Source organism: Arachis ipaensis, chromosome B9 (genome assembly GCF_059453495.1).
Source record: "Arachis ipaensis isolate K30076 ecotype BB chromosome B9, ASM5945349v1, whole genome shotgun sequence".
Taxonomy (NCBI): domain Eukaryota; kingdom Viridiplantae; phylum Streptophyta; class Magnoliopsida; order Fabales; family Fabaceae; genus Arachis; species Arachis ipaensis.
The window spans coordinates 126,220,020-126,292,108 of record NC_142444.1 but is presented as its reverse complement, the minus strand read 5'-3'; the positions used below and the strand labels follow the sequence as shown (position 1 = coordinate 126,292,108).

General features: G+C 35.0%; 1 protein-coding gene across 1 annotated transcript; it reads right to left on the bottom strand.

Annotated features, from left to right (window-relative positions):
- Nucleotides 1-24,983: 24,983 nt before the first annotated feature.
- LOC148546232 (uncharacterized) lies at nucleotides 24,984-26,441 on the bottom strand. The gene is made up of 2 exons (XM_088499161.1): nucleotides 26,315-26,441; nucleotides 24,984-26,203 (listed from the first exon to the last, which is right to left on the bottom strand). Exons 1-2 carry the CDS (start codon nucleotides 26,439-26,441, stop codon nucleotides 24,984-24,986), a joined length of 1,347 nt encoding a protein of 448 aa, XP_088355287.1.
- Nucleotides 26,442-72,089: the final 45,648 nt, after the last annotated feature.

The window sequence follows — 72,089 nt, the reverse complement described above, 5'->3', positions numbered from 1 at the left end:
CTATGGTCACGATTTTAAAAAGTGACCTAAAAAGGTTTATGGTCACGATTTTTCAAAAACGGGTGACCTAAAAGGGTCCGTGGTCACGATTTTTTGAAAAAAGGGTGACCTAAAGGTATCTATGGTCACGATTTTGAGGAATCATCTAAAAAGGTCTATGGTCATGGTTTTTTGAAAAAGGGTAACCTAAAGGAGTTTATGGTCACAGTTATGAAGAGTGACCTAAAAGGGTATATGGTCACGGTTTTACAAAAGGGTGACCTAAAAGGGGTCTATGGTTATGGTTTTAGGGGTGATCTAAAGGGATTTATGGTCACGATTTTAAAGAGTGACCTAAAAGGGTCTATAGTCATGGTTTTGAAGAGTGACCTAAAAAGGTCTATGGTCACAATTTTGGAGGGTGATTTAAAGGGGTCTATGGTCACGGTTTTGAAGTGTGACCTAAAAGGGTCTAAAGTTACGGTTTTGGTAGGTGACCTAAAAGTATCTATGGTCATGATTTTGAAAAGTGACCTAAAAGTGTCTATAGTGACGGTTTTATAAAAGGGTGACCCAAAAAGGGGTTTACGGTCACAATTTTACGAAAGGGTGACCTAAAAGGGTATATGGTCCAGGTTTTACAAAAGAGTGACCTAAAAGGGGTCTATGGTCATGGTTTTAGGGGTGACCTAAAGGGATCTATGGTCACAATTTTGAAGAGGGACATAAAAGAGTCTATAGCCATGGTTTTGAAGAGTGACCTAAAAAGGTCTATGGTCACGGTTTTGAAGAGTGACCTAAAAAGGTCTATGGTCACGGTTTTGAAGAGTGACCTAAAAGGGTCTATAGTTATGATTTTATAAAAGGGTGACCCAAAAGGGGTCTACGGTCACGGTTTTACAAAAGAATGACCGAAAATGGATTATAGTCACGGTTTTAAAAAGTGACCTAATTCATTGGTGATTAAAATTTTAAAATAATAATTAATTAAATACAAAATATGACTAAAGAAAATAGATATTTATTATGAAAATAAAAAAATAAAATAAAATTTTATATAGTTATGATAGCATCAACCGGTTCAACTTGTAATTTGACCGATTGAACCAATGACTTAGTGATCGGTAGGTTGACCGGGTCCATTACCGGTTCCGTTCTGGTAACTATGATAATAACAAATTAAAAATAAAATAGAGAAAAAAATATAAAGTGTATGTGGTATGTTATTTTGTTATTATTAATTAGCATTGTATCTTGTTAATTTGTATAGGGCATAGTTGTCCAAATCAAACTGAAAATTCGATGAACTGGCCAGGTTTTTAAAATCCAGACTAGTTCAAATTGAAAAAAAAAAAGTTCCAACCACGACATGGACACCAACATGGTTCGATTTACCATCCAAAACCGTCAGTCTTAAAATCGTTCTCAAACTGCTGAACCGGGACCCGACCAGTTCTCATGAAACGTTGTCGTTTTCAATTAGGGAAAAAGAAGAAAGTCAGCTTCTTCAATCCCTCGTTCTCTCAAGTGATTTTCAGTGTCTCAAGTCTTAACTCTCATTCTCCAATTCAAGGTTACAATGGTTTCTCGTTGGCCCCCACCACCGCATTGATAAAATCGTCGTTTGTTGTATTCAAAGACCACCGCCATTCATTACAGTGGTCTTTCTCGAGCTCGCCATTAGTATTCTTCAACGCCACTCTGAAAGGGTTTTGAAAGGCTCTTTCTCGAAAGGTTCGAAAAGCCCTAGCCTTCATTTATCTTTTGCATGTTCATTTGCTATAGTTATTTACATTTTTTTATAATGTCATTTCACTAATATTTCATACATCTCCCATACAAGTGATTTTTTGAAACATACACTTGGTAATTTTTGGGTCGAGTTTCCTCTTTTAAGAGGATTCATATTTGCTTTTTGAATTGAGATCTTGAATAAAAGTTTGATTCGATACTTTGTCGAGATTAACGAAAATAGCGAAACACTAACATATTTAAAATTTTAATCAACGAATAAGATGAAGCATCTTTCCATCCTAATAGAGAAAGTATAAGGAAACAAAGATAATTGTGAACAATGTGAACAATGGATTAAAAAAAAGTAAAATTAAAAATAAAAATAACAATTAAACTCATTCACACTACGTATAGTTACTCCTACTCTCACCATAACCTCCCAATCTCCGATACACGCCCAAAACTCGTCGTCATTAATCTCCGGTCCACGGCAAAAACTCGTCGTTGTTGCCGGTTACAGCCGTCCTGACGAAGCATAAAGCCGCCGTCCCCTCCGCAGCCGAACTCGTGCATCCCCTTTGCTGCTACACCCCCCTCCGCCAGCCGTGCCGACGCCACCCGCAACCACAGCCGCACCCATATCTTCCTCCTCACATGCCATTGATGGATGTTCATTTCAATAGGTTAGTGCATGGTTATTGTAATTCTTACGAGGATCGTTAGTTTAAGTATATATATAATTAACAAATATTGGATGTTCATTTCATTAGGTAGCCGGATGGTTATTTGAATAACTACCTGGATTGTTGTTTGTTGAATTTGAATCTATCTCAAATTTTCCAGATGCTGCGAGGTTGGTGCCCGATGAGTGAGAGCTCGACGACGAATGGGGATGGGTGGTGTGGAGTGATGGGGCCGACAAGATCAGCAGCGAGGATTATGACGGTATGGAAAGAGCGAGACAGTGGTAGTTGAAAATGACCCAAGGTTAGCTTCCGGCACAGGAGAGAGAGACGGGTGGGGCACGATGGACGCGCGACGAAAAGGACGAGCCCCTCCGCGATGTTGGTTGCCGGCGAGGGAGAGACAGATGCGCGACAGGGGTGACTTGCCCTACGCGATGATGGATGCCGGCGAGTGAGAGAGACTTACGACGGGGATAACGGGCCCCTCCGCGATATTGGTTGCCGGTGAGGGAGAGAAAGACGCGCGGGAAAGGGGGCTACAGGAGGCAATGATGATGGCCGGTGAGAAAACTTCTAACGCCAGTAAAATGGGATGATTGATGAGGGTAGAGGTGGCAAACGGTTTGAAAAGAAGAGAGTATTTAGATAAAATATTTTAGTAAATTAGGATTTAAAATTATTAATTATTTAAAATAACTGTATAAATTTTTTATTTAAATAATTTAAAAAATATTTTTTACTTTTTTTTCTTATATTAGACCAAACTTACAGTCTATTATTTACATTATTTATATTTTTCACTATCTCTAAATGGCAAGACCCCTCCTCCTCTTTCTTTCTTTCTTTCTTTCTTCCTTTCTGTGTTTACACTATATTATTTTGATGACTCGATAACATAAATTATTACTCCTACAAATGAAGCGTGAGACACGAGCCAAAACAAAAGACGTATGAACGACCCTTGTGTACCATATAGGATTCGACTTCGAGCTCCCTATTTCTCCCAATTAATTAATTTTATTGCAGTGAGTGGATATGTTTTAATATCGCGATACCTAGCTGCTGAGGTGTTAACAAAAAATTAAAGGTGCCTTATGTGGTGGGGGCTTCATTATTAGATGTGGGGATGGCTTGTAATATTCAATAATCAAATTACCATAAATAATAATAATAATAATAATAATAATAATAATAATAATAATAATAATAATAATAATAATAATAATAAAAAAGTTGGAAAAAGTAACATCAATATTACTTTTTACCAATAATATCGTTCCAATAAAATCACTTGCTATAATTTCGCAATAAAATTTAAACCATTATCATAATTAATTTTAATTAAAACGATGATTAACTTAAATTACATAGAACTTAGGTTTCTTTATTTTCACAAAATATTTTAATATGATAAATTAAGAATTAATTTGTCACAAATTAAATTTTTATTTAAATTTTTTTGTTGACTAATAAATTATTACATAAAAAATAAAATTTGAATCGTTCTGACCTATGAAGCACGGACACTTCGTTGAGTTGTCGTATCCGCGTGTCGGACACATTTTGGATACGACACTCACCGACACTCGTCCGACACGTGTGTCTGCACCGTGTCTTAATAAAAAATAAAATTTTTTTTCCGGACACACCTAGACACACCTAAATACCATCACGTGTCAGCGTGTCCTGTCTTATTCTTAATATATATTTTTAAAATAAATTTAGATATAGTATATATTATTATTTATTAAAACAAAAAATATTTTAAATATTTGATATAATTAAAATAAGACATTAAAAATAATTAAAAATTTTAATTTATATTTTAATATCAATAAAATATCAAAATATCATTACGATTTATCTAAAAAATACTTCATATTTTATATGTATGCGTGTCCCCGTGTCATATAATATTTTAAAATTCGCGTGTCGACATATCCCGTGTCGTGTCGTATCCCGTGTCCATATCAGTATCTATGCATCATCATAGGTTCTGACATTTACTTAAATAAACTAATAAATTAACTCGAAAACCAACTCAACTTAGATAACATACGACTTAGCTCTAAGCACTGTAACCACCACAAACGTATCTGTCATAATTCATAAAACTGGACAAAAATGAAATATTCATGAATCACGTGGTTACATTGTGAGTGATATATAAAAGTAACTCGCGCATGTGCATGTAGGTTGTTAGTTGTTACCGTGAAAATAGTCATCAACATATAATAATGCAGAAAAATACTCACGTGCTCTTAAAAACAGTTCATGTGGGCTTTGAATATTTATGTCATTCATTCCTAAAATTTTAGCTCATTTTTAAGAGTAAAGTACCAATTCAACCCTTGTCTATTTATTCAAATGATAATGCAATCTTTAACAAAAAACAAAAAATAGATTTATTTTTGAGCCTTAACTCTAGACTCCAGCTACTTACGCAGTCTTTCTGTCATTTTTCTGACGAAAGATTGACGAAAATTATTAATGCGTCTAAATAAGTGGATGAGATAGATGACTAAAGTTGTTAGGTAGAAGATAAAAATTCATGTGGCTTGTTGGAAAAGACATAAACTTATCTGTTCTCTTTCACGTCACACGAACAACGTCATTTTGACCTTTCTAGAAGTCTTTATTAGACGAGTCTGGTTGTCTCTCTCTCTTATTTCGTGTTTGGAATCCAAACCACCACGAATAGTAGTAGAGAGTGTGAGAGTGGAAGAGATGCATTGAATGATGAGGGTATGAGTATTTCTGTGAGCTCTATTGGCAGTGCTAGAGCGAGGAAGAAGAAAAGATTTTGTTGCCAACAGAGCTCACAGAAATACTCTATTAACCCTCATCGTTCAACGCATCTCTTCCACTCCCATGCTCTCTGCTACTGCTCATGGTGGTTTGGGTTCTAAACACGAAATAAGGGAGAGAGATGACTAGACTAGTCTAATAAGGACTTCTGAAGATGTCAAAATGACGTCGTTCGTGTGACGTGGAAGAGGACAGATAAGTCTCTATCCTTTCCAACAAGCTATGTGGGCTTCCATCTTCCACCTAACCACCTTAACCATCCACCTCATTCGCTTATCTAGACACATCAACAATTTCCGTCAATCTTTCGCCGTGAAAGTGACAGAAGAAGGACCGCATTGGCAATCGGAGCACGGGTCAGGATCCGAAATGGATAGTTTTTTTTTTGTCAAAGATCACGTTGTCATTTGGGTAAATAAACAAAGGTCGAATTGATAGTTTACTCCATTTTTAAATAGTAGAAGAAAAGCTAGTCCCAATTACTGTTTTTACAGTATTTACTAAATATATTCTAAGAATATTAAATATTTTTCTCTCTCAATATATATTAATAAATATATATATTCAAACACCAATTGATATTAAAATATCAAATATTTATCATTTATCTAAATGGACAATTATTTATAAATTTAATTTTGATATACATTAATATAAAATAATTTTATGTATGTGTTTATTTACATATTGCCATGCTAATTAAAAATAATTATATTTTTATTAACTGCATAAATAATTATTTAAAAAATATATATAAAATATTTATACTATTAGCACACTAAAATTAAACTCATTATTTATTAATGAATGTAAGAAGTAATAATATCAAAAATTCAATTGAGTAATAGTAACTCATAATGCATGAATAACGTGATTCTTCGACGTAGTAATTCATGCATTATCATATATGACACGTATACACACATATTTATCATATATATTATTTATCAAAATACGCAAAAAAAAAAAAAAGATCAAAATTCGTATGGCTATCTCAAGTGTATCGCCTATAAATTGAAATTATCCTTCAACTCAAACTTGGCGCATGCAAAATGGAGACTGGCATGGCAGAGAATTAGGTGGCGCAGATGAGACAATGCCATCTTTTTAATCCAGTGACGACGCAAGTGAAACGGGCCAACTCTCATTCGACGAATGCGAAATGAACCACTTTATGTTCGGTGCCTGCGAAATGGACGAACTCATCTGCGGCACCCTCGAATTGGGCCAAGTCAGGGGTGGTGGCCACCAATTGGGTGACCTCGTGTTTGCCACCTGCGAAATGGTGATGCAGCAATCAAAGCTGCAAATTCCGGTGTTTTCAGTTCCCGTACCAACATGCAGTGGTTGATGAGAATGGCAACAGTTGGAGGTTTATGGGTGAGTTTCAATATAAAAGGAAGCAGGGGACCAATTCATTGACGCAGCTCACAAATTAAAACTAATAAGGTAGGAGAGAAAGAGGGGAAAAAATTGAACGTTGAGGTAAAAAAAATTTATTAAAATGAGCGGTAGTGGAATTAACGTTGAAAAAAAAATCTTAATTGGTTGGATGAATTTTATATTTTCGCACATTTACTTCACAAGGTTAGTTTTTGTATGTATAAAAAAATTGTTACTGAGAAAAAATTTATAAGTTTTAGTTTATGTGATTATTTTTTATCATTGTTGTTATTAGTATTCTTCTTAGTATTAATTTTATTATTATTTAATCTTATTAACATTATTTTGAATTTTATTTTTTGCATCTTTTTTATCTCAGACAACACGTCTTTTCTTAGTCTGCATGGCACACTAGTTGATGTTTTCACATAAGATTCACTGGATCCAAGCATGGAGATTAGACAGCAGAGGCTTAAACCTTGTTTAAGACGAATAGGATTCTATTATATTTCCTTAATAAAGTGTTTCGAGTACGATAATCCATTGATAAGCACCCTTCAAAAGATGGTGTCCTGAAACACATACCTTCCACCTCCCATGGGGTGAGTGTACCGTTACTCTAGAAGATGTCACAATGTAATTAGGGTTACCCATTGATGGCAAGCCTGTGAGCGGTATTCTAAGGTCATGGAGCAAGTTCCACCAGAGAGATATATGGCAATGGTGTGAAGAACTTCTTGGTGATGTTTCACCTCAACAGGTCCGTACGATGAAATTTAACATAAAATTAAAGTGGCTCAGGACTCGACTTCAACAGATGTCGCTCGATACTCCAGATAATGCCTTAATGCAATATGCATGTTGTTACCATAAATCTGTATTCTCCCTATTGACAATCGCAAAAGCAATGGGCAGAATATTGTTATTTTCGTCCTGTGCTATTCTCATCAACAGGGTGCCCGTGTACTTACAATACAAGTGCGTTCCGTCAACTAAGACCAATGGCTTGCAGACCTTGAATGCTTCAACACACATAGAAATGACCAGAATACCTGAAGAAACATAACACTGTCACCTACGTGTTGCCAACGTAATACGGTTACATTTCTAGGTCAACAATTGTACCTAAGACGAGTATGCTTATTTAATAAAACAGAGAAACGATTCCAAACACTAGCAACAACAAAAACCAATTATTTTGACATGTTCTTTATACATGGAATTAAAGTTTGCAAAGCATTGAAATATCTTTGTAGCTGATTGTATGAGTCATCCCAGTCTCCATAAATTTTGGCAATTGCGTTTTGTTTTACGTGCCAAACTTTCTTGTAAGAAACCTTGTACCAATAAGCTGACTCTACTGATCTTTGCAACACTTTTATGCAAATAGTCACGTCTGCATGAACCATAGGGAATATATGATGGCATATGATATTGCTATCAAGTAGAGCATGATTTTGCGACATCGACGTTGCCAAACAACTGAGCCCCATGGTATTTTCGGATTTTCCAAAATCTCGAAGATATGGTCTTTGCAACCCTTACCATCCAATGACATTGGTCACCAAACTACTTGCATCGACATACATACCGAGATTGATCTGACTCTACGACCTTGTATTCTTCACTTCTATGAACGCTGTAATTCTTAACAGCAAGCATCGTTGTTTCTCTATTGAGAAACTTCAACCCAATCACAAGCTCCATTTCACCGAACACAACATAGTTGCTCAGTATGTCCTTCGCTGTAGTCAAGTTCGTTGCTCCTAGATTTAATGACAGATAGTGGTCTAGAGTGCTACTAGAAACACCATCTGGCGCCGTGACACCTACCGGTTAGGAAAGAAGTGGGAGAACCCTTTCGCTATAAAGTAGTTAGGTTTCAGGAACAGCTTCTGCATCCTCATTGCTATCATCCTCAATCTCATCTTCATAAGACGAATTTGCCAATCCATCAGCAATCCATTTTAGGGATGTAACACGCGTATAAGGGAAGGGACGTGCATGATGATTTTCTGTATTTTGTTCCAGCGTGACAAAGGTATTAAAAGTGGGACTACGTGCCCTACCAATTTGCTGGAAGGGAATTACTTTAGCCAATCTGAAATTTCGAATTTTCTCCACATTATTCAAACTAGAAGAGCTACCACCAACATTTTGAAGATTTACACAGTTTCATGGAATAGATGCTTGTAATGCTACGATGATAAGAAAACATCATCAAAAAATACTGATAAGATTTAATCTGTATTTTCTGATAGGCAAACGAATTGGCTAATGCAACTGGCATCTTCTATTTTTCCAATCATACTAGTATTCATCAAAATTAATTTTTTTAGTTGTTGCAATGATGTTTGTGCTAGAATCATTATCCGAAGTGGATCATTACAAACAAATGTAATACCCGCCGATGTATGAGAGATTTATCCATTCGGATATATGATGACATAAATATTTTCAGAGGCCATAGAGAGAGCAAAAATAGCTACGACAAAAATTTTAAACGAGAAGTTTAAAGGTGTGGAAGAGAGAGTAGAAGAAGAGTTAGTTGAATAATTCGGAAGTGACTCGTAGGCACTGGCATTTATATAGTGAATTTCTGATCCCATTTCGCATGCGTTACACGCTATTCGACCCATTCTGTTTGTAGTACAACAGAATTGGATGGCTATTTCGCGGGTGCCCCACTTGATGTGGCCATTTCGCAGGCGTCAGCTGCAAAGTGGTGGCAGACCTGTAGCACGCCCTATTCGCTTGCAACAAAGGTGAAATGGAGTTCCATTTCGTGGCTACCGCAGGTGAGGTGGTTCTGACATAAAACTCCCATTTTGTATGCGCCAAGCCTGAGTTGAAGTGTTATTCCGATTCGCAGGCGGTTCACTTGAGATGGCCATGTGCATTTTGACCTTTCTTTCCTTCCAGGCGCATTTTGGTAAATAATGATTTTCATATATTTATTTAAATAAAAAAGCCCACATATTGATGTATAATATAAGATAAGATAATGGTGGAGTGGGGAAAGCAATGATACACGAGAAAAATCGTTTTGGTTTCAACAATTTTATTAACTTGAAACTAGAGATGGCAACAGATTTCTTTGGAAGCCCCTGCCCCCACTTTTATAATCTGTCACCATCTCTGTTTCGTCTCTGCTACGGGTAACGAGAATCTTGTAACTGCCAGATACTGGAGTATCTGCAGATATCTGTGAATTTTTATGAAAACTAATAAAAAATAAAAGATAAAAAATATTAAAGATAGTTTTTAATTGTTATTACAAATATAATTTTCATTGTCTTCAAAGACTTAAACAACAATAACCAACAAACATTTTTATCAAACATATTTATAAAATAACTAAACATATCCAGAAATTAAAAAATAGAATTTATCACGTTGTAAAAACATAATTCTCAAGCCTTCTTTCATACATCCTGTAATGGTAGTGATGGTAGATTCCGATTTATTTGAATCCTACATTGAAAAGAAGAAAATAATTAAAAATTAAAGTTGTATAATAAATCAACAATAAGTTAATAATATGAAAAAATAGTGTATTCTATGTAGTTTAGTAGTTTACTTACATCAACATCTCATTCAATGCTATGAATTGTGTAGCACTCAAATCCTATGTTAGTTGTGATGCCAAGTCATTCCAAAGCCAATCTTGATTACACATTAAAGCCTCTAATGTATCTGGACGTAACCTACTACGATGTGGTGTAACAAATCAGTCACCCATACTAAATGAAAACTCAGAGGCAACTGTAGATATTGGAATCACCAAAAAATCCTTAGTAATAGCTTGCAAAGTATAAAATTTTGCTTCATTTGATTTTCACCAATTTAAGATATCAAAATGATGTTCGGTTTGTGGCACTAGTCTCTCTTCAAGATAATAATCTAACTCGCTCTTTGTATCAATAAATGTGGATTGCTCACTTACATGTGCAGCAAAGTCAACTTACCAAGATTCGTGACTAAACTTCCTCCTCCTTGAACCTGAAGGATTTGGTGGTGGCAGTGACATATCTAATTGAGCAACTTGGTCTCTCTCTCTTTCCTTGGTTGCATATTCTAAAACTAAATCTTGCAATCTTTCACTTGACCAATTACAACACATGCCTCTGTCTCACTATATATTTTACGAAAAAAAATTAATCAATTGAGTTTGTGTGTCGCCATCATTAATTATTTTCGGTATCATTTTGAGTTAAATATGTTGTGTTTGTTGTCATTAACTTGGATTTGTTATAATTAGTTCATATAAGGTAGTTGTAGTGATTCTGGTATCATTTAAGCAATATTTATGACTTTTTTGAACCAAAATTGATTTGGATGTGTTTTGTGGTTGATCACGTCTTGTTTGTGTACTTGCTCTGAACCGAGTTTGTGTGTCATTATTATTAAGTAATTTTGGTGTCATTCTGAGTTAAATGAGGTGCACTTGGTTTCGTTGACTTGGATTTGATGTAATTTGGTCATACAAGAGATTTGTAGTAGTTCTGGTATTATTTAAGCTATATTCATGACTTTTTCTTATCCAAAATTGATTTGGATGTGTGTTTTATGGTTGATTGAGTCTTGTTTGTGTGCTTGCTCTAAACTGAGTTTGTGTGTCATCATCATTAAATAATTTCGGTGTCGTTCTGATATAAATAGAGTGCACTTGGTCTCATTGACTTGGATTTAATATAATTAGGTCACACAAGAAAGTTGTAGTGGTTCTAGTGTCATTTAAGTCATATTCATGACTTTTTCTTAATTTGATTTTCCTTCCTATTTGTGTTTCTTATTTTAGTAGAAAAACGTGCAATTTTTGAATAATCTTTGTAGAATTTTTCAACTTCTTCAAGTGTGTTGAAAGTCATCCCAACTTTTGACACAAACTGCTCACCAACATGACAAAAAAATTGCAAAAACACTGAAAAATAATAACCACGACACATTGTAAACTAACAACAACACTAAAATTGTTCATATTCGTAATCAAATAATTTCATCAACTTATTGTTAAATTGAAACCACATAAGTAAAAAACAAAATAGCTAATTTCATTTAGCACCGAATATATAGCATAAGAACCAACAACATCAACCACAAAATCATATATCAAAGTAACCACAACAAAATATACAACACCGAAATTAATTCTATCTTGCACCAAATTATGTTTTAAACAACACCAAAATTATCATTAAACGTAACAAAAATAGGTTGATCAAAAAAATAATTCAAAACTCCTAGATTCCATTCAAATCAAATCTTTAATCATCAACACTGATTTTCACAAAGAAAAATAAAATGTTGAATTTAGTAAATAATAGTATTTTTAGTGATGACAAACATATATTTAGTTGTATTTAAAAGCCCAATGTTTTTTTATGTATGTTTTAGTAATGCAGGCCCAAGTCTTCTTGTATAGCCCAACATAAAAAAAAACAATGTGTATAAAATATAGCTACTTAGATCAAGCCCACAACCCAACTCGTTAGCTTCATGAAGGAAAAAGCAAATTGCTACAAATGGAGCTTTGACAATTCGGGTAAGGTAAAAATGAAGAAAAAGGTGCATCACCTTTTAACTTGACATTAAAGAAGAAAAATGAGGGAAAAGCAAATTTTGGAGGCCAAGTCAAATCAAATGTAACCAAAATCAAATCCCTAAGTTAAAAATGATCAGAAAAAAAGGTAATGCAAATTTATCATTCTTGTGCATACATAATAGCTTGTTGAAGCTACTTTGAAGAAGAAGAAGAAAAATGGAGGTTGCTTTTTCTAATTTTTATCAAAGGGATGAAAATAAAACTTGAGGCCTAAGCACAATATTAAGGGTTTTGATTTGGCAAACACATTGAGGATCTCATACCAATGAAACTGTTACTGCCCATCTCACCTCTGCACCACTTTACTCTGTTCTTGATACCTAAGTTTTTAGTCTGACTTCTTAAAAAAAGGAGAAGACTTCAGCTGGTTTAATTGCTCAAGGTATTGATAATAGCTCAAGCTTTGGTAACATTACCCCATACAAAAGGGAGTAATCGGCTAAAGATTGAAGCAAGGAGAGAAAACCCAAAAATTTGAACCTATCAAGTGTAACACTCTACCACACAGAGTCTTATGCTTAAGTCATAAAACTGAGGTGGTGAGACATTACGACTTCTAAAAGTAAAGTTATATAATATAATATAGGTAAAAAATTGTTTTATCTAGGAACTTTTGAAAGAAAGTTAAAACAAAAGCGTTAAACCAAAAAACGCAGCACTTACGAATACAATAACGTAAATTGGATAGGATAAGCGTAAAACAATATATATATATATATATATATATATATATATATATATATATATATATATATATATATATATATATACACACACACAAGGGGTGACTTCCAAGGATACAGATAACAAAACTTCTGACTCGACTCGCAAAGTCAAGACCGATCAGAGCATATATATATACATAAGAAGCCCCAAGGTACCCAAAATACTGTTTACAAAACCTGTTTTTCCAAGTCAACCTCTAAGAGGGACAAACATAAAATATATATACAGTGGAGAAATAAATATATACAACTCTACTAAATTAAAACTCCCAAAAGAACATTTCTTCGCTTCAGAAAGCTCCCAGTATGTCTCAGGGAGGTGCCTCACATCCTGCCTTTGAAAACCACAATATTTGTATGGAATGAGAACCGGAGGTTCTCAGCATAGTAACAGTACTCACATAATTAACATATAATGTTCCGAGAAGGCCGAAGACAATCCTAAAACTTCTGACAATAGATTTAAACTTAAAACTATCCTTTACAATCATAAATAAGCCATTAACAAAGAAGGGTAGCTAAGGGTTCAAAATTCTAACTCAACCTAACTTGATCCGTTAGGCTCTCACCTTCCTCTGTTCCTCCAGAACTCCACAGCATCGACAACCAAAATACAGACAAAGCAAGCACAAGTAGAATACAATTACAGTAGGTAAAAAATTTAGCAAGTAGGTATAATAATCACATAGGCAAGCCCAATTAATGTAGAATCAAACAAGACACACAAATGCATATGATGTATGCCTGTCCTATGGCTGGTGATATCATCTATCGGTTATATAGCTAACTCGACACGTCTTGGTAGCTAACCATAGACAGAAACACCCATTGCAAAGCAAGTGGGTCTAAGGTACAACCCCTTTACTACTACCTACTTAACCCAGAGCAAGTGGAATTAAATCACTATTGCTGCTACTACCCAGGCAGGTGTTTAAAAGCTCAACCTGGAGCAACAAGAATAATCCACTACTGCTGCTAAAACTCAGGCGTTACAATTACGGACCTGGAGCAAGCGGGACGAACCACAATCCTTGCTACTGCCCAGGTATCACAATCACTGACCTGGAGCAAACGGGACGAACCATAATCCTTGCTATTACCCAAGTATCTTATTCAAGAATTCATTCAATCTCAAGTCAAATATTAAGTATAATTTATAATCATTTCATCATTAATCATCCTCATTTATCATGTTCATTCGAAATTCTATAATTAACTCAATTTTTCATAATTTTTCTTTCTCATCTCATACCCGGAGCAAGTGGACAACGCCACTGCCTACTACCCGGGGGTCACATATCACATTCATTTACAAACTCTCATTTCCAAACTTCCTAAATCATCATTCATTACTTCAAACCTTTTTTCTCTGTTAAGTTAACTCCTTCAATAAGCTTACCCCTCTCCCTATAATCAGAACTAAGTTTCAGGGTCTTAAAAAGTAAAAATAGAGGTTGAGGTTCAAAATTATGTTTGAAAACATAAAATTCACTTTACTGAAATCAGGTGTCCCGTGTACGCATCACATGGTTCGCATACGCGTGGGTGCATTTTTTCCCTACTCGCGTACGTACGTAGCCTCTCACATACGCGGGATAGCCAACCAAAACCGAACGCCCGCGCCGCGTGGGAGTCTTGTGTACGCGGGTTATGTAGAGTTGACAAAAATCTTGAATGCAACAAAATTTCAACTTTACACACCAAACTTCCAAAGCACATAACTTTCTCGTTTTAAAACATATTTTCACCCGTTCGTCGAAGTTATGATTCTGCGAAGTTTGGTCAAAAATCAATTTTCTTCACAAAACATTCTCAGCCTCTATTTTCACAAAAGTTACACTTTCCTAACAAACTACTTCAACCATATATAGCCCAAATCAAACCAATTACACATCAATTCTTCATTCTCATATCAAGACATTCCTTACACAAAATTATTAACACCAACACCAACTCTTTCACTCATTACAACCTTATTCCTCAACTTACCAACAATACTAATTCATACATCATTAATATCGTCACCACATCAATCAACTTGATTATTACAACATCAATCAACAACATGCATATAGACTTCATCAATCCTCACAAAATTTACATTATTTCACCGACAACAACCTTAACTTGCCAAGCCTCATAAATACCAGCCAATCCCAATTCAATAATAACATCGACATTCCAATAACATCATCCTTATTATTTACCAATCCTCACATACAATATTAAACACATCATTCATACAACATACAATCCAACCACTTAACTCAACAACACTAACAACAAGTACTCTTATGTTCATTAATCAAATCAACAACCGACTTCAAACCAAACTTATCCTATGGTCATCTAGCCTAAGTTTTCACAAGACATTATATTTTAGTTACGAGAAACCGAAATCATACCTTGGCCGATTCTCGTAAGGCTCGGAACACCACAATTAGCACCGTTTTGCATAAACTCACAGCCCCCAAAACCTTTCTGAACTGAATTCCAGCCACCAAGGTCCAACACTCAAGCTCCCAACATCATCAATGTGCTCTAAATAAAGAATATTCAATCTAATCCCATAACATATCACTATAATCAATATTCAAGCTTGCTAATTCACAAATCAACAAGGGACTTGGAGTCCTTACCTTACTCACACCTCAACTGAACAAAACTCGTTAATTTTTGCGAGTTAATTCGAACCTAAAATACCAAAATCATATAAATTCCCAATTTCAACACCCCTCAGATTTGAAATTGAGAGGGGAAGATTTGGAAAAGATAGAATGAATTTCTTACCAAATTATTGGGTGGGTTTCGTAGAGGATTCCGAGACGAATGCGTGACCGCTGACGGCTTGTCAATCGCAGCTCTGGATAAAAAGTTATGACTAATTGAAATTTGAGTGAGGGTTTTGCTCTTTCCTTCTCCCCCTTTCCTAGCTTCAGCGTGTTTTTATTTTGGGGAAGGAACAAAGAGCTGAGCTCTTTATGTTATAATGGATTGAGTTGGGCCTTGGGCCCAATACAGGCCTGGTTCACCCGATTCGACCCGTTTGGGCCAATCTTGGGCCAAATTTTTTAGAAATTAGTGTCAAAATTCATATTTTAGATAATCCTACCTCATTAAACTATAAAACTCCATTTTCTAATTTATTGGATTAATAATTAATTTATCGGCTAATTATTTACTAATTTTGCGGGTTTTACATCCTACCCCCCTAACAGGAATTTTCATCCTTGAAAATATCGTCCGCCACGCGAGTTCATGAGAATAATCCTCCTTCTTAACTTAACATATAGTAGTTCCAAGGTCTTCCCACTCTGTGCTCTTCCGCTGCCGCACTTCGATTCGTTTATATCAACTTTCTGCCGATTTCTACAACGGCTTATGTCTGACAACTTCTCCTTCTCAGCATAACGGTCCTAATGCCCTCGCAACCTCCGCACTCCATCCCTTCAGCAGTATCTTTCATAGCAGCAGCCAAGAAAATCAACCGTATAACCTCACTCGTGGCCATGAAATGCCCTTTGGGTTCTGTCCACACCGCACAATTGATATTCAGGTGATGAATCTTAATATCTCAAATCTAGTGCTTCGAATCTCCAAAGATAATTCTCATGAACATTTATACTATATAAGTCAAACAGACATCCTAAAAAGCATATGCACACAGCCAGAGTATGCTCAGAAGCATAGTCAGTCCATTCCACAGGCTCTATGGAAACGAACTTCTCTGCTACCATAATGTAACACCCTACCACACAAAGTCTTATGCTTAAGTCATAAAACCGAGGTGGTGAGGCATTACATCCTCTAAAAGTAAAATTATATAATATAATATAGGTGAAAAATTTTTTTATTTAGGAGCCTTTGAACGAAAGTTAAAAGAAAAGTGTTAAACCAAAAATCGCAGCACTCACGAATACGATAACATAAATCGAATAGGATAAGATTAAACCAAAATATATATACAAGAGGTGACTTCCAAGGATAAAGATAACAAAACTTCGGACTCAGCTCGCGAATTCAAGACCGGTCAAAGAATATATATATGTATACAAGAAGCCCCAAGGTACCCAAAATACTGTTTACAAAACCTGTTTCTCCAAGTCAACCTCCAAGAGGGACAAACATAAAATATATGTACAATGAAGATACAAATATATACAACTCTACTAAATTAAAACTCCCAAAAGAACATTTCTTTGCTTCAGAAAGCTCCTAGTATGCCTCAGCGAGGTGCCTCACGTCCTGCATCTGAAAACCACAATATTTGTATGGAATGAAAATCGGAGGTTCTCAGCATGGTAACGGTTCCCACATAACTAACATATAATGTCCCGGAAAAGCCGGAGGCGATCCTAGAACTTCTGACAACAGATTCAAACTTAAAACTATCCTTTACAACCATAAATAAGCCATAAACAAAGTGGGGTAGCTAAGGGTTCAAAATTCTAACTCAACCTAACTTGATCCTTTAGCCTCTTACCTTCCTCTGTTCCTCCAGAACTCCACAACACAGACAAGCAAAATACAGACAAAGTAAGCACAAGTATAATACAATTAAAGCAGGTAAAAATTTTAGCAAGTAGGCATAATAATCACACAGGCAAGCCCAATTAATGCAGAATCAAACAAGACATACAAATGCATATGATGTATGTCTGTTCTATGGCTGATGATATTATCTGTTGGTTATATAACCAACCCAACACGTCCTAGTAGCTAACCATAGACAGAAACACCCATTGCGAAGCAAGTGGGTCTGAGCTACAACCCCGTGCTACTACTCGCTTAACCCAGAGTAAGTGGAATTAAACCACTACTGCTGCGGCTACTCAAGCGGGTGTTTAAAAGTTCAACCTAGAGCAAGCAGAATAATATACTACTGCTACTACTACCCAAGCATTACAATCACTGACCTGGAACAAGCGGGATAAACCACAATCCTTGCTACTGCCCAAGTATCTCAATCACTGACCTGGAGTAAGCGAGATGAACCATAATCCTTGCTACTACCTAGGTATCTCATTCAAGAATTCATTCAATCTCAAGTCAAACATTAAGTATAATTTATAATAATTTCATCATTAATCATCCTCATTAATCATGTTCATTCAAAATTCTAAAATTAACTCAGTTTTTCATAATTTTTCTTTCTCATCTCATATCCAGAGCAAGTGGACAATGCCACTGCCTACTACCCGGGGATCATATATTACATTCATTTACAAACCCTCATTTCCAAACTTCCTAAATCATCATTCATTACTTCAAACCTTTCTTATCTGTTAAGTTAACTCTTTCTCTAAGCTTACCCCTCTCCCTATAATCAGAACTAAGTTTCAGGGTCTTAGAAAGTAAAATTAGAGGTTCAAAATTACGTTTGAAAACATAAAATTCATTTTACTAAAATCAGGTGTCCCGCATACGCATCACATAGTTTGCATACGCGTGGGTGCGTTTTTCCCCTACTCGCGTAGGCACGCAGCCTCTTGCATACGCGGGATAGTCAACCCGAACCGAACGCCTGCGCAGCATGGGAGGCTCGCGTACGCAAGCTATGTAGAATTGACAAAAATCTTGAATACTACAAAATTTCATCTTAACACACCAAACTTCCGACGCGCATAACTTTCTCGTTTTAAAACATTTTTCACTCGTTCTTTAAATGGTGTAAACTTCACGAATCCAATTTTCATATAAAATAAGTTTGGAAACGTTTGAGATTCTGGAAGTCCAGTTATGACTCTCCGAAGTTCATTCAAAAATTAATTTTTTTCACATAACATTCTCAGCCTCTATTTTCACAGAAGTTACACTTTCCTAACAAACTACTTCAACCATATATAGCCTAAATCACACCAATTACACATCAATTCTTCATTCTCATATCAAGATATTCCTTACACAAAATCATTAACACCAACACCAACTCTTTCACTCATTACAACCTTATTCCTCAACTTACCAACAATACTAATTCATACATCATTAATATCGTCACCACATCAATCAACTTCATTATTACAACATAAATCAACAACAAGCATATACACTTCATCAATATTCACAAAATTTATATTATTTCACTGACAACAACATTAACTCGCCAAGCCTCATAAATACCAACCAATCCCAATTCATTAATAACATCGACATTCCAATAACATCATCCTTTTTATTTACCAATCCTCACATACAATATTAAACACATCATTCATACAACATACAATCCAACCACTCAACTCAACAACACTAACAACAAGTACTCTTATGTTCATTAATCAAATCAACAACCAACTTCAAACCAAACTTATTCTATGGTCATCTAGCCTAAGTTTTCACAAGACATTATATTTTAGTTACGAGAAATCAAAACTATACCTTGGCCGATTTTTGTAAGGGTCTGAACACCACAATTAGCACCATTCCGCACAAACTCACAGCCCCCAAAACCTCTCCGAACTGTTCCAGCCACCAAGGTCCAACACTCAAGCTCCCAACATCATCAATGTGCTCCAAATCAACAATATTCAATCTAATCCCACAACATATCACTATAATCAATATTCAAACTTGCTAATTCACAAATCAACATAAGGCTTGGAGTTCTTACCTTACTCACACCTCAACTGAACAAAACTCGCTAATTTCTACGAGTTAATTCGAACCTGAAACACCAAAATCATATAAATTCCTAATTCCAACACCCCCTCAAATTCGAAACTGAGAAAGGAAATTTTGGGGAAAAGAGAATGAATTCCTTACCATGTTATTGGGTGGGTTTTGTAGAGGATTCCGAGATAAATACGTGGCCGCTGATGGCTCGTCAATCGGAGCTCCGGATCTAAAGTTATGCGAATTGAAATTTGAGTGAGGGTTTTGCTCTTTCCTTCTCCCCCTTTCCTATGGCTTTAGGAACAAAGAGCTGAGTTCTTTGTGTTATAACGGATTGGGTTGGGACTTGGGCCAAATACGGGCCCAGTTCGGCCCGTTTGGCCCAATATTGGGCCAAATTTTTTAAAATTAGTGTCAAAATTCATATTTTAATTAATCCTATCTCATTAGACTATAAAACTCTATTTTTAAATTTCTTGGATTAATAATTAATTTATTAGCTAATTATTTACTAATTTTGCGGGTTTTACATCCTACCCCCCTAACAGAAATTTTTGCCCTCGAAAATATCATCCGCCACGCGAGTTCATGAGAATAATCCTCCTTCTTAACTCAACGTATAGTAGTTCTAAGGTCTTCCCACTCTGCGCGCTTTCGCTGCCGCACTCTAATTCATTTATATCAACCTTCTTCCGATCTCCACAATGGCTTATGTCCGGCAACTTCTCCTTCTTAGTATAACCGTCCTAATGTCCTCACAACCTCTACGTTCCATCCCTTCAGCAGTAGCTTTCATAGCAGCAGCCGAGAAAATCAACCGTATCACCTCACTCGTTCCCACGAGACGCCCTTTGGGTTCTGTCCAAACCGCATAATTGATGTTTAGGTGATGAATATTAATATCTCGAATCTAGTATTTCAAATATCCAAAGGTAATGCTCATGAAAATTTATGCTATATATGTCAAACAGACATCCTAAATAGCATATGCACACAGCCAGAGTATGCTTAGAAGCATAGTCAGTCCATTCCACAGGCTTTTTATGGGAAACAACTGCTCTGCTACCATAATATAACACCCTACCATACAAAGTCTTATGATTAAGTCATAAAACCGAGGTGGTGAGGCGTTACGACCTCTAAAAGTAAAATTATATAATATAATATAGGTGAAAAATTGTTTTATTTAGGAGCCTTTGAAAGAAAGTTAAAACAAAAGCGTTAAACCGAAAAGCGCAGCACTCACGAATACGATAACGTAAATCAGATATGATAAGAGTAAAACAATATATATATATACAAGAGCTGACTTCCAAGGATACAGATAACAAAACTTCTGACTCGGCTCGCGAAATCAAGACCGATCAGAGAATATATATATATATATATATATATATATATATACACACACAAGAAGCCCCAAGGTACCTAGAATATATTGTTTACAAATCCTGTTTTTCCAAGACAACCTTTAAGAGGGACAAACATAAAATATATATATACAGTGGAGATACAAATATATACAACTCTAACAAATTAAAACTCCCAAAAGAACATTTCTTCGGTTCAGAAAGCTCCTTGTTTGCCTCAACGAGGTGCCTCACGTCCTACGTCTGAAAACCACAATATTTGTATGGAATGAGAACCGGAGGTTCTCAACATGGTAACGGTGTCCACATAGCTAACATATAATATCCCAGAAAAGTTGAAGGCAATCCTAGAACTTCCGACAACAGATTCAAACTTAAAACTATCCTTTACAACCATAAATAAGCAATAAACAAAGTGGGGTAGCTAAGGGCTCAATATTCTAACTCAACCTAACTTGATTGTAACACCCTAATTACCCTAAGCCTTATCTCATGCCGTAAGCAAAGGTTAATCAAGAGTTACGACAATTCTAAGGTTCATATATAAATATATATAGAAGGAATAATAATTCTAGAAGCCCGATGAAGAAAATAAGCTCAAAATACGTAGTTACAAAGTGCAAACGTTCACACGAAGCTACAAGCGTAAGAGATAAGATCCACTATGTAAGGTAACAAGGTATATGTAGTTATATAAGAGTATAATAATCATAAGATACTAGCCTAAGCCCGCGGAGTTTGGATCGGCTAGTTAAATACTGACATACAGAGTTTTGAAGATAAATCAGCTTATACAAAATATCTCTTATAAAGTAAGACTCTAAGTCAAATAAAATACAAAAGTGAGAGTACTAGCCAAAATAACCAAATTGACAACAAAATAGAATATAATCCTCTGCTCTGCTACCATCAAGCAACTCATTGAGGTGGGTTGCGACCTGCATCTGAAAAACACAACAACGTATGGAATGAGAACCGGAGATTCTCAGTATGGTAACAGTACCCAGTAAAGTAAGATGTAAGACCCCGGGATGCCAAAGGCAATCCTAGAGCTTCATACCAAAAAAATATTCAAGCTTAGAAACAATAATAAATAACTTAAATCGTAACAGTAAACAAGGGTATCTAAACCTAGGGAGTGTCCAACTAAAACTAGTCACCGCTGTCCCATAGCCTTCACCTGCCTAGCCTCCGTGCTATCCCATTGCCACCGCCTACCTAACCTTCTCAGCACCAGACAAAAACAGATAATGCAAGCAAGGAAAACACAGGTAGTATTCATGTATATACAAGTAATTCAAGAAGCAAGTAGGCATATTATACAATTAGGAAAACTCAAGTAATCAAAGTAAGCAAACATATAGAAGATGCGCATGATGAATGTCTGTCCTATTGGCTGTGATATCACATGTCGGTTATAGTGCCAAACCTGACAGAAAATCCGGTCGGCAATTCCCGGATTAGTCTCTCTATTGTGCACACTCAGGAGGAATAATTTCGAGGGATAAGCGCCCTACCACCTTCTCCTTTCAAAGGGAAACGTTCCGAGGGAGAGTGCCCTACCACCATCCTCTGGATGCCGCATGATTCCGTGGGTTAGTGCCCTACCACCTTGCAACCAGAGAGAAACCCATGCTCAGGAGGAAAAATTTCGAGGGATAAGTGCCCTACCACCTTCTCCTTTCAGAGGGAAAAACATTTCGAGGGAGAGTGCCCTACCACATTTCTCTTGAGCGATAAACATGAGTGAGAAGCCCAGCTTCAAGCCTCACATCTGAACGTAGGCGGGAGACTATCACAGCCTCTACGATGGATAATAATGCATATCATAATCACGTATTCAATCTCAGAGGCCACTCCTCATAGCACACTTCTGCTCATACTCATTCCATCACCCATAATCATTCATATCCAAGTTTTCAACTCATCACAACCCTCGTCAATTTATAACTTTCTATTCCGAACTCACTAGTTCGTCAATTTTCTTAATTCATATACCATTCTTCTTTTGCACTCCACCAAACCCATCCTCAGTACACCAGAAACCTAAGCCTCCGTTCTCTAACTTTTCAAAATAATACCAAACCAAATCTCTTAAGACCTTACCCATGTTTTAATGCCCAATAATAAGCCCAAGAGTCTTAAAATGGTGTCACAGAAACTTACAATCTTATTAAGAAGGTGAAATAGTTGAAAACAAAGCTTAAGTTTGAAAAACAGGGCGTGTGCGTACGCACAGGGGTGTGCGCGCGCACGCCCAGGAGATTTTAGAAAGTGTACGTACGCATAGAGGTGTGCGTACGCACAAGTATAAAATTTTCCAAACTCTGTTCGCTCGCACAAGGCGTGCGAACGCCCTCAACAGAGTGCACCTTCCAACATGTGCGTGAGCACAGGTTGTAAACCTTCGTTGGTTGTATGCGCGCACAGGTTGTGCTAGCGCTCTAAACAGACAGCCTTCCCCTGTGTGTGCATACGCACAAGGCTGTGCGTGCGCACATGTTCGAAAAATCACAGGGGTGTGCGTGCGCACAAGGATGTGCGTGTGCACACAAACCAGAAATCACAAATTCTGCAGCATGCACAGAATTCAGATTTTGACACCAAACTTTGAATGATCATAACTTCCTCTACAAAAATTCATTTCTTACAAAATTTATATCCATTTAAAGAGTTTTCAATGAACTTTAATTTAAAGCAAATCTCAACAAATTTCAAAAATTGAGGCTCAAGTTATGATCTGTCAAAATTCACCAAAAATCCATTTTTACCAAAAACACTAAAAACTCAATTTTGCCAAATTCTCAATTCAAGACCACCCCTCCAACCATTTTATCAATCACACAACCTTCTTAATCATTAAACCATTTAATACTCACCTCATTCCAACTCTAAATTCAACCTAATAGCACATCCAAATTCCTCAACTACCATTTAATATCATTCTCCTCAACTTCACACCTAAATTACTCAACCATTATACCATGTCACTACCAATCCATAATTTTCCATTTAATCATAAATCTACACTCATAATCATCATCAATCAACAACTACCTCAACTACCAAAACAAATCCTCATAAATTCCAATAGTCATTATCAAACAATATCTATCATTAACCAAACCCATCATAAAACTCATCAACACCAATAATACTCAACAATCCTCATCAACCACAATAACCAACAATAAAAAATCATCATCAATATCCATCTTCAAATCTCAACACCCACCAACATAACTCATCAATAATCATCATCTACAATATGTATATCATCACATTCAAACCCATTCATTCTACATCCAAACCATCATCAAGTATATATTTATATACAATTAACCATACAATCAGTGGCGGATCCAAAAAATTTTATCAGTGGGGCAAAAAAAAAAAAATATATATATATATATATATATATATATAATAGTTTTTATAATTATACTATGGTATTATAAAATATGATTATTTTTCAAATTATTTAACTAACAAATTAAAACAATAAAATAATAATTCAAAATAATAAACAATTTAAAATTCCATTCTTCTAGGTTTCATACTTTGAAAAGATTGAATAATCTTTTCATTGTCAATACAATCAAATGTCTCTCTTTCTATATATGTCACTAAAAATCATTTAAAATTCATCTCCCATACGGTTACGGAGCCGACTCTTTATGATGTTCATAGCAGAAAAAGTTCTTTCAACTGATGCAGTTGCTACAGGCAAAACTAAAGCTAACTTCAAAAGAAGAAACACTAATGGATAAAAAATATTTTTTTTGAGTCTCAACCAATTTCTAAGAAAGAGCACCAATCCCATTTAAATTTGAGAATTGATCATCAGAACGCACATCTAATATGAAATTCTCAAGTTGACTATCAAGTGCCAAAAGTTGAGTAGAAGAAAATTCTAATGGATAGAATTGAGCTAACTGGATCAACTTCTCCTTACCAAATGCAAAAAAATGAGTGTCTTGGATTCAGACAAGCTATACATAGAAACAATTCAGTATTCACCTCTATAAAACGATTGTTGAATTCTTGAAGTTGTCTGTCAACTACTTGATAGAATATCTCAACTTGAAAATGATGCAAATTTGAGATCTTTTGAGCTTTTTCGTCTTGATCTTCCTTGTAACACAAATATATCATCCATTTTTGGAATAGTAATATTATGTTTGTCACAAAACAATGAGACTTCGTCAAGTAAAAGAGACCAACCATCATCTCTTATAGTTTGCAACCGTTGCTTAGACACTTTAACCAATGCCATAGCATTTACAATGTCTTGATCATTCTTTTGTAACGCTTGAGATAATTCATTAGTAACTCTCAAGATATTTTTCATCAAGTGCAAGTTGAAAATAAATTCAAAGGATTGAATGACATTCAATAAATGACATGCTTCAGCTCTTTGTTCTGAATTATTTCCATCTTCCTCAACATATTCAAGAACATTGACCACAGAAGGAAACAAAGAAATTAATCTAAGTATAGTTCCATAGTGTGAACCCCATCTAGTGTCTCCAGCTCTTTTCAAAGCTATTTCTTGATATAAACCACGTCCACTAGAAATTTCTCCACTTTGTAATGCTTCAATTGTCTTAGTCATCTGACTATCACGAAGCATATCTCTTCGTTTACACGAAGCTCCAACAACATTGCACAAATTGGTTAACAAATTAAAAAGCAAAGCGATTTCAACTTGTTTTTTTGCAACCGTTACAAGATCTAACTGAAGTTGGTGGGCAAAGCAATGTACATAGAAAGCATAAGAATTTTCTTTCAATATCAAAGTTTTCAAACCATTAAATTCTCCTTGCATGTTACTTGCACCGTCATATCCTTGGCCACGTACTCTTGATAAACTTAAATTATATGTTTCTAATAATGACTCCAATGCTAATTTTAGAGATAAATCATTAGTATTAGAAACATGAACAAGACCAAGAAAATGCTCCCTAACTTGCCCTTCTTTATTCACATACCTTAAACAAACTGACATTTGCTCCTTAATAGAAATGTCGCGGGCTTCATCAACAAAAACAGCAAACAATTCATCCCCAAGATCATTCATAATAACTTTTGTCGTTTCACTTGCAGCAGCTCTTACAATATCTTTTTGAATTGAGGGAGCTCTTAGTTTAAGATTCCCACGAGCATTTTTGAAAGCACAATCAATCTCTTCATTATGTTTCACAAGAAAATTTAGAAGTTCCAAAAAATTTCCTTGATTAACAGAATCATCTGTCTCATCATTACCACGAAAGGCCAATCCTTGTCGCAAAAAAAAATCTACTACAATCAATTGTGGCTGTCAAGTGAATTTGATAATTTTTTTTAGCTTGCTCAGATTGTTTTTCAGTACAGTACTAATGTGTTATTTTGGCTTCATAAGTGCTTCACATTTTCTCCAAGCTTGATTATGAGCACTATCATGAATCCCAATATGAGTTTGTAATCTCTCCTTTTTTTTCCAATTTGAAAAGCCATTGGTTACAAAAGCATCGCCACCTTCAGTCTCAGGTTTCATAAGATAACAACAAAGACAAAAAATAGCATCTTTTGATATACTATACTCTAACTAATTGCCATAATCATCAAACCAATTAGGATTAAATCTTCGAAAAGAAGAACCACAAGCAGTTTGAGGAAAATCATGAGTCCTTGGTTGACAAGGACCTTTTTGCAAATATGCACATCTAACTTTGTCTCTGTCATTCGGATGATAACATGAAATCTTTGGTCGTTATCCTGGATCTGCTATGAGACTTTCTACTTCGAATTCTAAAAACCTCCTCTTGTTAGAAGAGGTGATGAATTGTTTTGGGATCCAATCTCCAATGATGAAGTTCTTTTGAAATATTTCTCCATTACTAATAGAATAAAATTATAAACCTAAATTAATTAATTAATAAAATTAATTCATAATTTTACACAAATTGACAAAAATATCTCAATATACAAAAATAATTAACAAATAAATAAATGAAACTAAAGTATCAATTACATCATCACAACAAATTTAATCACAAATTCACAGTTCCTAAACCAACTATATCAAATTATCAATTATCAAACCATGAAGTAAATGAGCAAAAACATGAATGAAGCAACTAACCAGGGACAGTGTGTTAACTAAGTAACTATTGATTATTATTTAGTCACATAAAAATATAACACTCCAACTGTCCAGAACTTGAATCTCATTATCTCAATGAACATAATACCACCTAACCTAACCAATGCTCATTAACAAGAACATAATCTCATTATCTCATTATCTCATTAACAAGAAAACCAACACAGGTTACACGGCAACACAATACCACATGACCTAACCAATGCCATGTTACACAAAGTCACAGTCTCACAGACACAAACCATTCCTTATTTCCTTTATTCTGAATCTCCACGACCCCACTCCAAAATCTTATTTATTTATAATATACATATGCTATAAATCTATAATTAATTGGTTACAGCCTACAGGTAAATTTAAAATTATTTGGTATTTACCACTCTTGAAAGTTGAAAGGTTGATTTGGGTTTCCAAATCCTAATTATATACCAAGAGCAAGAGGCAAAGTGCAAGACTGAACTCCAAGACCAGGAGGACGACCCAGTAGTGGTGCGATGCCAGCAGCAACAGAGAAGAGGATCGTACCCCAAGAAAGAAGAACCAGAAGTCCAAAAGAGATTGATGTTTGCTGAAGAAAAAGGTAGAACCGCAGAACGGCAGAAGCAGAACCAGACGCCGAACTGCCGAGTGCCAAAGCCCGAAGGAAAGAACGCAGAAGAAGAACAGCGGCAGAACCACACAAATCACAAGCAATCAAGCAGTGACGCAAAAGAAGGCAGAACTTGAAAATCACCAGATATGGTGCTGTGGCGATGCAAGGAGAAACCGACGGTCGATGGACTGGCGGAGACACAGAGTGGCGGGCTGGCGACAGTAACTCTAGAACCTGGAGGAGTGGAGGCTAGAGGTTGGAGGCTTGGAGCAATTAGGGATTTCAGATTTGAAGAGAAAGGGGGAAGAAGAAGCATCAGGGATTTGGAACTTTGGACTACTGGGGGCAAAATTAATTATATAGTGGGGGCAATTATGCTATTTAACTCAGAATTACTACTTATTTTTTCAAATCTCACTAGGGGCAGTTGCCCCCACTAGCTTATAAATAAATCCGTCCCTGCATACAATCACACCTTTCAACCTATCTTAAGGTCAACTAGCCTAAGTGTCTATTGATATTACATATTACATAGAGGAGACCGAAACCATACCTTGGCAGCTCCCCAAAAAGCACACCACACCAAGATTGGTGTCCAACAAGCTTTCAACTCACCAACAAGCCAGCAAAGCTCAAACTAACATCATATATATATACCAAAATCAAAACCTAAGATACATAAAATAGCTAAACACAAGGGTTTAGTGAAGCCTTACCTTACCCAACGAGATTAGGGGTAAAATCCAACAATTACCTGCTACTAGAGATCACCTAAACAAGCAAAATCAAAATATACTAAAACCCATAACCCCAAAAACACAGAATACTAGGGCAGGAAACTGGGGATTGAGACGCAATTTCTTACTAGGTTTGCTTAGATAAAATCGAAGAGCTCAACAAAAGTTTTGCGTGGCCGCAAACGGCTTGTCAATAGGAGCTCCGTAGCTCAAGTTATGGCTCCCGGAAGGTGGATGTGAATAGTAACACCACCTCTTCTCCTCTCTTCTCTCAAACCGCGCCCCTCTCTCTCTTTTTACATCAAATGAACTGAAATGCTCATTAATGGGTTTATATAAGTTGGGCCTTGGGCCCAGTTTGGGCCCGGTCCAATCCGTTAGCGCTTTTGGTCCGTTTGGCCCACTTTGGGCCAAAACCTTTAAGATTAGTGTCCGATTTTCAATTCTAAATTATCTTTGCCTTTTTAAAACAATAAATCAATTTTTTCCAAAATACGCGGTACTGGACAGACTAGAGCCGGTTCTGCCAGCTTAAGCGCCAGTATGCATTTTTACAAAAACTTTTCGAAAAATATACATTTTCTAACTCAGAAAAATTCACTGAAATCAAATTTCACCTTTAAATTTTCAAATCAAAACTTCTAAATTTTGAATCTATTCCGGGCACTAAAATTATTTTATTAAAACAGTTTTACATGAAAATCTCCGGTTCTTACATTGATCCTTTAGCCTCTCACCTTCCTCCGTTCCTCCATAACTCCATAGCACAGACAACTAAAATACAGACAAAGCAAGCACAAGTATAACACAATTATAGCAGCTAAAAAATTTAGCAAGTAGGCATAGTAATCACATAGACAAGCCCAATTAATACAGAATCAAACAAGACAGACAGATGCATATGATGCATGCCTGTCGTATGGCTGATGATATCATATGTCGGTTGTATAGCCAACCCGACACGTCCTCGTAGTTACCCATAGATAGAAACACCCATTGTGGAGCAAGTGGGTCTGAGCTACAACCCCCTTACTACTACTCGCTTAACCCAGAGCAAGTGAAATTAAACCACTACTGCTGCTACTACCTAGGCATTACAATTACTAACCTGGAGCAAGCGAAACAAACCACATTCCTTGCTAATGCCCAAGTATTACAATCACTGACCTGGAGCAAGCAGGACGAACCATAATTTTGTTACTACCCAGATATCTCATTCAAGAATTCATTCAATCTCAAGTCAAACATTAAGTATAAGTTATAATAATTTCATCATTAATCATCCTCATTTATCATGTTCATTCGAAATTCTATAATTAAATCAGTTTTTCATAATTTTCCTTTCTCATCTCATACCCGGAGCAAGTGGACAATGCCACTGCCTACTATCCGGGGGTCACATATCACATTCATTTAAAAACCCTCATTTCCAAACTTCCTAAATCATCATTCATTACTTCAAACCTTTCTTCTCTATTAAGTTAACTCCTTCTCTAAGCTTACCCCACTCCCTATAATCAGAATTAAGTTTCAGGATCTTAGAAAGTAAAAATCGAGATTTGGAGGTTCAAAATTACATTTGAAAACATAAATTTCACTTTATTGGAATAAAGGGTCCCGCGTACGCGTCACATGGTTCGCATACGCGTGGGTGCATTTTTTCCTTGCTCACATATGAACGCAGCCTCTCGCGTACGCGGGATAGCCAACCCGAACCGAATGCCCGTGCCACGTGGGATGCTAACGTATGCTAGTTATGCATAGTTGACAAAAATCTTGAATGCTGCAAAATTTCAGCTTTACACACCAAACTTCTGACGTGCATAACTTTCTCGTTTTAAAACATGTTTCACCCATTTTTTGAACGGTGTAAACTTCACGAACCCAATTTTTATATAAAGAAAGTTTGGGAAAGTTTGGGGGTCTGGAAGGCAAGTTATGGCTCTCTGAAATTTAGTCAAAAATTAATTTTCTTCACAAAACATTCTCAGCCTCTATTTTCACAAAAGTTACCCTTTCCTAACATACTACTTCAACCATATATAGCCCAAATCACACCAATTACACATCAATTCTTTATTCTCATATCAAGACATTTCTTATACAAAATTATTAACACCAACACCAACTCTTTCATTCATTACAACCTTATTCCTCAACTTACCAACAATACTAATTCATACATCATTAATGTCGTCACCACATCAATCAACTTTGAGGCTCAAGTTATGATCCGTCAAAGTTCACCAAAAACTGGTTTTTGCCAAAAAAATAACAAGGTTTTCAACTTTCCAAAATTCACAACCAAACTAAACCAAAACCACACCAAACCTCAATTCACCTCAGAATTTACCCTTTTGTGTCTCATTTTACCAATCTTACCAATTTTCCATTCACATTACATAATCCTCTACTCCAATGATCAATTGTGTCACCCTAAACCAATCTCTCACCCAACACAAACATCAATCATCATTATATCACTAACAATAATCATAATCAATCTCATTCAACCTCAATCTCAAACTTCAATATTTATCAATATCAACAACACAATTCATCAAAATAATCAAAATCATCAAATCATCATACATACTCATTCAATAATCTCAACAAGCAATTCAATCCGAACCTATCCTACGGGTCACTAGCCTAAGTGTCCAAAAATATTATATATTACATAGAGAAAATCAAAACCATACCTTGGTTGATTCCTAATATGCACTAAATCACCAAGTTGAGTCCAACTCAAGCCTCCAATTACCAACAATCAATCCAAAGCTCCAATTAAATGCCAACAATCACAACTTCAAGCTATATACACATAATTCATAACTAATCAACCTAGGGTTCATCATAATCACAATTTCACAAGGGTTGAGAATAAACTCACCTTAACGAATATTGATTGGGTCAAACCCAATAGAAACCAAATGCTAGAGTGTACCTAAACACCCAAATCATAAAATTTCACACAATACAAAATCCAAAATTTTGAATTTATTAAAGGAAAGGCTGAGGGGAAATTCGTGATTTTCTTACCAATTTCTTGTGTGAGTTTTGTAGAGCTCTTTATGGTGTTCGCGTGGCCGCAAACGGTGCGGCGATCGGAGCTCCATAGCTCAAGTTACAAGTAATTGAAGAAGAGGATGAATAGTAAAATCCCTCTTCCTCAATGCAGCTGCTAGGGTTGTGTGCAAGTGTATTATGAGGCTGAATTGGGTCTAATTGTGTGTTTATATATGTTGGAATTGGGCCCAACTTGAGTCCGGTCTAACCCGTTAGCCTTTTTGGTTAGTTTGGCCCAATTTCGGGCCAAACTTTTAAAATTAATGTCCGGTTTTTAATTCTAAATATTTTCCTAAGGTTTTTCTACTATTTTTATTATTCTCGCACAGTACCAGACCGATTTAAGCCGGTACTGCTGGTTAATTTACCGGTTCACGTTTTTATGCGGTTTTTCGCAGAAAATTATATTTTCTAACTCAGAAAAATCTACTGAGTTCAAATATCATAATTAAATTTTCTAATTCACATTCTAAATTTTTGGAACCTATTTTGGGCAGTTTAATTATTTAATTAATAGATAATTAATCGCAATTCTTACAACAACCGACTTCAAACCAAACTTATCCTATGGTCAGCTAGCCTAAGTTTTCACAAGACATTATATCTTAGTTACGAGAAACCGAAACCATACCTTAGCTGATTCCCGTAAGGCCCGGAACACCACAATTAACACCATTCCGCACAAACTCAAAGCCCCCAAAACCTCTCCGAACTGAATTCCAGTCACCAAGGTCAAACACTCAAGCTCCTAACATCATCAATGTGCTCCAAATAAACAATATTCAATCTAATCCCACAACCTATCACTATAATCAATATTCAAGCTTGCTAATTCATAAATCAACAAGAGACTTGGGGTCCTTACCTTACTCACACCTCAACTGAACAAAACCTAATAATTTTCGCGAGTTAATTCGAACCTAAAACACCAAAATCATATAAATTTTTAATTCCAACACCCCCTCAAATTCGAAACTAGAAGGGATTAGTTAGGTAAAAGAGAATGAATTCTTTACTAAATTATTGGGTGGTTTTCATAGAGGATTTTGAGATGAACGTGTGGCCGCTGACAGCTCGTCAATCGGAGCTTTAGATCAAAAGTTATGGCGAATTGAAATTTGAGTGAGGCTTTTGCTCTTTCCTTCTCCCCCTTTCCTATGGCTTCAGTGTGTTTTCATTTTGGGGAAGGAACAAAGAGCTGTGTTATAATGGATTGGGTTGGACCTTGGGCCTGGTTTGGTCTGTTTGGCCCAATCTTGGGTCAAATTTTTTAAAATTAGTGTCAAAATTCATATTTTAATTAATCGTACCTCATTAAAATATGAAACTCCATTTTCTAATTTCTTGGATTAATAATTAATTTATTGGCTAATTATTTACTAATTTTTCGGGTTTTACATCCAGCATCCTCACCACTCAAGTCTGAAATTTTGGAAGCGATGCACCTATACTAAAGGAAACATTCTGCTAAGATGGAAGAAAACATTTGAGAGTTCTAAAATTGGGTTATGCTTATGGCTTTCAAGCTGTTTTAATTCTTCTCCTTCATGCGTCTTTATTGAATATTATGGTTCTTCGATTTATCTTTCTTTGTTTTTATGTCAATCTCTTTTGTAATCTGTTTCTATTTTATTTATTGTACTTGAGAGTTATCCCTTGCTAAGTTGGGTGAGTACTTAGTATTGTGAGTTTAGGAAGTGAACCTAACTAAATCAATCTTGGTTAGAAGTTTGGTTTGTCCCAGATAGGATTAGGAAGAATCCTAGGGAATCAGTGAATGTAAATCTTTGAAAAGATACTAGAAATCTACCATGATTGTAGTGGAGACTAGATATAGATCACATTGCATAAGGTAGATAAACTAGGATATATGGATGTGTACTTCTTTCCTTTCTGCTCTATTTTCATTATGTTCATTATGAGACAAAAATATTTTGTCTCTTGCATAGTCACTTTTGCAGACTCAGCAAAATTAGTTTTTGGTGTTAAAGTTTAAAAGAAATTAAAAGAGACCCTAGATTCAAACCCCATTTCTCTAGGCTATTGAAAACCTTCAAAAAATTATTCAACTTGTATACAAAACTACTACACGATCATCTACTACTCACGAACTACATTAATCAAAGGAACGAATCAAACCTCATCATTGGATTCAAAACAATGATCCAATTTGCCCTGGTTCAACTAATCTGAACTTACATCGTACATTTTTTTTAAAATGAAACTTGTATACAATTCTGATTTTACTGCTTGATTTAGAAAAAACTAAAATCACCACAAAACAACTAAAAATTCGATTGAAAATGAATTTAGATTAAGAAACAATGATCGTAAAAAGAAAAATTTGTAGAGAGAAAGAGAAAAAATTTGCAGAGAACACAAAGAAATCAAGAAGAAAATGAAAACACAATGAAAGAAGCCGTTATGTTAAAAGTCAGTTACATATAAGTGGCGCGTGGATATACAAGAGGTTATGACAACTTGGTTGGATTTGGTTAGTAATTCACTTAATTAGGGGACATTATTGTTAAATAATTTGACGGAAATCAAGACAAACCGAAAGGATCACGTGCCATAATCCTTTCTGACATACCATACCCGCAGGGCTTATACTTCCTTCTTTTTTTTTTGTTTTTATAATGTATTCGCACTCTCACACTGTGACACTGCAATTATACGAGTATTTACCTAAATTGGTCCCCAATAAATTCCAAATCAAACATATTAGTCCCCAATAAATTTTAACAGCTTTGTGAGTTCCCAACAACCATTAACATTTGTCAAATTAGTTGTTGCTTTTTTTGGTTTTTAGTTTTTAAACTTCATGTTGTGTGTAATCACTGTTCATGATGTGATACCAAATACTTATTTTGATTGTCTATGTTGGCAGGTAGCTATTATGATTTCAATAAACAATGATGTTGGTTTTAACATAGAAGTTATGATTTATTTTTAGTTTACTTTGATGTAGTCTTCCTTTGATGTTGTTCTTACTTTCTAAAAAGGTTGAATACTCACAATGATATTTTAACAAGCACAATATTTTGCATATTAGGATCAACATTTTTTACACATTCATTCGGACAACATCATGTCAATACACATTTTAACTACCCAAAAGTCACTTAAATCTCTTGTTAAGCAACCTATATCTTAAACACAAGACAAATCACAAATCCTAGGAAGAAAAAACCACGCTTATACAATCCTTGGACTAGCCTCTCTTCATAAGAGCATCATTCTTTTTCTCTAGTACATCAACTAGTTCTTTTAGCTTCTTGATTTTGTCTTCAACAGCATTGTGCTCATTAGTAGTAACTTGGTAATAAAAAAATCCTATCAAATTATACAAATAAGTCGTAATGTGAGAGCTTTTTCTGCAAAGATGAAATCCTTATTAGAGCAATATTATGCAGAGCCCCATATTATAATGAAACCCTAAATTTTATTAGGACAACTAAAGAAAGGTCTCTTTGGATTTTTCTTCGTAGCAGACACTACAACTATGGTTTAGAATTCAAATGACATATAGAATTTTGATCTTTTTTGCAAGTCAGTTTCTCACCCCGCTTGACGTACTACTAATAGTTCCATTAACACCCAATATAAACTCTTGGAGTGCAGGCATTAGTCCCTACTATATCCAAGTACAAGACATTATCATACCTATTAATCACATATAACAAAATAGAATACAATAGAAAATAAACATAGTCAGACATATTGGTCCCCAATAAATTATATTTACGTTTTGCAAGATAAGGACCAATTTGTCCTTAATCTCACGTGTTAATTAACGTCTAAGTTAGCTAGTTAACATGCCACGTGGGATAATGTCATTAGGGTTTGACAGGTCTGATAAGGGGACCAACTTGACGAATGTCAATAGTTGGTGGCGACTCACGAAATTATTAAAATTTTCTGGGAACCAATTTAAAAAAATACTATATTTTGTAACAATAAAAATTAAATTTTAGATATTTTAGTTATAAAATTTTAATATTATGTTTAAAAATAATAAAAAAAACTAGTGTATGTTCCTGTATCCTGTACGGAATAATACATAAAATTATATAAAAAATTTTATTAAAAAATTAAATAAAATATATATAATAATTATTATTATAAATATTTTAAAAAGTTATAATAAAATAAAACTCTCAGGATTTTTAATATTAAAATACTAAAAATAATTAGTATTTGTCTTAATCAAATTGAGTTTGTTGAGTGATCATTTCACTCGTCCACTTAAAAAACTATTAGGAGTTAGAATCTTGCCTTGTGTATATAGCAATTCATTGGCTAGCGGTAAACCCTTAATAAATGGAGCATCAATACGTAGTTAGACTTGGCAAGAGTACCCGAATACGCGGGAACTCGACCCATCTATACCCGGTTGGAGAGGGTAATAACTTGACCCGAGTCGAGGCAGATTTTGCTTATGACGGGGCATGGTTGGGTTTAGGGAGTACCCGCCCCGGATATACATATAAACACTTTTTAAGAATTAGGATTTGTCTCACATCACAGATTCAGTGATGCACAGCTTCAGTCCATACTCTATAGCCATGTAAGAGAAACCCAGTCATTCTCGCCCAGAGTCTTCTTCTTCTCGGCTTCTTCACAAAAAACTTCATAGCTCCATCGTTGTTGCTGAGCCCATCACCACCTACCCCTTCACAACTCCCATCTTCCTTCAAGGCTCATGTTGCCGACGCTTCTTATCCCGTTACCGTCGTTGTTGAATCCGTCGCCACCTTTCTCCTGCTAAGTCCCTTTTTCTAGGTAAATTTTCCTCTCTCTCTCTCTCTCTCTCTCTCTCTCTCTTTGTGAGTCTGTTAAGTTCTTCTCTTCTTCTTCCATAGACTCATCACTTAGTCACCGTCGCTATGAGCCCGGGCATTGCTGTTGCAGTTTCATCTAAGTCTGTCACCGAATAAAATAAATATTTTATTTATTCAAGTTGGACCAGTTGAAAATAGGCATGCATGAGATTATTTTTGCATGTAATTTCTGAATTTTCTCATCCAAATTTGATCTATGTGGTTGAGTATTTTAGTATGGCGATCATTGTGCTTTCATTGTGATACTAATGTGATAAAAGTTGCGGTAATTTCATAACTAATATATGAGACAGACCAGATTATTAAAGTAATCAGGAAAATAATATTTAGATGTGCGCGTAAAATTTATAAGATGTGATTATCCCAGAAAAATATATATATATAGCCCAAGTGGAAGATTATTAGGAAATTATAGTTTCTTAATATATTTATGGGCAATACATATATTAATTATAATTACAAATTAAGTAATTTCATATTAATTGACTTATATAACGGTGATCTCATTTATTGTCATAAATGTTGAATTAAATAAGTCATTATTACTTTTGATTTTAGATAAATGAGATTAAAACCATAGATACTATTTTATTTGAATTTTAGGGTTTAATGAGTGTCACACTCAAATATAAATAATGGCTTCAGGATTTTGGTTTCCAACACATCAAACTCGTCTCCGTAGCTCTTTTTCCACAGTGGAGTTGTGATTCAGCCCTATCAGGGATACAGAAGGTTTTGGTTGACGAAGATCAAAGAACTACAAGAGCCAAGCTCTCTTATCTCAATCATGCTCTTTAATGAAGGGGCGCTTTCGCGTTCTTAGTTATATTTTTTAATAATTTAACATGGATGATCTTGAGGTTGAAATATTCTAAAATTTTCAGATAAAATAGAACTTTTATTCAATCAAATGATGATAAATAATTTTATTGAATTAAATTATATTAATATGATCATTGGATGATAAAGAATGCAAGAAAAATAAATAAATAATATTTTAAGAGTATAAAAATATTAAATTGTCATTTTAATTTACTTTTTTAATCAACGACAATAAATTTTTTGAATTAATTAAATTTTTACAAAAAATTATATACCTAAAATTATTTCATTTATTCAAAAATTTTTTGAACATACAATGGTTCAATGAGAGATTGACTATTGAGAATTGAATATATATAATATTTTATAGAAACTTATACTTTTTTTTGTATCGATAATGTTAGTGACTATAGAGAGACTTTTACCATTAAATAAAATTATAGAAAAATTTTAAAAAAATTGTTAATATTTTTTTGATAATTCATTTAATTTTTAATTTAAATTTTAAAATTAAATTATATATTCAATTTATATTTGTTTGTTTATCCTAATAATTATTTATAATAGATAATATATGTAAGTATTTTTTGAAAGAAACAGTTCATTTTATATAATTAAAAGATAATTATAAAATAGAGACTAAGACAAAGTGAAATATAATAAACATGTTCGAAGTAAAAGTTAAATAAACAATTAAAAATAAGAAAAAGAAAGTAACTAAAATTTTAATATATAATTTTAAAAATAAGGAAAACAAAGCAACTAAAATTTTAATATTATATTTAAAAATAATAAAAAATACTATATGTACACTAAAAATCAGTCATTATATATTGTCATTATCATCGTCATTATCATCATCGTTATCGTTATCATTATTGTCATCATCATCGTTTTCTTCTTATACGTGTGACAGTTCAAATCTAGAATGCACTGAAATTCCTTAATGATAAGTGATAACTTAAAACTCCTCCTCTTCCTCTTCTTCTTTATCATCATCTTCCTTTTCTTCTTTTCTTGTTCATATTCTCCTTCTTATTTTACCTTCTCATAATTATTCTTATTTTACTCTCTTAACAAAAATAAAAACAAGAAAAATCAAAGAAGAAAAAAAAATATATAATGTTACAAAATCAGTAGAAAGATGAGGAACTTATATTCATTCAACTAAATAAGAGTGCAATACAGTACAAACATCTTTATTCAACTCTAATATGAGAAACAATGCTCCTAAAAGAAGAAACCAAAGCAATAGAAGAAAGAAAAAAGAATAAAAAAAAGCATTAAAAAAGACATTTTTTTTGTTTTTGTAGCAAAATTCTGGTGTCAAAACTAATAAATTTATGTGTTATTATTAAAAAATTTCGGTGTTATTTTTCTAATAAATTCTGCATCATTCAAAACTATTCGTCTTCCTCCTCCTTATCTTTTACTGCCTCTTCTTTTTCATCTTTTTCTTCTTCTTCATCTTCTTATTTTATTTTCTCATAATTCTTCTTGTTTCACTCTCTTAAAAAGAATAAAACTAAAAAAACAAAAAAAAATTAAATAAAAAATAAATAAATAACTGCAATATCACATGAGAAAGAGAAGGAGAAGAAGAAACAAAAATAAAATACAGCAACAACGGCATTAATAGAAGAAAGAGGAGGAGACGTAAAAAAAACAAAGAAAAAGAACGGCATGATTTCACGCGCATAGTATGTGAGTAAATTTTGTTGGTTTTGGATCAACTTAATTAAAGTTGGTTATAAAAAAACTTAGATGTATAATAAATCTCTAATTATATTATATTTATAATTGTAAATCGTAAATTTTAAATTTTAAAAATGATATAATTAATGTTGAAAACAAAAAGGGATCACATATCGTTTCTCAACGGTCTCTCAAGCTCAACATTGATCCTTATCTTATCCATAGGAATCATTCTGAATATTCAATTCAATAACCCTAATTGATAAATCCACAAATTGGTAAATTCATGTGGACCAAGAATATCTATCTGCAAGTAATATCGTCATATATATGGACCACATGCATTCTGGGCATATAGTTATATAAAATATTAACCATGTCGGAACTAAAAATCGTGTCATTTTTTATTTACTGATTTTTTTTTCTTATTTTTGTCCACAACAATATTATGTTTATGTATGATCATAATAATGATTACTCACGCAGTCACACTCACCTATAATGATTGATATTGCATAAGACATAAGTGAGGTTTCAAAGGTTCTTATATTAGCTTTTTCACTACTGTTTGGTTGTTTTTCTTTCCCTCCCTTGCTTCTTTTGCTCTATTGAATTATGTTTCTAAAACATATGATCTAATAATTGTTGGTAGTGTATGACAGGCTCACCATGCAGAATGCGTGTATAATGGTCTGTCCACTGTCCATGACATAATCCAGCTAGAATGTGCGTATATCCAATCTTTGTCTTTTGGGCCAGTGAAGACTATGTTGTGCGCTTCTCTAGTTTTTGTTGGGAGTTCCTATTGTAAACCGAATTGCCTCTTGACCTGATTAGATGAATGTCATTCAATACACTCAAAAGATATGATTGGCACTATTGCGTTCTATACTACGACATGCGCAACTATATCAATTGGAGCTAGATGGCCCCAAGAACAAATCCTTTATTTAAAAAATTTGGTTTAGGTTACTTTATCAACTATGATGCTATTTTTGAAAAATCATATTTTGATAATAATGCAATAATGCATTATCATTATGGACCAAATCTTTGCAAAAAAATTTTGATTTGGGCTATACTACTTAAAAAGGTGCAGCTGTTAAAAATTGGTTTACCAAAAGTGTTGCACCTACTTTAAAAATAAAAAAATTCAAAATCTTTAATCACTTTTAACATTATGCACACAGAAATCATTGTTTTACTTACAATAAACAAGGTTATTCCTTCTATCAATGCTTTATTGTCAAAAGAATTGTGGAAAACAAAATATATAAGGTTGTTTACAATTTCAATATTCTTGAGCAACTAAGATGTATTAACTTCAAAGGATCCAAATTAGTTTGGATATCTATGGTTACTTAAAAATGTGTGCAGATTTGTCTAGCATCCAAAAGGATGAAAGACATGTAGTACTTAGATAGCGGATGCTCTAGACACGTGACGGAAAAATCAACATTCTTTGTCAAACTCAACAAATATGATGGAGGATTTGTGACTTTTGTGATTATAGTAAAGGAAAAATCATTGCAATTGGTAAAGTTGGTAAAGATCTCTCTACTTTCATTGAAAATATTTTCTTGATTGATGGGTTGAAACACAACCCTTTGAGTATTAGCCAATTGAGAAATTCATACATGTTATTTTTTGTGACTCTAATTCTGTTCCAGGTGTTTTGGAGGACTGTGATGCAGGAAATCAAGTTGAGAGCAATAGAAGTGAAGCTCTAGATCCGAAAAAAGGTGAATCAGTGCAACCTGATCCTGAATTTGCTGCTACAGACAATTCTGCATGAGACAATCTCAATTTATCTCCTGCAACTGCTGAGATTTTTGGGAATACCAGTACAAATAAACCAAACCTGTCCAAATCTGTTCCTAAATCACCAAGACGTTGTGAATGGAGATTTCTAAAGAACTATCTACAAGAATTCATCATAAGAGATCCATCTTAAGGTGTCACCACAAGATCCTCCTCTAGAAAAGCTTTGAAGAAAAACAATTTGGCTTTTCTTTCTCAAATTAAGCCCCAAAATATTAATGAAGCTGTTAGTGATCTTTCTTGGGTCAAAGCCATGGAATAAGAGGTACAACAATTTGAAAAGAATCAAATGTGATTACTTGTTCCGAATCCAATTCGAAATAAGTTAACGGGTACTATGTGAATTTTTAGGAACAAATTGGGTGAAGATGGAATAATAGCAAGGAACAAAGTAAGATTGGTGGCTCAAGGATATAATCGAGAGGAAGGAATAGATTTTGATGAATCATTTGCACCAATAGCCCGAATGGAAGCTATAACGCTTCTCCTTGCATATGCTGCCCATTGTGGCTTTAGACTTCTTCAAATGAATGAAAAATATGCTTTTTTGAATGCCATCATTAATAGAGAAATGTATGTGGCGCAGCCTCCTGGTTTCAAAAATAAATAATTTTCAAACTATGTTTCAAGCTTTCAAAGGCACTCTGTGGTTTAAGACAAGCTCTAAGAGTTTGGCATGAAAGACTTAGTTCTTTCTTTTCGAAAAATAATTTTCAAAGAGACAACACTGAAACTACTCTTTTCATTAAAAACTCTAACGATTCTTTCATCTTAGTACAAATTTATGTTGATGATATAATTTTTGGTTCAGCCAATAAGTCTCTTTGTGCTAATTTTGGAAAACTCATGACTAGTGAATTTGACATGAGCATGATAGGTAAACTTAAATTTTTCTTTGGACTTCAAATAAAACAAACTTTTAATGGAATTTTCATTCATCAAGAGAAGTATAACAAGGAACTAATTAAGAAATTTGGAATGGAGAATGCCAAATCCATGGGCACTCCCATGCATCCAAACTCACGGTTGGTAAAGGATAAAACTGAGAAAGATGTTGATGAAATTAGGTATAGAAAAATAATAGGTTCTCTTATGTATGTTACATCCTCTAGACCGGACATTGTGCAAAGTATTGGAGTTTATTCAAGATTCTAATCTCAACCAAAAGAGTCATATCTTTCTGCTGTTAAATGAATCATTAGATATGTTCGTGGCACATCCAACTTTAGTTTATGGTATTTTAGGTCTGATGATTTTTTTTTTGGAATTGAGTATTATGATGCAGATTTTGCTTGAGATAGAATGAATAAGAGAAGCACTTCAAGAAAACTTAATACATAGCTATCTCATCTTGTTGTTCCCAATTGTTATAATTGAAAACTCAATTAGCTGATTATAAATTGAAAACTAAAAATATTTCTCTATTTTGTGATAACATGAGTGCCATTAATATTTCTAAAAATCCTATTTCGCACTCAAGAACTAAATATATTGAAGTGAGATTTCACTCAATAAGAGAACATGTTTAAAAAAGGAATATTGATATTCAATTTGTTAAATTAGAAGAACAACTGGCTGATATATTCACAAAACCTTTGCTTGAAGACAAGTTCTATAAATTGAAAACAAGTTTAGGCATGCTCAATCATGAATTCTTGTTTTAACTTTGCTAATGTGATGATTGACGTTTTTGTCTCACAGATCGAAATGAGACATTTCTGGACAAATGAAGAGCTTTAACTGTGGTCTTTGCTTTTGAAATTAAATTCAAGGGCCAAATGTTCCTTTTAGATGACAAGTGGTCCTTTGTATTGCCTTAAACACAATCCTTTTGGGCCCAACATGAGTTTGATTGTATGTAAGTGGGCCTCATTGGTTTTTGTCATACATTGAAAATCTTTTCAAATTTTTGTCTTTTTTGCACTTTAAATTATTATTTTAAAAACATTTTTTAACTTTAAGTCAAATCTTTTTCAAATCCAGTTGTCATAGGGTTCTAAACTTCTCTTTTTTTAAGAACTGCTTTAACTTGCTGCCGTTGCAAACTCAAAACTCTTCATTTTCCCATTCTCATCATTTCAATTTTTTCTTGAAAAACAACAACACCACTGTGTCATTAAGATGAGGAATAAAACTACAACTCGTAGAGGCACATTCACTCATAAACTTTCCAGAATCTCTGAAAGTTCTGGTGCATAATCCGACATTCACACTCACATACATTCTCATACACCTTCTCCATCTCCCTCTCCTCTTCACACTAATCCGATGGCTCATACCAAGACAATAGCACGTTGTCCCTCTTCTTCTCAGGCAACTAAACCATCAAGTGCTCCTTCTCGTCCAAGTGCTTCAAAGAAAAAATGTCCAGTGACTGAAGAAGAACTTCGTGACCCTCCAAGATCCAAACCTAAGTCCATTCCTCAATGTCCTCAGAGAGTTAACCCTCGCATCTCTCTTCGTCCAGTCAAAAAACCCCCAAATATTGATCCTTTTACTTTCAAATCTCATTTTGTAAATTCTCACTCTCACTTCAACCCTCATCGTTTTTCCTCTGCCATAAACTTTGAGTTTTATAAAGGAGTTGTTGTTCACCGTCCGTTGTGCCCTACCTATCTTGCTGATTTGCCTGCTTTAAAAAAGAAAGGACTGAATTTTGTGAAAAACATAGTGTTTCTGGACTGGAATCATCTTTTTAAAATAAAAAAGTCTGTCTACTCTGACCTTGTCCATGAGCTCTATGCTAACATGACCTATCACGGTGAAAATGTTCATTCTTATGTCAAAGTGCATGAATTAAATATGAACAGTAAAACTATCAGTAAAGCCCTAGGGTATTCAGACGTTGGTGTTAATTCTTATACTTCTAGAAAATAGGATGAAGGTTTAGGTATTACGTACCAAGAATCCCTTGCCTCTGTTTGTGAAAACATATTGCTCATTGATGGTTTCACTCCTAACCACAAGGCTCTAGGTCTTGTCCGTGCACAACTTCATCGTATTGTCAACCACATTATCCTTCCTAAAAGTGGTTCATTTCAAAGGGTTTTATTTTGTGACACATTGGTGTTGTATGCTATCGTTATGAAAATTTAAATTTTTTTTTGCTTATTTAATGATGAGGCATATGTATGACTGTATAAAGAGTGACAAGAATGTATCTCTTTCTTATGGCATATTTTTAACCTGCATCTTTGAATTTTTTGGTGTTGACCTGATCAATGAGACACTTGAAAATAGAAACCCTTACCTAAAAGGGGTGGTGCAATGAAACAACAAAAGAAAGGACATACCAGATCTAAAAGAGTGGTTCTTGATGATGAAGAAGAAGAGCTTGATGGCATTCCTCCTCAATCCACCACTAGAACATCAGCATCCACGGGATACAAATTCCTTTTGTATAGAGTTGTAAAAGATATTCTGCAGAAATTTGTGAATTTGTCAAATCATCTCATCTCCACAAGCCAACAAGCGATAAAGCTTTCCATTCGAAATGAAAATACTTTGCGCAAGTCAAGGGATAGAGTGGCAGTTCTTCTGAAGTATGTGGACAACATTCATGAAGATGACACCATGGCTACTGATCAAGAAGAGTCATTGGACACTGAGGATGAAGGTTCGGATGCCTAGGAATGTCTCATGTTGAATGATGCAGCTGCATCATTAGTTGTTTTTTTTTTAGAACTTCATTCAATAAGCTAATAATTTTTGTTAAAAAAATAATGATTTTATGATTTAAAGAGCATTACTTTGAGTTAGTTTGAATTCATTGGTTACAGAAAAATTCAGAGAAGAATGAGCAAAGATCAAAGAGAAAGAAAGAGGTTAGGAATCATTTTTAAAAAGAGGCACAAGAAGGAGAATCAAACAAAGAGATCTCTGGATCCAACAGAGAGTCCCCTAGACAAGAATTGGAGCCAACAACCATGCGTTTCACGTAGGACATGATGCGTGCAACGTGAGCAAGCAAACAGAAGCAAATTAGAACAAAAACCATGTGTTGCACGTAGGATATAGTGCGTGCAATGTGAGGTAACAAAAAGAGACAAATTGGTGCAAAGAAAGGCCATGCGTTGCACATGGAACTCCATGCGTGCAACATGAAGACCAAACAGAGATTAATTGTACCAAGGGAGGCTATGCATGCGACGTGGGTATCTGTAACACCCTACCACACAGAGCTTTATGCCTAGGTCGTAAATCAGGGGTAGTGAGGCGCTACGACCTCTAAAAATAAAATACGTACATAGATATAGTTGAAAGAAGTTATAACTAGGAGCCTTGAAAAAGAAGTTAAGCAAAATCAAAATAGAAATCGTGTCGCTCACGAAAGATAAGCGTAAACGGATAAGCAAGATCGAAACAAAGGCTAAAAGACCATAAACATAGATTAGAATTCCAAAATACAAATATCAAGCTCCGAACTCTACCAGTGAAGCAAAGGCCAGCCAGAGTATATATATATATATATATATATATATATATATATATATAACTCAAAATATTCGAGACTCGTAAAACTGACAACCTATTTCTCCAAGTTGACCTCTAAGAGGGATAAGCATAAAATACAAGATGGAGAATCTATACACATATATAAAATACAACCCTAAGTCCCCAGAGTTCTTCGCTTCTACAGAGTCTCCAGAATGCTCAATGAGGTACCTCTTGCCCTGCATCTAAAAAGCAAGTATATACGGTTCTCAGCATGGTAAAGGTGCCCACATAGTTAGTATAAAAGGTCTCGGAAAGGCCAGAGGCAATCCTATAACTCTGTCACTCAGATATAAACTTAAGGGAATAAACTAAACCATAAATTTAGTAAAACTCTCTAAAGTATCCAAGTCTTAATCTAACAATAATTCTACAATTCACTTTCTGTCTCATTAAACTCTAACCCTACAATTCACTTTCTGTCTCCTCCAATCTAATTGTGATCTAATTCTTCACTTTTTGTTTTCTCTATTCCTCCAAAACTCCAGTGCATAGACATGCAATACAGACAAAGTAAACACAAGTAGGATACAGATACAGCAGGTAGCAATTACAGCAGGTAAGCATAATAATCATATAGGCAAGCCCAATTAATGCACGATCAAACAAAACACACATATGCATATGATGTATGCCTGCCCTATGGCTGATGAGTCTCATCTGTCGGTTATATAGCCAACCCGACATGTTCGGTAGCTAACCCAGACATCGTCCTCTTGAAAACTGGTGCGTGGTACAATACCACGATCCTCACCATTTGCGGGTGGTAAACCACCTCGATCCCCACAAACATTTTCAATTGGAAAACAGAACACACGTGGGCGATAAATAACCACGATCCCCACAAAACAACTTTCTTTAAAATCTGGTGGGCGATAAATATCCACGATCCCCACAAACGTCTCGACACTGGACATGCGGTAAACCACCACGATCCTTGTTAGGTCAAAGCTCAAAAATCAATTTCATTTTCAAATTCATTATAAATCATTCACACATTCATTCTCAATCATATCTCATTCATCACGAATCTTAACTGATGGTAATCAGTGGCTAAGAGAAAGGGGGTTGAATCTTAGCCCCTTTTTTGCTGAATATTCATTTCTGATTTTTCAAGGAACTTCAAGAGATATTTCTGCTTTTTGTCTCACGTCGAGTTGAGAGACACTTTTGTTTTGTCTCGTGCCGAATTAAGAGATATTTTTATTTTTGTCTCCTGATAAACAGAAATAGTGAAAGGAGTAGGAAAGAAGAGTTAACACCAGATATATCCTGGTTCAGTCACTAGGTGCAACGTGGCCTACATCCAGTCTCCATCACAATAATGATGGAATTTCACTATGTTATCACAACATTACAAACACCAATTTCTCCGTAGGAACTACCCATTCCTATCTAGGATAAATCCAGATTCTACACCCAATTTGAATTTGACTATGACTCAAAACCTAGCTTTTAACCACAAAGTGCTAACCCAACTTGCAAGGAAATCCCCACAGGATCATAAAACACAACAGAAAGATGTACAAAAAAATTCTGAGACATCTATGGCTTTTTCTTTAATATTGATCACTGCCTTTTTTCTCTCACTGGCTTTTTCTTACAAGCCTCATCATGTTTGCCTTTTACCATGAGACTCAGACAGACAATACTAAGGAAAAGAAAATAAAATGAACACCATTGAAGGAGAAGAACTCAAGAAGCTCGGGTAGCTATGAGAACTCTGTGCTTTACACTTTCTCTCCTTGATATCAACCCTTGGCCGTTCACCCTTAATATAGAAGGGGAAGCTTCCAAGGTTGAAACTCTAACCTGGCAACTTCTTCTCCTACCAACGAGTAGCAGCGGCTTCAACAGAGAGAGATAAGAGAACCGAGGCTGATGCATGCAAGCTTACCACATCTTTCTCAACCTTTTTCATCAAACTCCTTCAATCTGAACCCTTGATCTTGTCTTTGGCTCCAAGAAAGGATTCGGACCCTTGATGAGCTCCTGACCCAGAACAGCTTCTTGCCTTCCATTTTTGCTTCTTCCTACATGTAGCACAGCGGGTATCTTTCTTTGATGAACAAAAATGGAAATGATCATTTATCATGCTGGATCTTCTTTCTGACAAAGGCGAATTGCTTCTTTTCTTGGCAACAAAAATCTTTTCTTTTGTAGCAAAGATCCTCCATAGCCTTTCTTCTTCATAGCCTTTTTATGATATCTTCTTATCTGTTGATGGACGTGACTGAAAGCAAAAGAGAGGAGAGAGAAGAGAGAGAAAACTTTCGAAGGAGGCATTCAAAGAAAACTAAATTTAATTGAATTCTGAATCTCATTCCCCAAGACATGGAGTAACGTATGGAGCTATTAATGCAAATAAACCAAATTGAATTTTATCTTTTCAGTTACCAAGGCATGAACTTAATTGAGTTGAAATTTGAAATCCATTAGTCCATGGTTGTTTTAGTTACCTAGGAATATAATTAATTGAATTGGAATTTGGATTCCAGTAGGTAACCGAAGCATGCCTTGATCCACTTCTTTCTTCTTCTAGTTTGGATCAATGATGATGTTGGACCAAGAGAAGAGTTTATTTGGGCTTTTTATTAGTTTCTTGGGCCAACTTTGGATTTCTTTCTTTTTCAATATTTAGCCACTAATATTTGAATTAATTTTACCCAAGGCTGAATTTTCTTCAATGATCTATTTGGGCTTGTGTAGCTTTGGCCCAATAGGAAACTAATTTGCTTCCTGCACACTTGAACAAAAACATCAAACAAACTATTGGAAGCAATTTAAACAAATAACCATTTAATAATTTCCTAATTAATATTTTAATAATGTTTGTTCATCATCTCAGTTTTTCAAACTCAACATTAACATCAATACCATCTTCATCATGCCATATTCTTTATTTCCAATCAAAGTCATTTGTTGTTATAACTCACTCCAACTCCTCTACCCTCTACTCCATTGACTCTAAATTCATGATGGTAAACACTCCTTTAAACCAAAACCAATTTCAGTTTCATTCTTACATTTAAAATATTTTCAACGGCTCAGAAATCGTCCCGTTTTGCTAAATCAAAACTTGAATTCTTCAACTTTTTCAAAACGTCGCAAAACGGAATTATTCAATCAAAAACCAATTACTTTTAAAATTCACTAAAATTCCTCCAAATGTGATTTCTTAATCAAACTCAAAACACAATTCTTTTCTCAATAATTTAAACTCAAACTAATTCATTCTTTTCTTAAATAAATCAAAATCAATAATTATTCTTCCATCCAAATTAACCAATACAAAACTTTCTGAAATTCTCATAAAATTTTCTCAGCACCTCCCCTAAAACTCGGACTTCGCCACCCTTTTCAAGTCCCATCCAAACTACTCAATCATCCACAAATACCTACATATATATAATCAACAAATCTCCACAACCTATCCTCATCATCACTTACTATCAATATTATTTATCACATTCATTATTCATTTCAAAGTTCATCATTATAATTCAATATCATTCATCAATCATCAATCATTCTCATCATCGTTATTCACAATCATTAATAATTAATCATCATGCATTTCAACCACCCACTCAACAATTTCCAACAACGAGTTACTAAACCTCAACCTTCCATATCATACAACTTATCCTATGGTCATCTAGCCTATGTTTTCACGTGACATTAAACATTAACTACGAGAAACCAAAACCATATCTTGGTCGATTCCTCCCTAAGCCCAGAACACCTCAATTATCCACCGTTCCTCAAGCTCTAAAGCTCCAACTCCTCACCAATTAAATTTTCATCTCCCCAGGATTCAATTCTAATCTTTCAATATCCACCTATTTAACTCCAATTCAACAAGATACACTATCTAATTCGTACAATATCACAATAATCAACATTGAGCTCACTAAATCACCAATTCACAAGGGTTAGAGCTTTCTTACAGTTATCCATGAGTCAAATGGACAAAATCTGGTGATTATCCACCGCTAGAGTACCCCTAAACCATCAAAATCACAAAATCTCTCAATTACCAAAATCCAAAATCACGAACTGAAAAGGAGAGAATTGGGTGAGAAAATGTGATTCCCTTACCAAATTGCTCAGTGGATTTTGTAGAGAATTCCGAGACTAACACGTGACTACTGACGGCTCGTCAATCGGAGCTCCAAATTGCAAGTAATGTGAGATTGAATTTTGGGTGAGGATTTTGAGTTTCTTCAAGCTCTCTTCTCCTCTTTCAACGTGAACTGCAGATTTAGAAGGGAGAAGTGGCTGATTGTGAGCTTATATTGTGGGTGGATTAAGTGGGCTTGGCCCCACTTGGGCCCGGTTCAAGCGGTTCGGCTTGTTAGTCTAGTTTTGGGCCAAAATCTTTAAAATTAGTGTCAAAATTTGTATTTTAATTATTTCTACCATTCTAAACTATAAAATTTAATATTTTAATTTTTTAAATAATAATTAATATATTGGATAATTATTTACTAATTACTCGTAGTTTACAGTATCCATGCATGCAACGTAAAGTATGAAATAGAGGCCAACATTCCCAAGTCTAGGTCATGCATTGCATGCATGAAAGGGTGCATTCCACGCACCAAATGGGCCACTCCCAAGGGTCTTAATTCTCTCACAAAGTCCTCTGATTCTTCAAACACTTAAGTGATTAACCCAAGACTTAACATAAGCCCATGAAGTCAAGCATTAATTGCCTAATGTGAAAAAGATCAAAGGAGCTTATCTTGAAGGAAAAACCCGAGGATAAATCTTAATGAATGATATTTGATTTGATTTAGTTTCCTTTTTGAATTAATTTTGACTTTTGAATTTGGTTTAGGGATAGTATAAAAAGAAAAGGAGCCCAGACATGAGCGTTTCTTTGACAGTTTTTTACAATTCATAATTCTAGATTTTCTTTTGAAGTATGAGACATTAATCTCTTCGATTAAGGTTAGAAACTCTGTTGATTCTAATGGATTAATGTTATAACTTTTCTACCTTTGAGTAATGCATTGATGTTTTTTTAAGAAAGAGTTTTCATTCTTCATCTAAAGGGTTTGAATGTGTTAGGAAATAATTCTAAATTTGACTTGAATTCTCTTAATATCTTGGAAAAGTTAATTATTTGAATTAAGCTTCTTAGGTTTTGAACTTGGACTTGATAAGTGACATCGAATTAACTAAGTTTATTTCTTAGGAATTGTGTGATTTTTAAATCATTGAAAGCACTTAACCTATTATCACAATCAATTAATCAAGGAATTAATAATTTATTAGGATTAGAGAAATTGAATTACCAAGGGATTGGGACTTGATTATTTATGATTTTCCATAAGGACATCTTGCATGATCAATGTAGAAAGTGAAAAGCATTTTTTCGAAAGTTTAACATCTCTGAAACCTTAACACTTTCCATCATATTACTTTCTCAATAATCACTGCTTGCTTTTACTTAGTTCACTGTTTTATGTTAAAGATTTTCAAAACTCTCAAGTTTGATTGTCTGATTAGATTAATCAATTGATCATTACTTGCTTACTCCATTAATCCTCGTGGGAACGATAACCCACTTCCGTGGTATTACTTGATATGATTCGGTGAACTTGTCGATAGTTTGTGATTTTATAAAATCTACATCATTGAAGACTTTTAATTATATTGCACTTAATTTTATCAGACAATTGATTTTAGCTACTACTTTTATTACTTTCTGGATAACTGTAACTATTTAACTAAACATATGCTACTTATTTAGTTATTCAATCTTTAACTAATCCATTTTTTCAAGTCTGGATTGATTTTGTTTTCCTCCCTTGATGACAAAAAGGCAGTAATATTAGAATAGTAGTTTATGCTTTGCTATTAAATGGTTTGTTGTAGCTTTGCTATTAATTGATTTGATGTATATTTTGCTAATTAATTATTTGTTAATCTGTTTGCTCATGTTACTTGCTCATGAGTAATGATGTTCTCTATATGTGATGCTATAACTTGTGTGTGTTTGTTGAAAAACTCACATTAAGGGGGAGCATCTTTTATGAAAGAAAAGGAGAGCATATCACATTTGAAATGGTATCATCAAAGGGAAGTCTCTAATCTGAATTTTTGTATTTTATTCTCTTTATTTTTATTTTAAATGATGTTTGTCATCAAAGGAGAGATTGTTGAGTATAGGAAACAACAAAATTAATAATGATGACAAACATTACTTTTGGTTAAGTTAAAAGCCCAATTAGATTTGATCCTTGTATTAGTGTTGCAGGCCCAAAGTAATGATGCAGCCTAATAAATTACAAATTAGACAACAAATCAGCAAGTGGATCATCAAAGCCATTATGCATCATCAAGATAATCTAGTATATTGTCCTCATAAAAGAAAAAGCATATAGTTGAGGGTGGAGCTCTTGTGGTTCCGGTAAGGAACAAAGAAGAAAGAAAAGTTCACTCTTTTACTAAGCATCAAAGAAGAAAAAGGTGATTCACTTTTTCATTAAGCACAAAATCAGAAGAAAGGGAAGCAAATCAAAAAAGCTGGGCCAAATCAAAATCAACATGCATAAATTAAGCATAATCAGAAGAGAAAAGGTTAATTGTTTCCATTAACATGCAAGTTAATTACTTGCTGAGTTTTCCTTCACTCTACACAACCATTTTGAGTAATATGAAGAAAGTGGTGGCTACTTTATTTTGCTGTAAATCAATGGTTGATAATGAAATTTGGGGCCAAAGTACCAGATTAAGGATTTTGATTTATCAAACCCATTGAGGATCTATTACCAATGAAATTGTTACTGCTACGCGGCTTATCTCTGATATCAAATTTCTGATTTTTTTTGTCTGATTAACAAAAGGAAAGGGAAGATCTCAGCTAGCTCAAGTTTCAAGAAACTGACTTTATGAATCCTTCAGTTTTATTCAAGGAGAAAGAACCAAAAATTAGAAAAGAGAGAAACCTCACAAATTAAAGTTTGAAGTCTTAGAAGCATTACACCTACACTAAAAGGAGCATTTCGCCAAGATGAATAGCTACATTTGAGAGTTTAGAATCTGGGTTAAGCTTATAGAGTTTAGAATCTGGGTTAAGCTTATGGCTTTCAAGTTGTTTTAATTCTTCTCCTTCATGCGTCTTTATTGAATATTATGGTCTTCGGTTTATCTTTCTATGTTTTTATGTCAATCTCTTTTGTAATCTGTTTCTATTTTATTTCTTGTACTTGAGAGTTATCCCTTGCTAAGTTGGGTGAGTACTTAGTGTTGTGAGTTTAGGAAGTGAACCTAACTAAATCAATCTTGGTTAGAAGTTTGGTTTGTCCCAGATAGGATTAGGAAGAATCCTAGGGAATCAGTGAATGTAAATCTTTGAAAAGATACTAGAAATCTACCATGATTGTAGTGGAGACTAGATATAGGTCACATTGCATAAGGTAGCTAAACTAGGATATATGGATGTGTACTTCTTTCCTTTCTGCTCTATTTTCATTATGTTCATTATGAGACAAAAATATTTTGTCTCTTGCATAGTCACTTTTGCAGACTCAGCAAAATTAGTTTTTGGTGTTAAAGTTTAAAAGAAATTAAAAGAGACCCTAGATTCAAATCCCATTTCTCTAGGCTATTGAAAACCTTCAAAAAATTATTCAACTTGTATACAAAACTACTACACGATCATCTACTACTCACGAACTACATTAATCAAAGGAACGAATCAAACCTCATCATTGGATTCAAAACAATGATCCAATTTGCCCTGGTTCAACTAATCTGAACTTACATCGTACATTTTTTTTAAAACGAAACTTGTATACAATTCTGATTTTACTGCTTGATTTAGAAAAAACTAAAATCACCACAAAACAACTAAAAATTCGATTGAAAATGAATTTAGATCAAGAAACAATGATCGTAAAAAGAAAAATTTGTAGAGAGAAAGAGAAAAAATTTGCAGAGAACACAAAGAAATCAAGAAGAAAATGAAAACACAATGAAAGAAGCCGTTTATGTTAAAAGTCAGTTACATATAAGTGGCGCGTGGATATACAAGAGGTTATGACAACTTGGTTGGATTTGGTTAGTAATTCACTTAATTAGGGGACATTATTGTTAAATAATTTGACGGAAATCAAGACAAACCGAAAGGATCACGTGCCATAATCCTTTCTGACATACCATACCCACAGGGCTTATACTTCCTTTTTTTTTTGTTTTTATAATGTATTCGCACTCTCACACTGTGACACTGCAATTATACGAGTATTTACCCAAATTGGTCCCCAATAAATTCCAAATCAAACATATTAGTCCCCAATAAATTTTAACAGCTTTGTGAGTTCCCAACAACCATTAACATTTGTCAAATTAATTGTTGCTTTTTTTGGTTTTTAGTTTTTAAACTTCATGTTGTGTGTAATCACTGTTCATGATGTGATACCAAATACTTATTTTGATTGTCTATGTTGGCAGGTAGCTATTATGATTTCAATAAACAATGATGTTGGTTTTAACATAGAAGTTATGATTTATTTTTAGTTTACTTTGATGTAGTCTTCCTTTGATGTTGTTCTTACTTTCTAAAAAGGTTGAATACTCACAATGATATTTTAACAAGCACAATATTTTGCATATTAGGATCAACATTTTTTACACATTCATTCGGACAACATCATGTCAATACACATTTTAACTACCCAAAAGTCACTTAAATCTCTTGTTAAGCAACCTATATCTTAAACACAAGACAAATCACAAATCCTAGGAAGAAAAAACCACGCTTATACAATCCTTGGACTAGCCTCTCTTCATAAGAGCATCATTCTTTTTCTCTAGTACATCAACTAGTTCTTTTAGCTTCTTGATTTTGTCTTCAACAGCATTGTGCTCATTAGTAGTAACTTGGTAATAAAAAAATCCTATCAAATTATACAAATAAGTCATAATGTGAGAGCTTTTTCTGCAAAGATGAAATCCTTATTAGAGCAATATTATGCAGAGCCCCATATTATAATGAAACCCTAAATTTTATTAGGACAACTAAAGAAAGGTCTCTTTGGATTTTTCTTCGTAGCAGACACTACAACTATGGTTTAGAATTCAAATGACATATAGAATTTTGATCTTTTTTGCAAGTCAGTTTCTCACACTGCTTGACGTACTACTAATAGTTCCATTAACACCCAATATAAACTCTTGGAGTGCAGGAATTAGTCCCTACTATATCCAAGTACAAGACATTATCATACCTATTAATCACATATAACAAAATAGAATACAATAGAAAATAAACATAGTCAGACATATTGGTCCCCAATAAATTATATTTACGTTTTGCAAGATAAGGACCAATTTGTCCTTAATCTCACGTGTTAATTAACGTCTAAGTTAGCTAGTTAACGTGCCACATGGGATAATGTCATTAGGGTTTGACAGGTCTGATAAGGGGACCAACTTGACGAATGTCAATAGTTGGTGGGGACTCACGAAATTATTAAAATTTTTTGGGGACCAATTTAAAAAAATACAATATTTTGTAACAATAAAATTAAATTTTAGATATTTTAGTTATAAAATTTTAATATTATGTTTAAAAATAATAAAAAAAACTAGTGTATGTTCCTGTATCCTGTACGGGATAATACATAAAATTATATAAAAAATTTTATTAAAAAATTAAATAAAATATATATAATAATTATTATTATAAATATTTTACAAAGTTATAATAAAATAAAACTCTCAGGATTTATAATATTAAAATACTAAAAATAATTAGTATTTGTCTTAATCAAATTGAGTTTGTTGAGTGATCATCTCACTCGTCCACTTAAAAAACTATTAGGAGTTAGAATCTCGCCTTGTGTATATAGCAATTCATTGGCTAGCGGTAAACCCTTAATAAATGGAGCATCAATACGTAGTTAGACTTGGCAAGAGTACCCGAATATGCGGGTACTCGACCCATCTATACCCGGTTGGAGAGGGTAATAACTTGACCCGAGTCGAGGCAGATTTTGCTTATGACGGGGCATGGTTGGGTTTAGGGAGTACCCTCCCCGGATATACATATAAACACTTTTTAGGAATTAGGATTTGTCTCGCATCACAGATTCAGTGATGCACAGCTTCAGTCCATACTCTATAGCCATGTAAGAGAAACCCAGTCATTCTCGCCCAGAGTCTTCTTCTTCTCGGCTTCTTCACAAAAAACTTCATAGCTCCATCGTTGTTGCTGAGCCCATCACCACCTACCCCTTCACAACTCCCATCTTCCTTCACGGCTCATGTTGCCGACGCTGCTTATCCCGTTACCGTCGTTGTTGAATCCGTCGCCACCTTTCTCCTGCTAAGTCCTTTTTCTAGGTAAATTTTCCTCTCTCTCTCTCTCTCTCTCTCTCTCTCTCTCTTTGTGAGTCTGTTAAGTTCTTCTCTTCTTCTTCCATAGACTCATCACTTAGTCACCATCACTATGAGCCCGGGCATTGCTGTTGCAGTTTCATCTAAGTCTGTCACCGAATAAAATAAATATTTTATTTATTCAAGTTGGACCAGTTGAAAATAGGCATGCATGAGATTATTTTTGCATGTAATTTCTGAATTTTCTCATCCAAATTTGATCTATGTGGTTGAGTATTTTAGTATGGCGATCATTGTGCTTTCATTGTGATACTAATGTGATAAAAGTTGCGGTAATTTCATAACTAATATATGAGACAGACCAGATTATTAAAGTAATCAGGAAAATAATATTTAGATGTGCGCGTAAAATTTATAAGATGTGATTATCCCAGAAAAAAATATATATATAGCCCAAGTGGAAGATTATTAGGAAATTATAGTTTCTTAATATATTTATGGGCAATACATATATTAATTATAATTACAAATTAAGTAATTTCATATTAATTGACTTATATAACGGTGATCTCATTTATTGTCATAAATGTTGAATTAAATAAGTCATTATTACTTTTGATTTTAGATAAATGAGATTAAAACCATAGATACTATTTTATTTGAATTTTAGGGTTTAATGAGTGTCACACTCAAATATAAATAATGGCTTCAGGATTTTGGTTTCCAACACATCAAACTCGTCTCCGTAGCTCTTTTTCCACAGTGGAGTTGTGATTCAGCCCTATCAGGGATACAGAAGGTTTTGGTTGACGAAGATCAAAGAACTACAAGAGCCAAGCTCTCTTATCTCAATCATGCTCTTTAATGAAGGGGCGCTTTCGCGTTCTTAGTTATATTTTTTAATAATTTAACATGGATGATCTTGAGGTTGAAATATTCTAAAATTTTCAGATAAAATAGAACTTTTATTCAATCAAATGATGATAAATAATTTTATTGAATTAAATTATATTAATATGATCATTGGATGATAAAGAATGCAAGAAAAATAAATAAATAATATTTTAAGAGTATAAAAATATTAAATTGTCATTTTAATTTACTTTTTTAATCAACGACAATAAATTTTTTGAATTAATTAAATTTTTACAAAAAATTATATACCTAAAATTATTTCATTTATTCAAAAATCTTTTGAACATACAATGGTTCAATGAGAGATTGACTATTGAGAATTGAATATATATAATATTTTATAGAAACTTATACTTTTTTTTGTATCGATAATGTTAGTGACTATAGAGAGACTTTTACCATTAAATAAAATTATAGAAAAATTTTAAAAAAATTGTTAATATTTTTTTGATAATTCATTTAATTTTTAATTTAAATTTTAAAATTAAATTATATATTCAATTTATATTTGTTTGTTTATCCTAATAATTATTTATAATAGATAATATATGTAAGTATTTTTTGAAAGAAACAGTTCATTTTATATAATTAAAAGATAATTATAAAATAGAGACTAAGACAAAGTGAAATATAATAAACATGTTCGAAGTAAAAGTTAAATAAACAATTAAAAATAAGAAAAAGAAAGTAACTAAAATTTTAATATATAATTTTAAAAATAAGGAAAACAAAGCAACTAAAATTTTAATATTATATTTAAAAATAATAAAAAATACTATATGTACACTAAAAATCAGTCATTATATATTGTCATTATCATCGTCATTATCATCATCGTTATCGTTATCATTATTGTCATTATCATCGTTTTCTTCTTATACGTGTGACAGTTCAAATCTAGAATGCACTGAAATTCCTTAATGATAAGTGATAACTTAAAACTCCTCCTCTTCCTCTTCTTCTTTATCATCATCTTCCTTTTCTTCTTTTCTTGTTCATATTCTCCTTCTTATTTTACCTTCTCATAATTATTCTTATTTTACTCTCTTAACAAAAATAAAAACAAGAAAAATCAAAGAAGAAAAAAAAAACATATAATGTTACAAAATCAGTAGAAAGATGAGGAACTTATATTCATTCAACTAAATAAGATTGCAATACAGTACAAACATCTTTATTCAACTCTAATATGAGAAACAATGCTCCTAAAGAAGAAACCAAAGCAATAGAAGAAAGAAAAAAGAATAAAAAAAAGCATTAAAAAAGACATTTTTTTTGTTTTTGTAGCAAAATTTTGGTGTCAAAACTAATAAATTTATGTGTTATTATTAAAAAATTTCGGTGTTATTTTTCTAATAAATTCTGCATCATTCAAAACTATTCGTCTTCCTCCTCCTTATCTTTTACTGCCTCTTCTTTTTCATCTTTTTCTTCTTCTTCATCTTCTTATTTTATTTTCTCATAATTCTTCTTGTTTCACTCTCTTAAAAAGAATAAAACTAAAAAAACAAAAAAAAATTAAATAAAAAATAAATAAATAACTGCAATATCACATGTGAAAGAGAAGGAGAAGAAGAAACAAAAATAAAATACAGCAACAACGGCATTAATAGAAGAAAGAGGAGGAGACGTAAAAAAAACAAAGAAAAAGAACGGCATGATTTCACGCGCATAGTATGTGAGTAAATTTTGTTGGTTTTGGATCAACTTAATTAAAGTTGGTTATAAAAAAACTTAGATGTATAATAAATCTCTAATTATATTATATTTATAATTGTAAATCGTAAATTTTAAATTTTAAAAATGATATAATTAATGTTGAAAACAAAAAGGGACCACATATCGTTTCTCAACGGTCTCTCAAGCTCAACATTGATCCTTATCTTATCCATAGGAATCATTCTGAATATTCAATTCAATAACCCTAATTGATAAATCCACAAATTGGTAAATTCATGTGGACCAAGAATATCTATCTGCAAGTAATATCGTCATATATATGGACCACATGCATTCTGGGCATATAGTTATATAAAATATTAACCATGTCGGAACTAAAAACCGTGTCATTTTTTATTTACTGATTTTTTTTCTTATTTTTGTCCACAACAATATTATGTTTATGTATGATCATAATAATGATTACTCACGCAGTCACACTCACCTATAATGATTGATATTGCACAAGACATAAGTGAGGTTTCAAAGGTTCTTATATTAGCTTTTTCACTACTGTTTGGTTGTTTTTCTTTCCCTCCCTTGCTTCTTTTGCTCTATTGAATTATGTTTCTAAAACATATGATCTAATAATTGTTGGTAGTGTATGACAGGCTCACCATGCAGAATGCGTGTATAATGGTCTGTCCACTGTCCATGACATAATCCAGCTAGAATGTGCGTATATCCAATCTTTGTCTTTTGGGCCAGTGAAGACTATGTTGTGCGCTTCTCTAGTTTTTGTTGGGAGTTCCTATTGTAAACCGAATTGTCTCTTGACCTGATTAGATGAATGTCATTCAATACACTCAAAAGATATGATTGGCACTATTGCGTTCTATACTACGACATGCGCAACTATATCAATTGGAGCTAGATGGCCCCAAGAACAAATCCTTTATTTAAAAAATTTGGTTTAGGTTACTTTATCAACTATGATGCTATTTTTGAAAAATCATATTTTGATAATAATGCAATAATGCATTATCATTATGGACCAAATCTTTGCAAAAAAATTTTGATTTGGGCTATACTACTTAAAAAGGTGCAGCTGTTAAAAATTGGTTTACCAAAAGTGTTGCACCTACTTTAAAAATAAAAAAATTCAAAATATTTAATCACTTTTAACATTATGCACACAGAAATCATTGTTCTACTTACAATAAACAAGGTTATTCCTTCTATCAATGCTTTATTGTCAAAAGAATTGTGGAAAACAAAATATATAAGGTTGTTTACAATTTCAATATTCTTGAGCAACTAAGATGTATTAACTTCAAAGGATCCAAATTAGTTTGGATATCTATGGTTACTTAAAAATGTGTGCAGATTTGTCTAGCATCCAAAAGGATGAAAGACATGTAGTACTTAGATAGCGGATGCTCTAGACACGTGACGGAAAAATCAACATTCTTTGTCAAACTCAACAAATATGATGGAGGATTTGTGACTTTTGTGATTATAGTAAAGGAAAAATCATTGCAATTGGTAAAGTTGGTAAAGATCTCTCTACTTTCATTGAAAATATTTTCTTGATTGATGGGTTGAAACACAACCCTTTGAGTATTAGCCAATTGAGGAATTCATACATGTTATTTTTTGTGACTCTAATTCTGTTCCAGGTGTTTTGGAGGACTGTGATGCAGGAAATCAAGTTGAGAGGAATAGAAGTGAAGCTCTAGATCCGAAAAAAGGTGAATCAGTGCAACCTGATCCTGAATTTGCTGCTACAGACAATTCTGCATGAGACAATCTCAATTTATCTCCTGCAACTGCTGAGATTTTTGGGAATACCAGTACAGATAAACCAAACCTGTCCAAATCTGTTCCTAAATCACCAAGACGTTGTGAATGGAGATTTCTAAAGAACTATCTACAAGAATTCATCATAAGAGATCCATCTTAAGGTGTCACCACAAGATCCTCCTCTAGAAAAGCTTTGAAGAAAAACAATTTGGCTTTTCTTTCTCAAATTAAGCCCCAAAATATTAATGAAGCTGTTAGTGATCTTTCTTGGGTCAAAGCCATGGAATAAGAGGTACAACAATTTGAAAAGAATCAAATGTGATTACTTGTTCCGAATCCAATTCGAAATAAGTTAACGGGTACTATGTGAATTTTTAGGAACAAATTGGGTGAAGATTGTAACACCCTAACTACCAGAGCTCACACTTTCGGCTGCGCGACTCTGATAGCTCGGACATTACGACGACACTTATACTATTTAATACTAAAAATATGAGCCTGTTTAAAACTTTAAACCGCAATACCGCTCCCAAAAATACTTTCGTTCGATAACGTACATCCATAAATACCATACAACTTACAAAAACTCATAAAGAGTACATCCACATATATACATACATATATATATAAGTAATATTACAAACATAATCCAATACAATTCATATCCCTCTTACAGGTTATATCAAGATCAAGGCGAGGGTACAATAAACCATAACTAAAACAATACAGAGCATCACAACAACAATTAAATAAGCTCTTCGTAACTTCTGCGCCCATATCCTGAAAGGGGAAAAATGTAGGGAGGTGAGAACATCATCCTCGAAAGGGTTCTCAGTAGAGGGTTTTTGGGAATTACTGTAATATGATACGTGAAGATAAACCGTACCAGTGATTAATAACCATCTTATGCCTCTTTTCAAAAACAACCGTTTACAATAAAAGAGAAATCTGAAATCCTTTTTCTGAAAGAAGAAACTGTTCATTTAAACAATATTCAAAAGCATTTCAGAAGGTTTATCTATGCTGAACCAAATTAGCCTTTCACGCATTTCCAAACCATAACCACAATACCGAAACCAACCATCGGTCCATCTCAATTCAACCACGGCCCTAGGCCCAAACAATCCAACCAACAACCAATCACCACAATCCAACAGAGTCCCAGATGCAAACACAGGAAGGAAGTTCAAGCACAAACAAACAGTTATTACAAGTAGAACAGTTAGCAATTAATCACATAGGCAAACCAAGTATAATATGCACACCCAACCAATGTCACACAAATGCATATGATGCATGCCTGTCCCTAGTGGCTGATGATATCATCTGTCGGTTATAGAGCCAACCCGACAAGTCCTGGTAGCTAACCATTGGACTGTCCCTCTGTCGTGCATCCCCAACTCGAGTTATACTCATCATAAACTTGATCATAATCATGATCCATATCCATCACCCTCACTGGTGAATATTTATCCATCACCATCACTGGTGAATATTTATGGGGGCGAGCTCATCCGGGCCTTTCACAGTGCCCGGCCACACTTACGACATTGGGTTAACAGAGCTTCGAGTCTCAACCTGGAGCACATGGTGGCTAGCCATTGCTACTACCCAGGGAAACCCTCATCTCCAATAGTGGAAGTGCAACATCACAACTTATCAATATCTCAGCATAAATGCTTTCATTCTCAATCATGGATCAACATCCATCTCAGCCATTCGGCTCACGGTTCAATTCAGAACCAGCCAATATTCATATCATTCAAGGCCATTCCGGCTCACGATTCAATCCAGAACCAATCAATATGTATAATCATACACAGCCATTCCGGCTCACAACAAAACAACACTTCCACCCTTCAAAATCATCAGATTTATGAAATCGGCATTTAAGCCATAAATCGTTTTCTCAATTCATTTCACTTTGAAATCAAGTTTCAACTCTTTTCAACTCTTTTCTCATTTCTTAAATCATCTCAGGCTCATAAGCCACTTTTACTCAAAGTAAGTTCCCTTTTTAAAACAAAGCCACTCTCGGCTTTCTCTTTCCAAAACTTCCATAACCATGGCAAGTTAATGATTTATTTCAAAGTATTCAAAATCATCCATCCAACAATGGAATTTTATAACAAAAGTTTCTCGACAGAATCCCAAGTCTTTAGGGAAGGTCAGTTTATATCAATTCCTTAAAATCATAGATTCTCGGTCCAAGTAAATAAAACTGAATTTATTATGAAACCGACCATACAAAATCACAAGTTCCAACCCGGTCCAAAAATCAACTCATTTGAAACAGAACCGGTTCATTTGAATCAAACCACTTTCAGGTTTCTTTTTGGAACCCATTTTTATAACTCTTCCAAAATGCCTCAAGCTTAATTACTCAATCAAAAGTCCAGATTCCTTTGAAATCACTAAAAGACCCTTTTTATATTGAAATCAATAGTAGAGCATCATTCTTTCCTTCAGTGATTCAAACGGTAAAAATAGTTCATTTCTAAATGGGCCGAACTCAACGCATAAAGTTCATTAAATAAATTAAGCTTGAAAACATAATTATTCTCTTAATAAATCACATAATACAATTTCCCAAATCCAGCCATTTTTTTAAATAACTTTTCAAACACGACTAGGATTTTGTAGAAATTTCGGCAGCACCTCCCCTAAAACTTGGACTTTTGCCACCCGGTTCGGGTCCCAACTAAACCGTTTCTCCTTCCTTTTCAACAGCTCAAAACCAGAAATCAATTCAAAAGCAAACTAAATCCAATAGTTGCCTCAGTGGCATATCTCAAGAAAACCATTTCAAAATCAACTCAATATCAACCGATTTAACTCATTTTCAAAGCTTTAAAGAATCGGTTCAGCATTAAATCATTTATCAAAACCAAATCAATTAAAGCGACCCAGGCTGACTTTCAAGAATATTCTATCTTTCACATCATCAAAATAATTGACTCAATTCAAACTAATCCTCAACGGATTAAACTCATATTTCAAATCTTTAAAGAATCAACTTCAGACATTACATTTCACAAAGCCGCACCACAATTCAGCCAAACCAACATCCATAGTCATTCGAGTCAATCAAATAATACATAAGGCAGATACAATCACCAAATACACAATATCTCGCACCAGTATCCATATGTAATAATTCCAATACATAAAACACAGTTTTTGGAAAGCGCCCCTACCTCAAACGCAAATTCCATAACTCAAACGCGTCACAGAGTCCTTTCCGTCTCAACCCGAAATCAAAGGCAGCTTCAAAGCACAGCCCCACACGTTTCGCAGTAGTGTAAACAGCTCTAAATTACCACAAGCAACCTCAGTTACCAAACTCTAAGGACATTAATACCGTAAAGGCTTTAATACACGTACGGGACACTAACGTAAGGCTTTCGAAACATAATTACTTACCGAAACTAAGAAAGGACGGCTGAACAGAAATAGCGGCGGTCTCCGGGCCCACTCGGCAACAGCCCGGCAGCCACCTCAAGCGGCAACGGCGACAAATTCCGATTACGACATCTGAAACCAACACGCAGCGACTATAGTATTCCCGGAATTCAAAAAGGACAGAAACTACAATTAAAACCCTTACCGGCAGAGCGTTCTCCAGCGGCGGAGGCAGCCTCAGCTCCAGCTACTCGTAACAGCAACAACAGCTCTAACCGCGACAGGCAATGACTCGAACTCAGCCCTATGTTATCAAAACCTTAGGATTTCTACCCAATTATAACAGTGCAGATTTTCAAGGGTTCCGAAAATGTAACTCTTACCGCAACTAAGGAGAAGTGACTGAGCCATGTAGCGGCATCCCAAGCGGTATTTCCGGTGGCCACAAGACTGCTCCTGGCGGCCAGAACCGTAACACGGTTTCTTCCTCCTTCGGCAGCAATAACAGTGGTGCTTTTCGGCCACCACAGGTTTCCGACAACAGTAACAGAAGCTCCAGCTAAGCACCACAGAGCAGCAGTTTGGCAGCACCGTCAGCCAAGGTGCGGTGGTGGAGACGCCCTCAACCGCGGTGAAACGCGACGGCTGTGGAAGCTCGGCGGCGGCTGGCTCTGTGATGAGGATGACGGCGCGTCAGCAGTGATACGACAAGCTGGTCGGCAACGAGGAGAACGGCGAAGGCCCCACGCTCGGCGACGGTGACAGGCGGTGATGGCTTCCCCGCGGTGGCTCCCTCTCGTGCATCTTCTCTCTCTCTGTGCGCGAGTTCGGCGGTGGCGAGGCAGTGAGGCGCGACGGTCTTCTCCCTCGGTCAGGCGACGGCGCGATGGCGGTAGTGAAGCCCGCATGCCAGCGCGAGCCTTTCTCTCCTCCTTCTCCTTTCTCGGCCCTCACAGATCTTTTCCCTCCTTGTCAGCAGCGGCGGTGACGGTGGCAGTGGCGTCCACCGCGCCGCCTTTCCTCCTCCCTCAATCTGCTTCTGCTTCTCTCTTTTCGTTTGGTTTGGGAACCATGTGTGTGTTGGTACAGAGAGGGTTGGCAGCTGCTGCTACGGTAGTTTGGCTTGAGGAAAGGGGAAAGCAAAATTGCGTTGCTGCTGCTAGGTTGGTGAGGAGGAAACCGGGTCGGGTACGGGTTACTGGGTTAGGGTTTCATTTTGAAAATTAGGGTTAAGAGCATTATGGTAATTTCACATAAAATTGGGAATAATATAGTAATTGATACCCAATGTAAATCCAACACTAATTGTATATAAAAATATACTATTTGTTCATCAATTTTACAAATTATTTTCAATAAAATGCCCAAATCTAAAAATTAGAAATAATATAATTAATTTCTCTATTTTCCAAAATAGCAGTATTAATATTTAAAATATTAATTATTTAATCTAAATCATTTAGAAATCCTTATTATTTCACAACTACCAACTTTATAAGTTGAATATAGAAAATAATCCAATAACTGTAAAATTGGATAATAATCTCAATTTATTTCAAATTCAATCAACCAAAACTTGCTTTAAATTTCTTTAATAGAGAAATTTCTGAAATTAAAGCTACAGAAATACTGAATTTGAAATTAGCTAATGATAGCCCTTTTTCAAAGGTTTTGGGTCTTACATTCTACCCACCTTATAAAAATTTTCGCCCTCGAAAATTGATGCAAAATGAAAGAAATTTCATAACAGTTCATCCTTGAACACATTTAAGGAAGAAGCAAACATATCTCATCATATAAACATATATACGATTTTCAAATACTTTGATTGTCATATGCATAAGGATGTAAAGGTAGGAGTGATTGCAAAGCAAACGTTACAAGGTAGGCTCAATGCAAAAGATAACATGGGTCAATCATGTGATAGGAAGGCAAGGCCTCAAAGGCTATCAAACAGGATGGAGTTAAAACGACGTGCTCAACATCCGCACACTAATCTCACATCAACCTCAAAGCTTCAGCTTTCCAACTCCATCAAGCACTTTACAATCCTCATACTCGATCACAAGCCTGACAACCGCAAACCCATTTGCAAAGAATAAAACACCCACAACTTATACGTTGCACACCTACCGCTTCAACTTCCGTATACACACATCACGTCTTAAAGAACTAACGCATCGCGTTACTATGTCTACAAGTCGCACGTGATATCAAAACAATTCTCGAGTCTACTCAGAAGAATATGAGATCTTAGAAAGGAGAGACGGATGTCAAAGACAATAGTCATAGATTTGAAAGAATATATCCAATCCCAGATAAACATGGATGTTCAAGCAATAAAGTTTGCTAGACATAATTCAATTGACAACTTCAAAGATAACCCTTAGATCAAAGAAGTTCAATAGGATCAACAAGAAGATAACCAGCGCATCAGCTTGAAACAAACTCAAACTGAGTCGATGAAGTATGAGGTTTACAAAAGAGAATATCTCAAACCCAAGGCAAAGCTCACAAAACTCAAGGGCATGATTAAAAATACTTCTGAATACATTGTTCTTAAAAGAATCGAAAACTTGCAGGAAAATCACCTCGCAGTCTAAAAGAAAAGTTAAGCAACAAATGTCCTTCAAGAGAGTAACAAAAGCATAAATGTGGCTTTACTTCAATACAATTCCATGTTGAAGTAGATTTTGTAGAGTTCCAAAAACAAATGCACACAACTTTGGCTAAGAGCTAAAATATTTCCTCAAATATTTTAGAAAGATAATTAAATGCACAACTTAACCAAAAGCAGTTCATAAAAACTCAGAAATAATCAGATGCTTGTTCAAAATTCTCAAAATTTCATATTCAAACAAGCATGTATAACATTTATAGCAAGTACGAAAGAGGAAGTTAAACTCTTTTTAGAAAAGAAACTCCGAGATAAAAATTTGCTTACAATCTGGTAAGAAAATAAGTGGTGCGTTACAAACAAACCGGTTTCCACTAAATAAGGAAACTTTCCAAAACCTCATTTAAAATAGCGCATGCCGATTTTTAAATTAACTTCATCAATATTGAACAATGGTTTCAATCTAAATCAAGAAACAGAAAATAAATTCCGTTTAAAACTTCTTACAAGAGAATTCAAAACTTCGTTAAAAAGTCCAAAACAATACTCCAAAAGTGTTCTTGAAATCCCCATCTCAGAAGAACATTCAAGAAGTTTAAGATGTACTAAAAAGGAGTCCAGCCTTGCAAGAAAGGATCTTAAACCAAAGTAGTCCAAACAAGATTCACTAGGCATGAGTCATCAAACAAGCTTTCAATTGATCCAAAAAAAAATACAAAAGTCATAGGAAAAGACAACTTAATCATTAGTAATTTCTCAAAGGTAAATCTTTAACTAAAAATTCTTGTAGAGAAAATGAGAGAATAAATAATGCACTAATTTAAAACGAATCAATCTGACTCACATACGAATGAGATTCACAAGAGAGGACAAACCAAGATCAATGGTAATTTCACAAGATGTAAAAGATTAGTTAAAAACAGAATCATGTATGACATTCATAGAGGTGAAAAGCTTAAGAAGGAGCGAGTCTGATCATAAGAAGAAAGCTATGAGTCCAACATTTTCAAAAGAACAACAATAGCATAAACCATGTAGTATGCTAAATCAAACTCAAATCAAAATGAATTAAGTAAAGTTTATCAAATGAAACTCAACCGGGATAAAAGCGAGAAATCCCCTTTCTTTCCAGAATTTTGAAGAATACCTCAAATACATAATCAAATGAAGATGTACATTGGAACTATTGTAAAATTACTAGAAAGTCAAATTTACTTTTAAAGTAAGTGCAATTCCGTAAACCAGTAAAAGTACAGGCAAGGTATTAGAAAGAAATAGTTGTTAAATTGTATAAATAATCTCAAAGTCTCATATATAGAAAAGTATATATCTAATCAACAGCAATTTATAAAATCTCAAAATTGGCTGTGATCACTGTCAAGTAAGAGAAAAACTAAATCAACAATTTCTCAAAGAATGGACTCAGAACCCGAAGTTAAAAGGGCATAGCGCATTAAGACAAATTCAAAGCTATATCAAAGAATACTTGAATCAAGAAGAACTCAAACAGAGGAAGATAGACGCAACAAGGATTCCAAACAAGCATATGCAATTAAGATCAAACAAGAATGCATATGAATAGAGGAATAAAGTTGAAAAATCAAACTACTTTTCAAAAGGATTAGAAAACAAGAACTTCAAATTAGGACATAAAGGAACAGGTCGACTCGAACAGAATTCAAGACACACAACTGAATAGCCTCGAGAAATAGTTTTCAACGTTCCCAACACCCGCGATTCGCTTTACTCAAAACTCGTATATCGCCTATGATAACCCATTAGTGCTTTCATATACATAATTCACTAATATTAAGCGGGCCAAACTTAATATCAGGAATTATGCAACGCAAGACTAACAGCGTTAATCAATAGACCGTCATGTGCATAAAGCTCTAATTCTCGTCATTCAACAAGACCTAATACATGACAAACGCTCAGAGTATGCAATTGAAGCATAGTCAGTCCATTCCTCAGGCTCTACAGGAAGAACTGCTCTGATACCATAATGTAACACCCTAACTACCAGAGCTCATACTTCCGGCTGCGCGACTCTGATAGCTCGGACATTACGACGACACTTATACTATTTAATACTAAAAATATGAGCCTGTTTAAAACTTTAAACCGTAATACCGCTCCCAAAAATACTTTCGTTCGATAACGTACATCCATAAATACCATACAACTTACAAAAACTCATAAAGAGTACATCCACATATATACATACATATATATATAAGTAATATTACAAACATAATCCAATACAATTCCTATCCCTCTTACAGGTTATATCAAGATCAAGGCGAGGGTACAATAAACCATAACTAAAACAATACAGAGCATCACAACAACAATTAAATAAGCTCTTCGTAACTTCTGCGCCCATATCCTGAAAGGGGAAAAATGTAGGGAGGTGAGAACATCATCCTCGAAAGGGTTCTCAGTAGAGGGTTTTTGGGAATTACTGTAATATGATACGTGAAGATAAACCGTACCAGTGATTAATAACCATCTTATGCCTCTTTTCAAAAACAACCGTTTACAATAAAAGAGAAATCTGAAATCCTTTTTCTGAAAGAAGAAACTGTCCATTTAAACAATATTCAAAAGCATTTCAGAAGGTTTATCTATGCTGAACCAAATTAGCCTTTCACGCATTTCCAAACCATAACCACAATACCGAAACCAACCATCGGTCCATCTCAATTCAACCACGGCCCTAGGCCCAAACAATCCAACCAACAACCAATCACCACAATCCAACAGAGTCCCAGATGCAAACACAGGAAGGAAGTTCAAGCACAAACAAACAGTTATTACAAGTAGAACAGTTAGCAATTAATCACATAGGCAAACCAAGTATAATATGCACACCCAACCAATGTCACACAAATGCATATGATGCATGCCTGTCCCTAGTGGCTGATGATATCATCTGTCGGTTATAGAGCCAACCCGACAAGTCCTGGTAGCTAACCATTGGACTGTCCCTCTGTCGTGCATCCCCAACTCGAGTTATACTCATCATAAACTTGATCATAATCATGATCCATATCCATCACCCTCACTGGTGAATATTTATCCATCACCATCACTGGTGAATATTTATGGGGGCGAGCTCATCCGGGCCTTTCACAGTGCCCGGCCACACTTACGACATTGGGTTAACAGAGCTTCGAGTCTCAACCTGGAGCACATGGTGGCTAGCCATTGCTACTACCCAGGGAAACCCTCATCTCCAATAGTGGAAGTGCAACATCACAACTTATCAATATCTCAGCATAAATGCTTTCATTCTCAATCATGGATCAACATCCATCTCAGCCATTCGGCTCACGGTTCAATTCAGAACCAGCCAATATTCATATCATTCAAGGCCATTCCGGCTCACAATTCAATCCAGAACCAATCAATATGTATAATCATACACAGCCATTCCGGCTCACAACAAAACAACACTTCCACCCTTCAAAATCATCAGATTTATGAAATCGGCATTTAAGCCATAAATCGTTTTCTCAATTCATTTCACTTTGAAATCAAGTTTCAACTCTTTTCAGCCTTGGCTTTAAAGATCTCATTTCTCAAATCATCTCAGGCTCATAAGCCACTTTTACTCAAAGTAAGTTCCCTTTTTAAAACAAAGCCACTCTCGGCTTTCTCTTTCCAAAACTTCCATAACCATGGCAAGTTAATGATTTATTTCAAAGTATTCAAAATCATCCATCCAACAATGGAATTTTATAACAAAAGTTTCTCGACAGAATCCCAAGTCTTTAGGGAAGGTCAGTTTATATCAATTCCTTAAAATCATAGATTCTCGGTCCAAGTAAATAAAACTGAATTTATTATGAAACCGACCATACAAAATCACAAGTTCCAACCCGGTCCAAAAATCAACTCATTTGAAACAGAACCGGTTCATTTGAATCAAACCACTTTCAGGTTTCTTTTTGGAACCCATTTTTATAACTCTTCCAAAATGCCTCAAGCTTAATTACTCAATCAAAAGTCCAGATTCCTTTGAAATCACTAAAAGACCCTTTTTATATTGAAATCAATAATAGAGCATCATTCTTTCCTTCAGTGATTCAAACGGTAAAAATAGTTCATTTCTAAATGGGCCGAACTCAACGCATAAAGTTCATTAAATAAATTAAGCTTGAAAACATAATTATTCTCTTAATAAATCACAAAATACAATTTCCAAACCCAGCCATTTTTTTTAATAACTTTTCAAACACGACTAGGATTTTGCAGAAATTTCGGCAGCACCTCCCCTAAAACTTGGACTTTTGCCACCCGGTTCGGGTCCCAACTAAACCGTTTCTCCTTCCTTTTCAACAGCTCAAAACCAGAAATCAATTCAAAAGCAAACTAAATCCAATAGTTGCCTCAGTGGCATATCTCAAGAAAACCATTTCAAAATCAACTCAATATCAACCGATTTAACTCATTTTCAAAGCTTTAAAGAATCGGTTCAGCATTAAATCATTTATCAAAACCAAATCAATTAAAGCGACCCAGGCTGACTTTCAAGAATATTCTATCTTTCACATCATCAAAATAATTGACTCAATTCAAACTAATCCTCAACAGATTAAACTCATATTTCAAATCTTTAAAGAATCAACTTCAGACATTACATTTCACAAAGCCGCACCACAATTCAGCCAAACCAACATCCATAGTCATTCGAGTCAATCAAATAATACATAAGGCAGATACAATCACCAAATACACAATATCTCGCACCAGTATCCATATGTAATAATTCCAATACATAAAACACAGTTTTTGGAAAGCGCCCCTACCTCAAACGCAAATTCCATAACTCAAACGCGTCACAGAGTCCTTTCCGTCTCAACCCGAAATCAAAGGCAGCTTCAAAGCACAGCCCCACACGTTTCGCAGCAGTGTAAACAGCTCTAAATTACCACAAGCAACCTCAGTTACCAAACTCTAAGGACATTAATACCGTAAAGGCTTTAATACACGTACGGGACACTAACGTAAGGCTTTCGAAACATAATTACTTACCGAAACTAAGAAAGGACGGCTGAACAGAAATAGCGGCGGTCTCCGGGCCCACTCGGCAACAGCCCGGCAGCCACCTCAAGCGGTAACGGCGACAAATTCCGATTACGACATCTGAAACCAACACACAGCGACTATAGTATTCCCGGAATTCAAAAAGGACAGAAACTACAATTAAAACCCTTACCGGCAGAGCGTTCTCCAGCGGCGGAGGCAGCCTCAGCTCCAGCTACTCGTAACAGCAACAACAGCTCTAACCGCGACAGGCAATGACTCGAACTCAGCCCTATGTTATCAAAACCTTAGGATTTCTACCCAATTATAACAGTGCAGATTTTCAAGGGTTCCGAAAATGTAACTCTTACCGCAACTAAGGAGAAGTGACTGAGCCATGTAGCGGCATCCCAAGCGGTATTTCCGGTGGCCACAAGACTGCTCCTGGCGGCCAGAACCGTAACACGGTTTCTTCCTCCTTCGGCAGCAATAACAGTGGTGCTTTTCGGCCACCACAGGTTTCCGACAACAGTAACAGAAGCTCCAGCTAAGCACCACAGAGCAGCAGTTTGGCAGCACCGTCGGCCAAGGTGCGGTGGTGGAGACGCCCTCAACCGCGGTGAAACGCGACGGCTGTGGAAGCTCGGCGGCGGCTGGCTCTGTGACGAGGATGACGGCGCGTCAGCAGTGATACGACAAGCTGGTCGGCAACGAGGAGAACGGCGAAGGCCCCACGCTCGGCGACGGTGACAGGCGGTGATGGCTTCCCCGCGGTGGCTCCCTCTCGTGCATCTTCTCTCTCTCTGCGCGCGAGTTCGGCGGTGGCGAGGCAGTGAGGCGCGACGGTCTTCTCCCTCGGTCAGGCGACGGCGCGATGGCGGCAGTGAAGCCCGCATGCCAGCGCGAGCCTTTCTCTCCTCCTTCTCCTTTCTCGGCCCTCACAGATCTTTTCCCTCCTTGTCAGCAGCGGCGGCGACGGTGGCAGTGGCGTCCACCGCGCCGCCTTTCCTCCTCCCTCAATCTGCTTCTGCTTCTCTCTTTTCGTTTGGTTTGGGAACCATGTGTGTGTTGGTACAGAGAGGGTTGGCAGCTGCTGCTACGGTAGTTTGGCTTGAGGAAAGGGGAAAGCAAAATTGCGTTGCTGCTGCTAGGTTGGTGAGGCGGAAACCGGGTCGGGTACGGGTT

Bases quoted from the DNA above. Each gene is read 5' to 3' on its own strand.
- LOC148546232 (XM_088499161.1), bottom strand. From the start codon at position 26,441: ATGAAACCTGAGACTGAAGGTGGCGATGCTTTTGTAACCAATGGCTTT. The intron at 26,204-26,314 runs GTGAAGCACTTA...TGATTGTAGTAG, and splicing joins TAATCAAGCTTGGAGAAAAT to ATTTTTTTTTGCGACAAGGA.